General features: G+C 33.4%; 3 protein-coding genes across 3 annotated transcripts in view; all 3 read right to left on the bottom strand.

Moving 5' to 3' along the window:
- The window catches only part of LOC118060671 (uncharacterized), a 3952-nt gene extending 389 nt beyond the window's left edge, over positions 1-3563 (bottom strand). The window contains exons 1-4 of the mRNA XM_035073930.2: positions 2350-3563; positions 1817-2240; positions 1688-1737; positions 1-1486 (exon numbers count right to left, since the gene is read on the bottom strand). The exon at positions 1-1486 is cut by the window's left edge and continues 389 nt beyond it. Coding sequence (XP_034929821.1) covers positions 45-1486; positions 1688-1737; positions 1817-2240; positions 2350-3448 — 3015 coding nt within the window. The 5' untranslated portion in view covers positions 3449-3563 and the 3' untranslated portion in view covers positions 1-44. The remainder of the gene's footprint in view (positions 1487-1687; positions 1738-1816; positions 2241-2349) is intronic.
- A 21773-nt stretch (positions 3564-25336) lies between these two features.
- Positions 25337-27133, bottom strand: LOC118060672 (PTI1-like tyrosine-protein kinase At3g15890). The gene is made up of 4 exons (XM_035073931.2): positions 26878-27133; positions 26626-26773; positions 26271-26533; positions 25337-26141 (listed from the first exon to the last, which is right to left on the bottom strand). The coding sequence occupies exons 1-4, from the start codon at positions 26934-26936 to the stop codon at positions 25580-25582; spliced, it is 1032 nt and encodes a 343-aa protein (XP_034929822.1). The 5' UTR covers positions 26937-27133; the 3' UTR covers positions 25337-25579.
- A 5144-nt stretch (positions 27134-32277) lies between these two features.
- LOC118060674 (transcription factor bHLH118) lies at positions 32278-33908 on the bottom strand. The gene is made up of 3 exons (XM_035073932.2): positions 33379-33908; positions 32787-33128; positions 32278-32672 (listed from the first exon to the last, which is right to left on the bottom strand). The coding sequence occupies exons 1-3, from the start codon at positions 33694-33696 to the stop codon at positions 32586-32588; spliced, it is 747 nt and encodes a 248-aa protein (XP_034929823.1). The 5' UTR covers positions 33697-33908; the 3' UTR covers positions 32278-32585.
- Positions 33909-54943: the final 21035 nt, after the last annotated feature.

The following is a 54943-nucleotide window of genomic DNA, read 5'->3' as shown; positions in this document are numbered from 1 at the left end:
CATGGACAAACACGTGACCCATTACACGTCTCAATCAATCAAGGTCAATATGGAACTCCAGATGAAGATGGCTGCAGAGACGACTGCACCTGCAGCAAGTGGTGATAACAATCGGCGGCAGTAGGCCTCTGCTCTGGGTTCTGGTCTAAGCACCTATTTTGCAACTCTCTAAGCATTTTTGGCACCCCATTTGGACCTAACCCGCAAGTCCTCACCAGGTGACCAACACCCCACACATCCACCTTCACACCATGCATCCCTCTTCCCATCTCTGGAGCGTGTCTACCACGCGTCTCCCCGATACCATGTACTGGGTTTAGCTGTGGTGCCCCGACAGCATCATCGAAGCCAGAAACGAACCATTCGTTTTCACTGTCGCTTCTTCGCATCACCTTGTCCCAACTCAGGTCTCTATGCATGAAAGATAAGTCGTGTAATGCTACCAAAGCTTGGGTCACGTATTTCAGTGCTTCAACAAGCTGCTCGCAATTGTTTGGCTTGAATTTAACCCCTCTTGGCTTGAAAACCAAAGCCAAATCTTTTTCTGATGATCTGTAGATGAATTCTGCATGTGGGATTCTATGGTCCAAACAGTCGTATATTTCTTTGACTGCTGCCCATTTTCTTCTGCTAGAGAACAATCTTGTCACTGTATTTGGCGTCATTTCCATGATGTTTCCATTACCCATGTCTACTCTTTCAAAATCACTGAAAGTTAATTGCTTGTAAGTACCACCATTGTTGAAGTTGTTGAAGCAACGATCAGCTAGTAATGGCAATAATCCAGCAACTCTATAACATGGGACTAGAGCTCTCATTCTCTCGACTGGTGAAGAGAGGTCTAAAGAGTAGAGATCAGTACGAATAATACGATCCTGTGATCTACATAATGCACAAAATGTCACCAAGTAGCCAACTGCGTAGTAGCCTAGAATGTAGGGGAGGTCCAAATAAGTCCACAAAAGCTTCTCTATTATGGATGATGAGGGATCGACTTGACCTTCCCTTAATTGGTCGGTTTCTTCTCCTCTCCACAAACAAAAGTTTCTAACAAATCCAGTCACATTTGGCCACTCATCTTGCAATGTATCAACCATTGGTGAAGAGTGTTGTTTTCTAACAATAACAACCTCAACAGAACAAAACTTGGACACGATCCTATTGATGCAATCATCCCAAACGCCAATGAAAGAGTCTCTACTCGAGGAAGTAGCTCCACTTATACTAGGGTTTGTTCTGATAATTGAGCTTAAAATATCATAAGTAATACCTCTACAATCTAAGGGATCGTTGGATATTGTGAAGAAGAGTTCTTTGCCTTGTGGCAAGTCCCTGTACACATCTCTTCGAAGTGGGAATCTCAGTTCTTCAGGAGGTGGCTCTTGCAAGTACCATGAAAGCTCAAACAAACTTGGAAGTGTTGTTGGTGGAACTCTAAGACACCCCACGTAATATTCTGTTGGATCTTGAAATTCCCATGGAGGTACTGTCCAAAGAACAACATAATGGTTGGTTATTACTCCACAAATTATCCATAACAACGCAAACTAAAACTGCCCAAATTAAGGAGCTTGTTAATTTTTCTAATCACAGACCTTAAAGGCAGCTAGTAAGGACATGACATGTAATGGGAATTGTGTATATTCATGTACATTGATGAATTTATGAGCATTAGACCAAAGGGGACTGGACTTACATCTTATTGAGGGTTCAGTTAATGGAAGCTGAACTCTTTCAGTGAAACCTGGCATGTGAAAAATTGAAAACTGTGAGATATAGATTTCTAAACTGCCACTTTAGAAATAATGAACATAATAAAACAAAAATAAAAGTACCCGAAGGAGTAACAGAAGCTGAAGGAGAAGACTTCCTTCTGCCAAAGACTTTAATTTGTTGTCCAGAAAGAAATTTGTCAACAGAAAAACCTTTAAGAGCACCATCTTCAAATGCTTCCATGGTGCAAGCGACCATCGAATCATCAAAGAAAGTTAGTTCATCTGCGTTCAAAAAGCTTGATCCTTGAAGCCTAACTCTCCCTCTATGATGCTCTCCCTCTTCACCCCACAAACTCACCGATTCTTCCCATGTCATTCTTACTTTACCAATTCTACGTAGCTCCTTTGTAGATGAAGAAGAGCCTACCGCAGCTTCCATGGCAGTATCGAACCCTAGTAAACTCCCTCTTGTACCATGAAAGTAAGCTTCACCTCCACTTGTCATAACCAGTTGTCTTGTCCTTCCTGCCAAAGATCATGTAAAGTTTCATTCTTTTGGAAAAAACAAGCACAAGTACTGCAAAAGATTGCAACTTTTTCGCTGATGAGTCATTGTTATAGAATGCATTTATACCTGAGAGTGAGAGATCATCCTCTTTGAAAGGAGGGGGTGGAGGGAGAGCTCTTGCAGCAGCAAGAGAAGTTCCCCTACTGCTATCATCACCAGAACCAATGAGTGAGGGTCCTCTGCTTTGAGTTCTCATTTTAGGACCCATAAATTGAGATAACTCTTCAAAAACTTCTTCATCAAACGAAGCAGGTAATCTATGTGCCTTTCTCTCATAAGGTGAGAGTCTAAAATAACTCTTCCCCATTTGTTCTCTCTTATCACCTCTTTCCCACTCATAAACCTTCCTAAACTCCCCGAGCATGTTATCCCATTTAGTACCTGCAGTTTTTGCATCTCTATGAACATCATGTCTATTCAAAAACTCTGCAACTTCTCTATCTTTATCGGCTCTAGTTTTCCCTCTTGTTGACTGGACTGCAATAGCTGTATCACCACTAGTGACTTGACCAGTAGTGGTTTCTGGCAGCTGTTCAACTCTTGAAGTCAAATCAGAACCACCTTGGTACTGGAACCTCCAAGCCCTGGCTAGCCATAACATCTCATTGGGTTTCCAAACTGGGCTCACATATTTTCCTTTCCTAAATTGATGTTGATGTGCTTCTTCTGGTTTGCTTGTTTCTTGGGCAGAAGCTGCAGAAAGTGAAGGGACAGGTGAGCGTAAAGGAGATGAGTTTGTGTCTGAAGAGGAAGCTTCTGCCGTTGTGCGGGGTTGTTTTTGTTGGGCAGGGTTTGTGGTTAGCGATGGGGTTGCCTCGCTTGAGACAACAGTAGCCATTTGAGCTTGTGTTGGTGGTTGTGGTTGTGGTTGTGGTTGTGGTTGTTGAGATGCTGAAGGCAATAGTTTCCATTGTGCACTACTGTATCTTGCTCTCTTGGGGTTTACTGTCTCAAATTGTTTCTCAAATGGAGAGGAAGTTGCACCAATTGGTACAAAAAGAGGGGCAGGGATGAATGGAGCACCAGTAACTACAGCTGAAGTTGTCTGCTGATGATGTAGAGGTCTTAGTTCTGTTGATTCCTCAATTGGGCCTTTCGGAGAAGAAGAAGAAGATAGTTGCTGTTGTTGTTGTTTCTTGGTTGTTTCTCCCTTGTTTTCACCCATTTTAGAATGGGCCCTAGAGACCTTAGAGCTAACGAGAGAGAAAGGAGGCTTTAGATCAAAACTAAAACAAGAAGAAGAAGCACCCTTTCCTGTTAAGACTACACTTAGTTTCTAAATACATACACTTCTTCTCCACCATCTTTGTAACTCTCAAAAAGGGTTTTTATGGTGCTTTTGGACTCGGATTCCTACCTTACATTTAAAGGGCTAAAGATTTTTGGGAGAGAGGAAAAAAAAAAGAGAGAGAAAAACCAGAAAAGGAGATGAAAATCATACTAAGCAAAAACAAAGTAAAAGTAACAGAAAAAGAAGAGATCGTGGAACTGCGATGAATAAGACCTTTCAGTTTATTAAACCAAAATGTTGATTTTGACAAGTAATTAAAGAAGCGTACACTAAGTATTTGGTTGCATGATTAGAGAGGGTCATGATTATACTGGCACTCGTAAACTCTGCCACGAAAACAAATTTGCTGCGTGCCCGATTGTTTATTTTCAAGCAACTGCAAATTTGGAGCTGCTTTTGTGCTGGAGTTTCAGTAAATTTTTTTTTTATTATTTTTTTTTTCTGAATTGTTTTAATATATTAAAATAAAAAAAATTATAATTTTAATATAATTTCAAAAAAAATACTTTAAAAAATAAAGTCAACCACATTTTCAACCCGCCGTAAATATAATTATGTCCAAGTTTGCAATTTCAAGTTGAGCTACTTCCAAATAGCTTAGATATTTAATTACAGGAAAAAAAATTTATTTGATTATGACTCCAAATTTTTTTTTTATATATTTGGTAAAAAATGCTTTGAAATGAGTTTTTATATGCAAATATAAAAAATGTTTGGTGGACAAAATGTTCTTTTAAAACATGTTTTTTTAATTTATTTTTTTAAAATTATAACAGTAAAAACTACTATAATATTTAACATACACTTCACCTTAAATAATCGGGATCAATTTGTTTTAACTTGTTATAAAAATTAAAATAAAAATTATTTTAATTTTTTTTTAAGTAAATTCATATTTTAATTGAATTACGAGTTAATTTATTGAATGAAACAGATTAACTTAAATCCATTTAAAGTTGATTTTTTTTTTTCAACTCAATTTAGACCAGGAATGGGTTAACAAAGTTCCAACCTTTAAACTGAACTATTAAACCAAACCAAATTTAATAGCTGTGTTTTCAAGTATATTTAATGGCTTAGTGGAAGAATAATAATATATTTTAGTGGAAAACAAAAATATCTAACTATTTATTAAAAAAATTCTATTTTTAATTTTTGTGTTTTCATATTCTTTAATAACTTAACTTTCCCATTGGTTATCCAAATATTTATACCAAATACTTTTACCGGATAGATGGGATAAAAAATGGTTGATATTTACAAATAATATATCATAACCGAGTTATAAGTAATATATAGATCCATTAATAAGTTAATGATCACAGTTAATTGTGAGATTTAGAGGGACTAATGTTTATTAATTTTGTAAGCGAAGAAGAACTGAGCAAGATTTAATTTTATGTTTTTTTTTTTTTTTTGGAAAAAAAACAGTAAGAAAGAGAGACTTCCCGCGATTGATGAGAGAGTGGAGATTTGAGACTTACAGTGTGTGTAAGAGTCTTTTTGTTTGGCAGAGTAAGATGTGGACACATCGAATCGATGACGCTGTGCTCCAATGACTATTTGCCCTTGTCGTCTTTGCCTCATTTTATTTTATTTTTGTAATTTTTCATTTTTCAAGACCTAATTACTAACTCTTGTTTTTATTGAACTCGAGATAAATAAAAAATAATAAAAATCGTCATGGTAAATGATATATGATGTCATTCAACAAGGTTCTTGCCACCCATGAAAAATGGAATCCTTACTGACATGGTGACGAGAGAAATCAATCCATTTGTTCAGTACCTCTTTCTTTTTTTTACTGCTAATTCCATAGTTTTTAACCCTCATCTAATAACTAGTCTGGTTCAAAACTCGGATTACTAGTTTAATTTTTTTTTAAATTAAAATAATATAATTTTAGTAAGAAAAAAAAAACTAAGGGATCATACTGAGTTTTTTCTTTTCTTGTTTTTTCTTCAATCCGGCCAGATTTTGGATCGGCCAGCCCGACATGATCAGATTTTAAAACTATAACTAAATCATCCAAAATTACACTGCATAAATTAATTTATTTTTATTCAAGTATCCCAAACTATTTTAAGATTAAAAAAAAAAAGGTTTTTCTATTAATTTGATCAGGAGATAACAATCTAAAAACATATAGCATGAAAACACATGATTTGATAAAAAAAAAAACAAAGAAAAAAAAAGTAAATGATAAAACAGAAACCTCGTTAGAGGAAAATTTTTTTTACCAAAAAAAAGTCTATGTTGTTAGAAAAAAAAAATTAATGATTAGAAACAAATATTTATCCAATATTCAAGATAATTGTGATTTTAAAAAAAAATTAAGTAATCTGTTTGAGAATATGGTGCAAACCACATTCCCTTATTTTTAAAATTTTTTTTATGATTTTAGATTGTTTTGCTGTGTTGATCTTAAAAATTATTTTTTTAAAAAAATTATTATTTTAATATATTTTTAAATAAAAAATACTTTAAACCATAATTACTACAAGAATCTCAAATATACCCTAACAAAAAAACAAGAGAACTTCAAAGTAAAATAATAGTTTTAGAGAAGGAAAAGTAGAAAATTAGAGTAGCGAGTCATTTGTCTAATTAAGAAGCTTAGCATTGTATTAATTATTTGTGAATCTCATCCATATTTATTTAGGTATTTTTAAAAATATAGTATTGGTAATAGTTTAAAATACTTTTTGTTCAGAAATATATCAAATAATATTTTTTTTAAAAGAAATTAATAATTAAAGAAGAGCAAGATTCTTAGTCCGTTAGTATATGGTTAAAGATTAATTGATTCTTGCTTAACCAAACACTCCAAGCAACGACAAATGAAAGGAGGTTCCATGCTATTTCTCTAGAATACGCCATCTGTCAATGTTGGCCATTGGACCCGTAACTGATCCATAGTTTTTGGAACGCTCCAAAAGACTCCCGCCATCAAAGGAACTTTGTCCATAGTTTTCAAGCAAAGCAGCACCGAAGGAGAATATGATTCGGTGACTCTACCTCTTATAGAGAGAGAGAGAGAGATCATTATTTAATTCTATGAAAATTTTCCTTGCTTATATTAAAAATCTTTTATCAGAATCCTCAAATTTACGAAGTACAAGTATAATAGTTGTGAATTAACAGGCAAATGCAATTAATAAATTATGCTGGTAGTGTTAGTTATTGTTTTAAGATAAAAAATAATAATAAAGATAACAAGGATAGAAAACAAGAGAAGAAAATAGAATTGTATTTGATAATAATGTATAAAAATATAATAATTATCTTTGTATCTTGCTTGGTTAATGATAAGCAAGACATGATAAAATATCAAAAAATCTATTTTGTCATTAATATATATTATTGTTAAATTTATATATTAAAAAAATAAATTAGATATTATTTTTTAAAATTTTAATTTATATAAAGTGTTGAAATTAATAATAGTATAATAACTTTAATTATAAATTTTAGACATGGAACCCGGTTGACTCAAGGTCTAGATCGATTCTGGTTTAAGAAAGAATAAAGAAGGGAATGATTTGGTTTAACCCGATAAAAAAACCAGGTCAAAAAACTTAGGTAAAAACCTGTCAACATTTTTTTAAAAAAATATCTTTTTGGCCAAAACAACATTGTTTTAATCTTTTAAAAAGAATTAAATTTAACCCGAGTTGACACTCCTAACATGTAACCTAGGTCTTGCTCTGAGTCAATCTCTAGGTTGAATTTTAAAATTATAATAATAATTATTTTTATTTTTACAGGACTTAGTTGAACAACTTGAATTTAAGAGTTTTTTACAATTATATTTTAGAGATAAAAATAATTAATTTTTTATTCAAAAACATACATGTTTTTCATGTACTTTTTTTATATAAAATTTACTTCAAAATTATTTATAAAATAAATTTATTTTATATCTCTATTCTTTTAGCTAAACATGTTTATATCTTCGCTATCCAAGTATATTCTTTCTTGATAGCTACTAAAATCTTCTTGTGTAAACTTAAACCGTGCACCTGTAGCTCATCAATGTTCCACTTCTCCCTTTAAATGTAAACATATTTACATATTTTAATATTACCATTCTAGTTTCGAAAGTTTTCATTACTACCCCTAGCTATTAAATAGCCTTTTTATTGATCCAAGTTTTTGGACCTATTTAGTTTCTAAGTGTTCTTATGAGATATTATAATATATGAAAGGGATTGAGAGGAAAAAAAATGAGAGAAGTATGAAAACATGAAAAAAAAGTGAGTATTTTCAAATTGTTTAGTAGTAAAGGGCAGAATCGAAAGTTCTTAGCAATCGTAGCGGTAACATTAGAAGTTTATAGAAGGAGAGGTAGAACATTGAATGTGTAAAGGCAAAAATATAGTTTACCCAATGTTTTTTTTTCCCAGAATATAAAAATGTAACTTTTCCTGCTCAAACTCCATCTAACATGTTTAAGCCGGGCATAGTTTTCAGACTTGGTTTGGTGATAGGCCTAGTTCAAGGCCCGAGTTCCGGGTTTTGACCGGATCATCAGGTCATCTGGGTCAATTTTTTTTAATCAAAACAATGTTGTTTTAGTAAAATAAAAAATAAAAATTAATGGGTTGCACTTGGGTTGTTAATCGGGTATTGTCGGGTTAACTGGGCCATATTAGATTTTTTTTTTTTTATTTTTTCTTCAACCTTGTTTTATTCCAACCACAGGACAGCCAGGTCCTGAGTTAACCTCCCTGACCAGATTTTAAAACTATAAAGCGGGGTTTTCACCATTTTGCTATTTTTAATTTGCATTTTCCATTTAGGGTCCTGTCTTCAATCTTATTTGAGTCCTTCATTTCTAAAAAAAGTTGATTGCTCACTTTCTTGATTATGCACACTTCTCAAGTATGCCGTTTGTTACTTTTCTTTTAAGTCACTAATTTTTTTTAATAAATTCATTAAAGTCCTTGCTTTAAAAATATACAAATCAGTCTTCGATTTTGATTTCTTCCATATTCGTTTTTTATCCCAACATCCTTGCAAATTCTTTGCACCTCCTTCGTTACTATTTTCACTTCAAAAGTAGTTTTAATTCTTCTAATGGTTAAGATGCATAATTTCTAAATTCTTCTAAATGTCTTAAAGTTTCAGATTCTTTAAGGAGATACCCCCTACGGTGTTTTTCATAGGAGTTGAGAACAAAATAAAAACAAAACAAGAAAGGTTCTTCCCAACTTACCAGAATTTCTTATTTTCTCTCTCTCTCTTTTTTTTTTCTAAACTCCTATGAAAAACACCAATATTATATTAAAAAATAATAAAAAAAAAACCAATAAATCTTTTTTTAATCAAAATCTTAATATTGAAAGTTAAAAAAAGAGCCAGACCAAACTTGAATGACCCAACATATCAATGTTTTAAAAAGCTCATTCATATGTGTGAGCCTAGCTTAGTTTCGTGTATCTATGCCATATTTTTTTATCTTTTATAAGAGACAGAATGACATCTTATCTACCTCTTATTAAAAAATAAAAAAAATAGATGGTGCATCTTGTGCTAGGATAGACAACTTGTCACTTACAACTACCCAACTTATAATCCAAGTATCACCGTGGTGGCTAAAAAAACATGGGTGAGGTTTTTCGAGTTAAAAAATTATTTTTCAACCTATTTTCACAAAAAAAAAAACTTAATAAATACCATGAAAACCTCTTTATACAAACCACTAACCTCAAAACTCTAAAAATCACCCAAAAAAACTAAAATCAATCGAACAAAAATAATCAAAATAGAACTTGATATTCTTTTAAAAAATATTTAGAGGGAAAACCCGCCACCATCAAACTTTCATTGTTAAATGGGAATCATCAACACTAAACCTGACCATTTTTCTCTATCTCTCTCTTTAATTGTTTTCTGATGATTTTCTCCTCTTTCTCTCTAATTAACTTAGGGACTGTAAAATTAAAAAAAAAAAAAATTTGGACCAAAATAATCTTTTCTTCGTGTTTCGCAATTTATTATTTCTATTTATTTTAATTTGATAATTTTACCACAATTGCTATACTAATTCCATCTAATTAAAAAATTGAAGGATATAATTAAAAGGAAAAAAAGTTTGAAACTAGAAAAAAAATCAGGAGCTTTACTATTCATATTTTCAAGCTCTATTTTATGTTAACAGTCACCATATTTTCAAGCCAGCTTTTGACCACTTTTTTATGATTTTTTGAGCACTTAGAGTAAGTAACTTGTCGATTTAGTTTTAATTAAGTAGGTTATCACATTTGATTGTATATATATATATTTATAGATTCACGAGGAGACTTTTCTTATAGATCGAGGATCTTCATGTAGTCTAGAACCCTAGATATCAAATTCTGCCTGAAATTAACAATTCAGATGGATACCATTTTCTATATCTTAAAGGAATTTTTTTCTTTTTTCTTTTTGGCTTGACAATGGACTCTGCTACTTACCTAAATAAGGCAGGCAATGCTTTAAAGTTGCAATCCTTAAATTCTGCTGCTTCCCTCTCTCCCTAGCTCCCTCCCAAACAGTAAACACACGAGAGTAGGGTTTTTTTTTAGCAGGAAGAGAAAGAGAGAAGGATCTTCGTTAATTTACTTTCAGCAGATTCGTGACTATACACGCACGATAAAGAACGGAAAGAGAGCATGCTGGCAAAGGCATGCAAGCCGGCGTTGAGAGCTGGCATGCAGTCGTACTCGATCAATCAAGTGCTGACACGTACTCCACGAACAGGAACAGTGTCAGCTTGCCCAAACTTTTCTCATCTTTTAGCCCCTTCCCCGTATCTCTCCCTCACCAGTCCTCTTTGTCTGCGAAATTTATTGAATTTGATTTCTTGCATGTTTTATTGAAAATTCATTTGTTTCCTCATATGCCACTCCTATGTGGAATTATTGCTCGTGGAATTGAAGATCCTATTTATTGCAATGCTGTGCGAAATCTGGAAAAATTATCACCAATTGTTGTTCTACTAGTAGGTAACCTGTGCGTAGCCATGGGGACGGTCAAAATTCTATTATATTTTAATGTGAATATCAATACAATTGTGAAATATATAAAATAATGCCATCAGTGAATTCAGTTATCAAGAAAAATAAAGAGATAGTCTTATTCTTATCCAAAAGTTAAGATTATTAATTGCATGCAAAAATGTTTTATGTCATCATAGTTTTTTTTTTTTTTTTCTAACTTAATTGGTAATTTTGCTGGAGATCAATAGTTTTGTTTTTGTTTATGGTAACCGAGATATTGATTTATTGAATGGATCTAGAGTACCAATTGATCAATAATTTGAATCAACATCACTATTTTATATTTATTTGATGTCTAAATATATTCATTATTTTTATATTTTGATTTAAGATGCAAATTGAGATGTTAATGACAAAACAAAGTTGATCGGGTGATTATGAATAGTTTCGACATAATTTTTTAATCTAGGTGCAATTCTTTCATCTAAACTCCATTTGATTCAAAATGCTATGGAACTCTAAGAAACACCTTTATAATTTTCATGTTTTAAGTTTTGAGATACTGACCGCATAAAGATCCAAATAAGGTATAAAACCGCACTTGTACTATTAATATGCTGGAACATTCTTTGACATACAAATCTAGTATGATGTGATTTATTTTTGAAAACTTTTAGACTTGATGCATGAATTTCAGCTTAAGACATCATTTTTCTTGTTATATTAGTACTCTATTTTTCTTATTAATTATTGAAGATAATGTTGAGAGTATTTTTAGAAGATTTTGTAGGCTTCTAAAGAGAAAAAAAAACATGTAAATAAAGAAAAAAGAGATCAAACCTCTCCCGTCTTTTCTCCATTCTTTCTTTCTCTTCTCTTCTCCATTTTCTTTCTCTCCTTCATGATGGTAATATATTACTAAATTTGATTTGGTAGAAGGAAACAAAAGACTAGGAATTAAAAAAACTGCGAGATCTAATTTATTTTCATTGTTCAATTCATGCTTTGAGTATTAAATTTTCTTCGATGTTTATTTTTCATGATTGTTTTGTTTAATTACTAGGAGACTTACTAGTTTATAATTCATTACAATCTATTGTTAGGTTAGATATCAAGTTCGTAATTGTTACAATAACAGTAACAACAAAGAGAACTTTTCAACCCAGCCATGGAGGGGAAAGCTCTCTCTCAAAAAACCCAGCCACCGTTCCAGACAAACTTAATTCCTTCTCACAAACACAAAAAAGAACTTGACCTTCCATACAAGCCATATTACCCCCAGCCTCAGCTACCATCCATCACCTTAAACACTCAGACTTCAACAAACTACCGTGATTTTCAACTACAATGTTACTTTGAAAACTTCCCAAGTTGGGTCGATTACCATAAGCTTAAAGACTGTTTCAGAAAACAGGGGAAAGTTATTAAGCTGTTTGTTTCTCGAAAAACAAATCAAGCAGGAAAGCATTTTGGCTTCGTCACCATCCTCTCGAATCTGTCAGACAAAACTCTGCTAGAATGCTTAAATGACATATGGTTTGATTCCTACAAGCTGAGAGTTAATGTGGCTAAGCACAGAAGAAAAGATGAAGTGACGAAACAGAAAATAATGGGAACCGAGAAACAAATACCCAAGCTCAACAACAAAGCCAAGGCCCCCATCCGTGTAAGAGACAACCGAAGCTATCTTGAGGCAGTAAGATCAGGGAGTCAAGTGCATCAAGTGTCTGATAATGCCACACCACGTCCTCATAACTTCATTTCTTTCAACACTACAGATGAGGAAATTCTATGGTTAAGAAATAGTCTTATAGGCAAGATATCTCAGGGAGTAGATTATGCACAAATCAGACATGGATTAATTCAGCTAGGCATTTGCTTCTCTGCTTTCCGTTTCCTAGGGGGATCACAGGCAATCATAAGCTTTGATGGTGAGAAATCTATGCAACAAGCCATGCAGAAAGGTATGGAATGCTGGAGGCTCTACTTTGATGAAGTTCACCCGTGGACTGAAGAAGATGTGACAGAGAGTCGTCTAGCATGGATCTCTATCTCTCATTTGCCTATCTCTGGCTGGAGTTTGAGATGTATCTCAAACCTTCTCATGAACCATGGACGGGTGATAGGTTTTGACAAAACCAGCCTAAAAATCTCTGAACTTCACAGTGTGAAAATCCTTATAGGTACTCACTTGCCGGAGATCCACGACTCTATAGCTCTCATGCTAAACTCCAAGTTAGTACACATACAGCTGGATGAGATTGACCTTTTAAGATATCCAGAGGCAAAAGGAATTTCATACTCGATGGCAGAATTTCAAACCACATTACTTCAGGGAGATAGTGTTGACAGTGACTCAGATGATGAAGTGTACACTGATCTGGCTTTTGACTTGGCAGGAGATGACAACATTTGCAGGCTAGGTATCACTGATAAGAATTGTGGATCTGATGACAAGGGACACACGATGGAGGTAAGGAAGCACAACCCACATGGGACACATGAGGTCTACGATCATAGCTTTGTGGCCACAATAAATGCCATTGACAACACAGAACGGCTACATATCGTTGTTGAAGATCTCTTTCCATAAATAGCTGCTCCTAGGACTCCCCACCACTATTTCTCTACCAACAAGCTTTCCCAAAATCAACTCCAACTAGAGTGGGGCCTTGTCTTATACGATGTGAATTCAGCAAGCCCACTAGAGCATCCAAGCATGGCTTTCAAAAAAGACTCCTTCTTGCCACAACCTTATACCCCTGTTAGCAGTGATGATTCTTTAGAATCCCACTTCAAAATCCAAAGCCTGCCTCTTACATCTAACCAACAACAGACCCCAACAGCCAAACAACCGAGACTAAAGAAAATATCCTTTACTGGGAGTCTCCTCTCCTTGCACTCTTCAGCAAGCATATCTTCTATAGACTCTTACATCAGGGTGAATAATACCCGTAACCTGAAAGAATATGCAGCAGAATCGTCCCACAATGAAGTCAATAAAATGATCCATTTAGGAGAAGCTTTGGGTCTTGGTAATTCAGCTCTCTTGGAACAATTTTCTGGTCTTATCATAAGACAGCTAGAAAAGGAGAAGGAAGATTGGCAGAAACAACAATGAATAGTAAGTTTTCATCCCCTGCAGATAGGCCTTTTAATTCTGTCATGAATATTCTTTCTTGGAATTCCTGTGGCTTGGGCATGATGAGGAAACGAAGAAGAATCACGAAATTAATAGCAGAATATAAGATTGATATATGTTTCATGCTGGAAACTAAGCTAGCTAATTGTTCCATTGGTTTTGTATCTCGTATTTGGAATGAAAATCATGTGAGTTGGTTTAGTAATGATGCTCAAGGATCAAAAGGAGGTCTGCTTGCTATGTGGAAAAACACTAACTTTGAAGTCTCTAATATTGAATATGGTCATGGTTGGATCGGTTTATATGGTAAACATGTTCACAGTGATTTTCATTGCTTTGTTATTGGCATTTATGCTCCTTGTAACTATCAGGACAGACAAAAACTTTGGGAGGATCTCATTCTTCTGAAGCATGCTTTTGAAGTTCCATGGATAATAGCAGGAGATTTTAATGAAACACTCTCTCAGAAAGATAGAAACAATGGAATTTGTCATCCTGCAGGCTCAAATTCTTTTAGCAGATTCCTGCAGTCTTGTGAGCTCACTGAATACCCTTTAGCAGAAGGTTATTTTACCTGGTTTAGAGGAAGGTCCAAGAGCAAACTAGATCGAATGTTCGCAAGCTCAACCTACCATCTTCACTTCCCCAGTTTATCTCTTCGACGACTTCCAAGAGAGTTCTCAGATCATTGCCCTCTAATTCTATGTAGCTTCTTGCAAGACCATGGATGGCGTCCTTTTCGTTTCTTGGACTGTTGGACTCAATACCCAAATTTCAAGCACATTATTGAAAGCTTCTGGAATGATGCATGCTCCCTTCACCCTGGCCGCTTTAAATTTCTCAAAAAGCTTAATCATATTGCAGTCAAATTGAGGCAATGGAATAAGCTTGTATTTGGAAATCAAGAAGCTGGCCTTCAACGAACCCTTTCAGCTATCAACATACTAGAGGAAAAATGTGAAGAAGAAGGTTTAACCTACCAAGAGCAGGAGTATTTAGACTTTTTGTTGAAAGACCGCTGGATTCGCAACAATCACATTGAATCTATTTGGAGGCAGAAATCAAGACAGATGTGGTGCAAATTAGGTGACAGAAATAACAAGTTTTTTCACATGATTGCCAATTTCAGGAAGGCTAAATCATCAATACTTAAAATCCACCATAATGGCAACACTTTTGACTCTCAGCAGGGAATTAAGCAGGCTGCTGTGGATTATTTCTCTGAGCTGTATGACTCCCCCTCTGGTAAAAAGCCGCAGTTAAATCCTTTGGGTTTCAAATGTCTCTCTAAAGAATCCTCTGAATGGTTGGAGCAAGAAATCACGATGGAAGAAGTGAAGCGCGGTGTATGGGGTTGTGATGGGTCAAAATGTCTTGGACCAGATGGTTTCAACTTCAAATTCTACAGATTAGCATGGGATTTTATTGCTCAAGACATTCTCGATATAGTCTTAAGCTTCTTCAGAACAGGAAGACTTCCCAAAGGAATCAATACAACTTACGTAACTCTCCTCTCCAAGACAGTCGAACCCATTGAGTTTAAAGATTTTCGGCCCATCAGCATGATTCATGGTATTTATAAGATCATTGCTAAAATCCTTGCATCTAGACTGAAAGCTGTTATGCAAGATATCATTAGCATTAACCAATCAGCGTTTATAGCAGACCGTAACATTATAGATGGGTTTATGATTGCAAATGAGCTGGTGAATGATCTAAAAAAGCGAAAAGCGGCAGGTTTGATTTTCAAGATTGATTTTCATAAAGCTTTCGACTCAGTCTCCTGGGATTACCTAGATGATATCATGGGTTATATGGGGTTTGGCAGAAAATGGAGAACCATGATTTATGAATGTCTTTCTTCATCAAAACTCTCGGTTCTCATCAATGGATCTCCTTCAAAAGAATTCTCTGTTCGGCGAGGGCTGCGTCAAAGAGATCCGATTTCTCCTTTTCTGTTTGACATAGCTGCTGAGGGCCTCTCTGTACTCTTTCAAAGGGCATCTAGTGGGAATATTATCAAAGGGCTGCAATTTGCATCAGGAATTTTTGTCAGCCATCTTCAATATGCAGATGACACATTAATATTCATCCCGGCAGATATTGATCAGTTAGTTCAAGTCAAAAGAATTTTAAGATGGTTTGCTCTGTCTTCAGGCCTTCATATAAACTTCCATAAAAGTTCCATTATTGGTATCAATGTCGATGATCACTTGTGCTTGCGCTTGGCTACATCTATTTTCTGCAGATCAGACTCCCTCCCAAGCAAATATCTTGGCATGCCATTAGGAGCCAATCCATCTCGTATCTCCACATGGAAGCCAGTGATAGAGAAGTTTCGTAAAAGGCTTCATTTATGGAAGGGGAGACTACTTAGCATGGCTGGTCGTCTATGTCTCATTAAAAGTGTCCTTAATTCCCTGCCTATATATTTTATGTCTGTATTCAAGATGCCAAAAGAGGTAGGGAGGCTTCTTTCATCCATCCAAAGACGTTTCTTGTGGTGTGGATGTACTAAGCAAAGATCTTTCTGCAAGATCCAATGGAGAATAGTGATGCGCGATAAGAAACAAGGAGGCCTCGGTGTAGGCTCCCTTATATCAAAAAACAGAGCCCTGCTTCTAAAATGGATTTGGAGACTCTCTTCCCCAGGTACAAGCTTATGGAAAATGATTATCTCTTCAATGTACAATCCATCTTATGAGAATGGGATCCCAATTTTCTACAACCAACCATCCAAGATATGGAAGGATATTATGTCCATCGTTCAAACCGACGCTCACCAAGTCTTCACGAATCATTGCAAATTCATGGTGGGGAATGGCAATTTAACATCCTTTTGGATAGACAATTGGATTGGTGACGACCCTCTCAAAACAGCCTTCCCAAGGCTATATCTTTTGTCTTCCTCTAAAACTGCTTTGGTGGCTGACATGGGTAGATGGAGCAATGGAATCTGGCTCTGGTCCCTACAATGGCGCAAACCTCTTTTTCATTTTGAACAAGAACAACTATCACTTTTATCATCCTTGCTGGAATCCAAGCCAATGTTCTGCCACAAGATGGATAAGAAAATCTGGACCCTCAACAACGATGGCCTCTTCAGTGTAAAATCTTGCTCCAAAATGATGGACCAGTTACTCTACGGTGGAGCCAAACCATTCCAATCTTCTGTTTGGATAAAACTAACCCCACCAAAAGTGCAGCTTTTCCTTTGGCTCCTTGTCCAAGACAAAGTAACCACAAGAGATTTCCTATTTCAACGCGACTACCTCTCCCTTCAGGAGTCAAGATGTGCTTTCTGCAATAAAAGCTTGGAATCTTCAAGTCACCTCTTCATTCACTGCCACTTCTCTTGGAATATATGGATGAAACTGCTTTCTAATCGGGGCTTTTGCAGTGTTTTTCCAAAATCTGTTGATGATATGTGCTACCAATGGTCTTCTATGGTTAAAGGCAAGCAACAAAATCTCTCATGACAACTTCTTTTCTCATGCGTTGTTTGGAATCTTTGGCTTCATCGAAATGATGTTATTTTTAATGACGCTGCCCCTAACCATCAAATCTGTTTCTCCATGGTGCGCCAAAGTATTGCTTTATGGCTGAGGCTTGACTCCAACTCTTTCGAGCTTAACATAAAGAATGTTTAGTCGGGAGGAGTTGGTTTCTTTTGATTTGTCTGTTCTCCTTTTGTTGTTATCCCCTGTTTCATGCAACAGTTTTTGTGCTTCCCTTTCCTCTGCTTGTTCTTCTGATGTAAGTTAGGCTACTATCTTTGTAGCTTTTTCCTTTTAATAAAATTTCAACTATTAACAAAAAAAAAAGTTCGTAATTGTTTAATCTCTCTAATTTATAAAATAATTAAGATTTAATAATTTGTTGTGTTAGAAATTAGTAAATATTAAGAGGAGTATTTGATTGAATATAGAATATTTGACTGAATATAGAACTTTTATGCTGTTGTAATAAAATTATATCTTCGTTCAATTTTACAGCACATCATTGAATGATGTTACTAAAATTTCATTTACCCCTGTATAAATATTGTATTTAATATATAATTACAATCTATATATTTTTTTTATTTCTTAAATTCATTATAACTATAAAATAATATTTATTACACAAGTCTTGAGTACTCGTGTCTGCTGTACAAACATGGGAAAGAAACAAAATAGAATAACACATGCTAGGCCTTTCAAAACCCAAAAAGCAACCGTCACGTATCAATTGCTAGCACAACACTGTCATATCTAATCAAATGTGGACAAATAAAAAGAAGACACGTGTCCTGCATCTTAACAGTTGCCAAGAGGTTCTGGCTATTGTGATATTAGAATTTAAGGTTTTGAATGCTTATGTAATGTTTGGAGTGTCCTGGATTATTTTTTAAAAATATTTTTGATATTAAAATATATTAAAATAATATTTTTTTTATTTTTAAAAAATTATTTAAAATTCATGCATCAAAACAATTGAAAATATAAAAAAATTAATTTTTAACAAAAAAATTAAAATTTTTTAAAAATAAATTGACTCGTGTTTTCAAATACAACTATACCTATTTATAATGGTGTTAAAGAAATGTTGGTCAAGTGCCGAAATAGTCATATAGGTGCTTCAATGGTATTGTTCTGGACCTTGTGTGTCACTAGTAATTAGAAGAAAAAAAAACTTGTTTAGAGGTTCATGATGTAGGTAAATTTTAGATAATTATTTGATATTTTATTAAATTTAGTCGAGTTATATTTATTTATTCTAAATTTAAAATTAAATTATATAAAAATTATTATGAACTGAACTAGTTATATTAAATAGTATAAAAACAGCTTAAATTGTGATCAATATAAAATATATGTGCATATATTATTCCAAAGTAAAATATACTAGTATAAATGGAAGAGCGAATTACCCTAAAAGAACTAAGAGGTTAGGATTTCTTTCTATCAAAACTTTCTTCTCCTTGGAAATTAATAAAAAGAAATGCATGTTCGACGTTATGCTAGTTTTTACTGTGCAGCCATCTCTGTAGTAACAAGAAAATAGACTGAGGCATGCTCCAACTGCAATCTAAACCCATTTTGTGAACTTCATCCACAATTAATTTCCACACATCAGTACAGTGCAAGAAAAGATGAGCTTCATCTTCGGTACTGCTATGACAAAATGAACAATTTCTTTGACCAATGCCTACGATCATTTGCATGAGGAGAAGAAACTTCTGTAGCAGGGATCGATCCAAATGAAAACATCTGCCATAAACAGAGAGGAGAAAACGGTACAGAACCTGAGGAAACAACCCTGTCAAATTTCAATGTGTTGCAAGTGTTAACAGTAAACTTGAATATTTGTTTTAGCTGCTCTAGCCGGCGCAATTCGGGTTCCCGGAGTTTCCTTCTTCAATAAAACTTCCACTGCCACACACCATCACATAAGTCTCCCGTCAATGCGTGATCTGACTCCTCTTTTGTTTCAGACAGCCTTTTGTTGAGAAACCTTTTACTGTCCTTATTTTGGATTACTGAGTGTTAAGGTCGTTGCTAGATCTTACAATTTGGATGCTCATTTCCAAGGAAAAACTGCAATTGGATTTGGGGATAACTTTGCAATCAGGAACAGCGAGTTAAGATACCCAAGGACATATATCTTCTTGTTAGCAATGATCATAGTTCTACGCAAAACGAAGGGATCGTACAACAAATAGATGGAGAGAATAAAACCAGGCATAAGCATAAGATATCCATGGCAGCACGCCGAAGGGCTTGCTTTACTGTTTTCGTATCCTTTCCTCGTATTGACTTTGATGTAATCCATAGTTTTAGGGGGACATGTCATCTAATTTGTTAATTTTCAAGGAATTTTTGATACATTCAAGCTATATTCAAACCTAATATTATGAAGATTGTTGAAGTGAATGATTTGACTTCTCATACATGGAAACCTTGAATCTCTCAAAAGATTGAGATATAGAAAAGGATTTGCTAGGACTTGACAGTGTCCTCTCCCTTGAAAAAATATTCAGGTCCTATCTTCAACTATCTGACCTTGCATGTCTAAATTTAGAATCCACTGGATTGCTCACGTGCTACATATCATATTAATTATTTTTAATAAAAAAAATGTTTAAGTGATTTTAGTATTTTTAAATAAGTAAGAAAATTTCAAATCATTGATTTGTTTGGATTTAATAAATTTAGTTAATTTAATAATTTGATAAAAAATAGACAACAACAATAGATAAATTGAACAAAACAAATTGACATTAAATCACTTACCAATATCATATCTAGTGCTGTAACTTAATTTAGAAAGATGAGCTTTGGTCTTGGTCTTCTTTTATATGTTCCTAGTTAGTTGAACTTATATAGGTCTTTTTAAAATAAATGTTTTAAGAAATATCTAAGATATTTATGGAGATGTGCACATTATATAAAACATAATGTAGGCCCTATTGGGCTTGGCCCAATAGTTAATATTATTGTGTAGTTTTTTCATGTATCATCAAAACCACTTTAATTCTTGCAAATAGGAAGACTTGACTTAGTAAGATTAAGGGAGTAAATGTTACCAATGAATAATGTTATCTTTTGTGTATCATCAGAGTATTTCAAGTCTTGATGACATTTTTTATGTGTACAAGCTGCTAGTATTTGCAAGAAAAAACTATAATGCTTAAGTTAGTATGGTGTTTATACATGTGACGAGGAGAGTGAATTGTATTTGTGTGTGGAGAGAATAAATGATATTCTCAAGACTTAAATGTTCTTTCCCTTTAATAAGTCTTGTATTAGGCTTGTGTTGTCTAGAGAAATGAGCTCTAAACTTAGTCTTTTTTTTTTTTAATGTTTTTAGAGAGATGGATTTATATAGATTTTTTAAAGATAAATACCTGAAAAATATTTAAAATATTTAATATAAATATCTAAGTTATAAAATATGTAATATAAATATTTATAACAATATATATGATATAAAACACCATCTACACTTGATTGTACTCACCCCGTAGGTAGGTTTTTTCATTTATCATCACACAGTACACACACCTTGAAGATAGATTGGTTATTTCATGGTAAAAATCAATGGAATCAATCTCATCAATAAAGAAAGAAAATAAAAAAGATGGAATAAATTAATAGAATGCAATTGTAGACCTTACAAATGTTCTTATGAGTATTATTATAACCACTGACAAGTAACATCATTTTCAGTTTAGCACAGAGTCTGGTGTTATGGTAATCACTGAATCAACATGAATTTTGGATTTTGAAGTCCTATTATTTCTTCTTCTCGTGATTGTTATTATTCATCATCATCACCTCTCTCGGCACTCTCCTCTCTCTCTCTCTCTCTCTCTCTCTCTCTCTCACACACACACACACACACACACACACGCACGCACGCACACTCACTAACTCACTCACTCACTCACTCACTCTTTTGTGTGCATACCAGCTAGCTAGCTATGTGTGTTATAAGGCTGCAACAATGAAATGGACCATACCATCACACCTACAATACAAGTCCTAGCTAGCTAGCCCTCCTTTTTTATATCTTGGAGAGAAAACAAACAAAAAGAACCATGCCCCAAGCTCACACATCCTTTAAATCTTCACAAACCGTTAGCCATATGAAACACAGAATGACAAGTAATGGCATCTGAGAAACCTCTGTATACCTAGCTAGCTACAACTCTACTTTTTTTTTTAAAAAAAAAAACCCTAACCCATTATAGGCCGGCTCATGGCTCCTTTACACGCACCTCTAGTTAGCTTTCCTAGCCAATTAGTCTACTTTTGTTACTAGTAATCTCTTTTATCTGCTATGTTAAATGTTCCCATCCAAGGGTACACACGCAAATCCTTTCACGGGCATTGACATTACTAACTTTAAACACTTAAATAGCACTACCAGCTACATGCGTAGAGCCAGCCATGTATGATACATATTCAGAGATGGGAGTCCTCCTACCACCACATAATATTGTATTGTAGATGTTGCATGCACTAAAGATCTCCTCATCACCAACCACCGCAGATGCCATGCCTTTATTCTTAGAGAAGAAGATAAACTTTGTGCCTTCCATGCATCAATTATTGTAGGAGACGAGAGGTCCTTGGTAAAGATTATTGGCAACATAGCATAACTAGGTTTGGTCTCTTTTTTGCTAAGAAAACAAAACACCCATTGGGATTTGAGTGAGGTAAAGGCTGCTAGAGTTATTACAGAATTATTTCAAGCCTATTCATCCAAGAAAAAATAAAAATTATTATTCATGCCTACATATTTCTTATGAATTTGCACTTCAATGAGCTGTCCAAGTACTGTAGCACTAGTAAATTAGGAAGAACCACTATTATTGTTCTTCCTTTTTTTTTGAACGAGCAACTCCATGACAGATACTTGTATCCACTTCTTCCAAAAGAATTAAAAAAATGAACAGAAGAAGCTTGAATCCACTGAATACTACGTACTGGGCCTACAAAAATTGACTGATACCCTTGGTTAAAGCCTATATATTGACTGGCATGGTTTAGATTTTTGGACTTATTAGTGTTTGTCTTGTTGGTATATTTATTCCTTTTTCTTTGTGATTAAAAGAAATAATGATTCAAATTTTTGTTTCATTCTTGATTTGGTATCATGCTTTTCAAGAAATGTTCTTTTACTAGTATTTTTAATAAATACTAGTATTTTTTGCACAAGAATATTGTTATACTATTTTGTAATATTTTAATAATTTTTTTTTATTGAATGTTTATAATAAATGAGCAAATTTGAATATATATTAAATTAAATTAAATTATTTGATTTTAAAATCAATGTAATCATTATAAAATCAATAGATTTTGATTATAAATATTAATTTTCTTTATCATTTTTCAAAATAAATAATGTTTGACCTCTCATTAACTCACCGGAATGGGAGCTTGACAGGAGAGAGTCAGCTCGCCTAACATAAATACGGAACTCTCTCTCAACATGTAAACTATTGGAAGATCGGCTTGTTTGTCTCTAGAATCGCAAACATAAATTAACATCTACCGGCCAAATAGAAGAGGCTAGGCCACTAGCTAGTTGGATCCAAAAAGTCAGAGCCCTCAGTAAACTCCATGGCTCCATACTGATGCAAAAAGATGGTAATCAATATCATGCATAGAAAATCACAAATTGTGAATCATGGCATTACTCTTTGTCACAATGGTATAATTAGGACCTTCAACACTCCTTGATAATGTTAACAATATTAATTTGAAGTATATTTGATTGGAAACGTTATTAGATTGCATTTAGTTAGTGTTAAAGATAGAATAAACATGGATAAAAATAATGTTTTTTTTGATGGAGAAGTGAAGATAAAAATATAAAATAAATATGTTAGAAAATAATATATATAAATTATATATTGGAGTTTTATATAACAGTTTAAGCTATTGAATTGTATTAGTTATTGGTTATCCATGTTGAATCGGTTATTAGTTATCCTTAGTCTTCTTTTATATGTTTCTAGAGAGTTTAACTTATATAAGTCTTTTTTAAAATAAATATTTTAAAAAATATTTAAAATATTTATTTTAAAAAATATCTAAGATGTTCATGGAGATGTGCACATTATATAAAACATAATGTAGGTTCTATTGGACTTGGCCCAATAATTAATATTATTGTGTAGTGTTTTCATGTATCGTCAAAGCCACTTAATTCTTGCAAATAAATGTGCTTGGAAGACTTGACTTGATAAGATTGGGGGAGTAAATATTGCCAATGGGTAATGTTATCTTTTGTGTATCATCAGAGTACTTTAAGTCTCGATGATACTTTTTATGTGTACAAACCGCTAATATTATCATATTATTTTCTAATCCGATGGTCAAAAAGTCTAATACAACGTCTAATGATTTTATGCGGGCTATCATTATCATATTATTTTTCAGTGCAATGGTCAAAAAATCCAATGCAACTATTGATTTACTTGGCAAACTTTGTTATAGGGGGTGCTCTCTCTCTCTATATATAGTTTAGAAGGTGTGTTCTCCTTTTTAATATTGAGTGTGATGGATGGTGACCAACCCATAATATATATATATATATATATATATATCTTGTTAAATTCTTCAAGACACTCATGTATTTTGGCAACCCTCTCACAACAGGAGCATGCAATTGTCAAAATCATGGAGCCTGTCATGCAGAAGGCACTCCCAAAAATTCCTTGGATTGCCTGGAAACCTTGTTTTTTTCATCAATTCTATAAATGTCAAAAACTGCGGACTTTCAGGCTTCGATTATTTTGGTCAAAACCATCCATTCTCTAAGATAATCATATCAATTATCAATTAATACATAATAATGAGCATAGTTCAAAAGTCAGCACATGATTAAGTGTTGGATGGGTACATTTTAACCATTATTAAGCTTGCGTAACACAACTGAGTTTCTTTTTGAAAATGATATCTTTCTAATCCAAAGAAAAAGAAATGCAGAAATTAATTAAGCCTCGAGAAAGAAGAGAATTCACTTGGAGGATTGGAGGACAAGGACTTGTAATTTATTTATAAGTGTGTGTTTAATATTGCAGTATAGAGTATTTTTTAAAAGTATTTTTTAGTTAAGAATATATCAAAATAATCTTTAATTTTATTTTAGGTACTATAAAAAATATAAAAAAATATTATTAAATTAATATATTTTTAAGCTAAACATATTTTAAAACTCACCCAGTTCCATTTCAAAACACAAAAATAAACTGTTAAGATCCATAGCTCAGCTAGCGATAAATTTGCTCATCTCCATCAATAAACATATTAAACACATCAGAGCTACAAGGCCCATTTTACTAGATATCTGTGCTCACTTTTTTAGCTTCAAATGGACATACATCAGAGCTACAAGGCTTGGGCCTGGATGCCAGTGATCGTATGTAATAATCGATTGGGCAGTGCAGTTGCATGACATGAATTATTCAGGAAGTCTTTTTATTTTTAGATATTATGTATATAGTGTTGAATCATATCCTTATTAGTTATTAAATTATTTTATATCATGTATTTACAAAATAAACATATTAAACACCTAACTTATATATCACTTAAAATTTGAACTTGAAAACTGAAAATGAAATCTCAAGTTTAAATTGATTTAGCTATTCGGACAATAAAATGCTATAATATTTTTTTAGATAATATGAATATATGTAAATTTTAAGTCTAAAATAATATTTATTTGAGAGAATGTATTAATTTCAAGCCTGCAAGTTTCAAATTTAATAAATTTTTATTTGAAGGGGTGTATTGATTTTAAATTTAAAAAACTTTACTTAAATATATATATTAAAAAATAATATAAATTATATTATTAAAAAACTTAAATTTTTTGGTGTAGATTGTTCATCAACACTGCAAAAATCAGCAATTTACTGATACTGACCGTCCATCTCTTTGGAGTTTTCTGGGATTGATCCAGATGCTAGCGGCAGGAAGACGAAAGATTCACCTAGACACAAACAATATATTTTTTCTAGTACACAATTATTTTAGCAAGCCTTTCTTGCAATCTAATTGTAGTCATCTGACAACTATTGACGATGCCTTGTATTAAAAATTGTTCCCAACAAAATATTGTAAATAACTAAATAAATTGGAAACAGAAATGTATATATATATATACAAGGCAAAAGGAATTGGATGATCCTATATTGTGATTCAAACGTTTTATTAATTTACATGACTTGAAAAATAACGAAAACATGAATACTTAAAATTCCGAAATAAATTAACATTAATTCACTTCATTTCCTATGTTGCCATGTCCTTCTCTCTGTGAATTTTCTCATGCCATTAATTATACCCATCGTGATCAGTTTCATCATCATCCATGGCATCAGAGTTTTTCTTCTTCATCTTCATCTTCATCAACCATGTCTTCCACATCCGACACCTGTTTTGTCCTCCCTAGACCACCATTGAGCCATTCCACCACCTTCATCATGGGAGGCCGATTCTCCGCATTCGTATCGGAGCACCGCATCGCGATCATGATTGCTAGGTTAAGCTGTGCTCGGTCATATCTTCCCTTCAACCTAGGGTCGGCAATATGATCGAAGGCACCCTTTTGAACATATGGTGTTGCCCATTGGACAATGTCACGCTTAAGCCCTCCCGGGAGCTTCTGTAATGGTTTCTTAGCACTAATGATCTCTAAGAGTAGAATTCCAAAGCTATAAACATCACAACTCTCCGAAACTTTCCCCCACATCGCATATTCAGGAGCCAAATATCCTAGAGTTCCCTTCACCCTGGTGGTCACGTGACTAACCCCTTCTGGTATCAGCTTTGCAAAACCAAAATCTGCTACTTTTGCTTGAAATTCAACATCTAGAAGGACATTACTTGCCTTTATATCCCTATGTATTATATGAGGATTGGCCTCATTGTGCAAGTACCTAATTTTCAAAGAGTAACAGCATAATTTCATAAACAATTAATTTCATGACAGCACCTTGTGATTAGGTAAAACACACATGTACACTCAGCTCTGTAAATTAAAACAATATGTAGATTAATTTACTTACGCTATTCCCTCGGCTGATCCTATCATTATGTTCATCCTCCGGTTCCAATCTAGTAAGCAATCCTCATCGACTTGGCCATGCAGATGGGCTATCAAGCTATGATTAGGCATGTAATCATAGACTATTAACCTTTCGTTTCCTCCTGCATAAAATCCCCTCAAACCTAGCAAGTTCTTGTGCCTCGCCCTACCAAGCATCTCAACTTCCACCGCGAATTCCATCTCTGCCTTTGAGCTCATAGCCTTCAGTCGTTTAACTGCTATCTGAAAGAGTAAATTGAAGAGACTGGATTATATAGTTTGTTGTGCCTATACATCGAAAATCAAAGGAAAAAAAAGATGGACATGATTATTGCCTCAGTTCCAGTACTTGTTTGACCCCAGTATACGCTTCCATATCCACCTTCTCCAATCTTGTTATCTTCATGAAAGTTGTTTGTGGCATGAAGAATCTCCTTGAGAGTGTAGATTTCCCATGGATATTCCCTACTGCTATTTTTTTTACTATGTGCATGCAATGAAAACGAGGGAAAAATTAGTGCTAATCAATCATTTAATCTCTACAACCTTAAATTATGAGAGTATAGAACGTTTTCTACGTAGCATACCTGATCTTTGGTTCTTCTTCGACTTCTCGGTAGACACAGCAAAAACATTTCAAGATCATTTTAGAGCTAATTATTGGAATAAAATAGAAGGTGATCGAGCAAGAACAAGCATAAATAATGATGAGGGGCTCAAAGCACTAGAGGAGGTGTTTAGGGGTGAAGACAAAACGCAGCCTTGGAAGACAAGTATACTTGCTGGTGATTACTGGTATAATGGTGTGGAAACAAGATAGAGTTTGTCCTGAAGAAGCTTACAAGCTGCTTGTATTATATTGCTTGTTAGTTTCTACATGCATCTACTTGTCCCTCTGGAATTGTAGCATTATTATTAATTAATTAATACTTAAAGCATTAATTTATATCTTAATATAGTTTACAATTATACAACTTGTGTACGAGTGGCAGTATTATTTTGTGCTATTGAAAGTGACATGATCATTATCATTTTTTGATGGCTTTTGAGCACCTGCCAATCAACGTGGACCTTCCAATTGATTGACCGTCTTTTTGTAATTGCTTAATAATGAAGCTATTTTACAGTAACTTAACCATACAGAAGAATTAATTGAAAACTCTTGTTTTTTTTTTTTTTTTTGAAAGAAGTTGATATATTAAAAAGGCTACCAGAAGGTAGCTAAAAATAAAATACACGAAAAAAAGGAAAAAAAAAAAAAAAAAGCAAATACAAAAAAACAAAAAGAATAAAGCCAACAAGACAAAGAAAGCCAACAAAAATTCTTGTTTGAATCAAAGAGTTAAGTAATGAATTAAGATGGCATACATCAGAGATAATTAGTAGCAGCCTGTTTCCAACTCTTTCAGACTGGAATAATTCCAATTTGGGGTATGAAAGGGTCAACCAATTTCGGTTTGACTTTTATATACTTTCCATATTAAAAAATGAGATAGAAAACTTAGTGTTCTAAAGATCTCAAATTTTTAGATCGAAAAGAAAAAAGGAATTCATGAAAATCTTATTTTGGGAATCAGACATTTTTAACTCTATAGGTGTTCTAAATTTACTTTCTTAATTCTTCCATTGATGTTAGATATTCTTGGTGGCCTTCCATTGTCGTATTTTGGCAACATTCCTATGAAAAAAAGAAAAAAGAAAAAAAGAAGGCAATATGAGCTGAATAGGCCCGCATCGATAGTGTTTACGATGTCCTAATTTTGCCCATAATCAATGATTTCTAGGCTTTGCATATAAATCCTTTAACCGATCTCCAGGCCCGAAGCCTGTAATATTAACAAACTTTCAAGCAGTCCATTTCAAATTATCAATTCCCTTGCCTTTGTAAACATTATGGTATACCAATGTACGATTCAGATACATAAGATAATAAATATAATAATAATAACTAGGAGTGGACCGCTATAGATGCTGTAACACTAGAAACTTAAATATTTTTTTTGTTCAACTTTAATACCTTGTATATCTCACAAATTTTTAGCTAGTCCTTCTAAGCTCTAAAAAATCATATATCATCCAATTAGCGCTCCCAATCCTAAGTTTTTTATTTTACCCCTTTTGGTAACTACAACTTTTGCTTATATGAATATAATTCGTGTAATAATATTTAAATTGAGAAATTAATAAATGAATTTGGTGTGAAGACCTTCTCAAGGGTGATTATATGGGCTAGAACTTCAATGAATTATGCATATTCCTTGGGGGGGGGGGGGAATGTGACCATACTTTTTCTATACTATCACTTGCCGTCTCCTTCTTTCAAATATATATAATTATATGAATGCAAGTGGGAATATGAAATGAATTCCCGATGATTTAACTAACTGAAAATGCTAACAACACTTGATTAATAAAGAATGGCATGCACCTTTTCTTAATTCATCTACAAATAGATTAAGCATATATAAGTGTGCAAAGACATACACCAAGAGACATAGATAACAATATTGAAGGGGAAAAAAAAGATTGATAGATATGACTTGTGACCAATTCAAAGTATGCCAAAATTAATCTAATTTCGAAAGCATCTACTAGATGTAGCAATAAAACAACACGGACCCAACAGCATAGCATATATCATATATAGTATGTCAGGCTCAAATTACAATTCCAGTATCATAGCTCCCACATGGTAGCTTTGATTTCATTAATTCCTTAATTTGTCGAGGCTTACCTCATCTCCAAGCTTAATGTAATTACTTTTTGAATAGAAATTAAAGAATATAAATATAGATGTTTACATAATGCATACATGGCCGCGAGGTTGAACAATTTTTTTTTTTAAATATATTTAGTTGTCGCAAGGGTGTTTTAAAAATTAAAAAAAATATATGTGATTTGGGTTATAGACTTGTCTGAGTTGAATAAGCTGGTTTTATTTCAATTAGACAAATAAAAAATAAAAAATAAATAGTAGATGAATCAGGTTTAATTAAAAAGAAAAGTAATTACGATAATTCGAAGAATATTTTTTTTCAAAACAAGACAAATAATATATATCTCAATTTACAACCCATTAAGTATGAAAGAATAAAATGGGGTAAAACAATGACATAAAAACTAGTCTTATTTAACCTCATTTAGCCTGAAAAACTTGTAATCCTAGAAATCAGGGTCGAGCCAACTAGAAATATCCTACCAAACTCGCAAAACAAATCATGAGAATATTGGAATAACTCAATAAAAGAAAATAAAGAGAATTGTAAGGTTTTTTTTCTTTAAAAAAAAACCGTGCTAATTTTTCAAACTCACGACTAGAGTCATTAAACCTGAAACATCCTATTTGAAAAAAACTATTAAGTTCAATTCTCAATCAATCAAATATTTGAATAATAAATGTGAAAACAAAGAATTTCAATTATATAAAAGGATTATAAAAAATAGCAATTGATAGAATAATGATGAAAATTAAAATATAAAATAAATTTATATTTGATTGAAGGGTGAAACTGAAAAGAAAAATCAATTTAGCAAAAGGATAAAAAAAAAAATCATAAGAATGATGGTCAAAATTGATAAAATAAATAAATTTTTTTTGGTTGAATGGTGAAATTCAATCCAATAATAACTCTTACAAAAAAAACTAAGAAAAAAATAAAAATAAAAATGATGAGGACCAAATTAAAAAATATGATACCATCAATTTGGGTTGAAAGATAAATCAAAACCTAATAAAACTTTTATAAAAAGGACAAAAAAAAAATAGAAATCAAAAGAATAATAATTGAATTGAAAAATATAATATATGATAAATTATGATTGAAGGGTTAAATTAAAAACAAAAAAACTTTTACAAAAAAAGCCAATAACAAAAACTAGAAGTTAAAAGAATAAGGGTTGAAATTGAAATACTAACAATAAAGATAACCAACTATAATTTTTAAAGGAGGAGAGAAAAGAAAAGAAAAAAAAAGGGTTTATTGATGATATACGAGACACTAACATCGACATATGTTGCTTTACAGGAAAAAAGACACAATAACGCTTCTAATAACAAATACTAGGAGGCACAACCCAAAGTGTGCGAGCACCTCTTGGTGTCGTACACGTGCTTGTACTCTCTCTCTCTTTATATATATATATATATATATATATATATATATTATATATATATATATATATATATATTTCAAACGCATATAAACATTTTATTAGCTTTTTACCTTATGATGAGAAGTTGATTGACTTTCTTTTGATAATTCGATGGTAGTATCATATTGAAAATGATAATAATTATAAAAAAAAATAAGAACTATATATATATATATATAGAAACATGATTAAAATAAAAAATTGCTAATTTAATACTTTTTATATATTTATGATATATTTATATTAAAATCATTGGAAATCATTTATAAAAATTAATTTTATATTTTTTTTTCTAGTTTTTATCCAAATGCATTTTGAAAAATACTTCCAAACAAAATCTTATTAAAGGAGTGATATAGTTCCTATTTTTTAATAATTATTATCATTTTCAATATAATACTACCATTGAATTATCAAAAGAAAGTCAATCAACTTCTCATCATGAAGGTAAAAAGCTAATAAAATGTTTATATGCGTTTGAAATCCAATACATGAACAAATCCAATCACATCTCTGGATTAGGCTTGTACTCCTCTAGCAACACACACACACACACACACACACATATAGATATAAATTTCCAAGACAATCAACAACAATTATTGGTCAATCACACCTACGAAATGACTCTTGAATCATGTAAATTGCTTTCAAAGCTTCTGATAGCGTAGTGGTAATCAATGTTTCTCAAAAAGAATTATAAAAAGCATCGATTTGATATTCTCTTATACACGATATCCAAACCAAGCAATGCATACTTCATAATAAACAATAGAAGTAAATTTGCATATCATCAGTAGCTTCTGCTAGGTGAGCCCTAGTACCTTAATTATGTTGATATTTCTACATCAGTGAGGTGTCAAGAAGACTGCAGCTTACCCCTGTATGTTTGCAACAACAAACCCGGTCCTTATCCTATATGTGAAATTTAAGCATCTCTCAGATGAGAAAAATCATGAAACCCTATGAAGAGAACGAATCACGGGAGACCTAATTAAGTTCAGTAAATTCGGGTTTACTATCATTGAATTGCAAGATTAGCCGCTAGATGTTATATGATGCTTATTGATATTGACATAACTGAGCAAGAACGCAAGTTAGGAAGCTATCTACTACAGAGGGGAAGAAGTAGCTTAGTAATTTAACAGAACACTTCATGCTGGACAAGCTAGCAATTATCACCATGGTATTGTGACTTCTGGATAATAGTAAAGTACTTTGCATCTCATTCTAAAGACGTACCAAAACTAGGGAAGGCGCATGGATAAAAAAAGATGATGGTAAAAGCTCTTAATTCAAAAGGTTGAAATGCACACACATGCATGCATGAGACTATAAAGGCAAACATTATTCCCATATATACGAGCAATATATAGCTACATTAATATAAATCCAATTTTATTCCATACCAAACAAGAAGGTGATTTGATTTCAAATCATATATATATTGTCAAGATTTCAAGTTGTGTGTGCACATTTACATTAAGGAGACGGAGATTAACATGTAAAGAGATCAGCCTTTTGTTCTGGATAATATTGAATGAACACCAAGAAGGAAAAAAAACAAACAAAGGTGGAAGGAAAACATGCACAGATTTTGCAGAGACTGCAAAGCTGGGCCAGAAACTAAACAAACACCATATCAAAAAGCTACTAATCAGGGAAGAAAAACAAGATGAATCAAAAGAAGCAGCTTCCTTTATGTAAATACAAAGGGAACACTATAGATGTCATCTAAATTTTGTCAAGGAATTCATCTTGTTGAGGAAAGATATGTATTCCTTAAGACCAAACTTAACCTTTTTATGTCCATGCTCAGTAATTTATACGAGTACTGTACTTCGCTTGTCATTAAGATCAGCTCTTGATGTTTTATGTTAGTGATCCTACCAATTCCACTTGAAATCTCTTACACACATATTTTGCAAAGAGTTCATGTAATTGAAACAATAGATTACACACTTCGTACCCATAAGAATTAAACCTGCAGAAAGTTGAACCAAATAGTTGCTGCCAGCCAACATATGGAAGCACAACAAATTGAAATCTAGGGTTATGAGGCCATCAAGGAACAAAACAATAAAAACGATAGGAGCCGTTTCAAGACACGCATGCAGTGCAATTAATTAATGGTGTCAATCACTCAGAAATTAACATATCTTGACAGTGAGATCACATCATTTAGTTTTCTTTGCAGCCCATCTGAATCAATGCAATTCCGATTGGTAGCCTGCAAAAGAAATTCACAAATATGAAGGCCAAATGGTGTTGGATTATCAGTGAAGTTGAAGCAAATTTCACTCAACTAAACTTAGAAAGAAATGAACTTTGGCAAAGGCAATACCTGACACTGGATAGTGTTATAATGCCTTTCATCTATTTGTGTAGAAACATAGCTAACAGCATCAAATCCCTCTTCAACCAATGCTTCTAGCACTCTTGACAGAAGAAAGCCTTCCTCTCCACAGCCTCCAATCACAACAATCTCCACTCCACCCAAAAAAGGGCGAACCTTAACAAAGTCCAGCAAATTATGGCCTGAAATTTCAGTCCCTTGTTCAAAAGTACTTGAGTTGGAGAATTTCTTGAGTTTATCTCTCTTGGCACTTAATTCTCGGATGTTACTACTTAGATGCTTTATATACTTCGCAGCCTCATTCATGTGATCAGAGATTGAGCGCTTTCCCTGCAAGATTTCCCAATATCAACATAAACCCTAAAATAATGTGTGGATCAAGAGCATCAACCTCAAGGAAAAGAATATGACGTGGCCGTTAACACAGCATGTAAAAGTATGGTAATTAGGGTAGCCATTTCTCACAAATATTTGTTTTCATTTTTTTTATTTCCCTGCCATAATTGTGGAAACCGAGTGAAGTGATACGCTACTGTATAATGAAGGAAGAAATTAAGTAAAGCAAAAAAAGTTTCTTGACCTTGATTGATTGAAGAGGGAGTAGGTTCCGAAGTGAAGCATTAAGAGTGGATATCTGTTGCCTCCTTTGCCGTTCGATTTCCTTTCGAGCAATCTTCTTCTCATCACGAATAATACTTCCACTATGATCATTAGCATTTGAAGTTGCTAATATTTTATGTTTCTGAATTTCATCCACTGAGATGGTTTGGTTACCAATTCCATGAATTGAATCTTGGCCATAGATGAGATCCTGAAAATCTTTACCAATATCTTCTTGGTAGGGATTAGAGAAGATCGGGGGCCAAAATTCATCACTATTTTGTTGGAATGGAAACATTGAACACGGGCTTTTAAGCTGTATATATCTTGCAGCAATAATTAATAGGCTTAAAGAAATGGATACGGTTGTTGCTAGAACTGGTTCGTGATCATTAGTCTAGCTAATATAACAAGATTTTCCTCTGAAAAAAAAAAAAAAAAAAAAAAAAAACAAAACCAACTCACAGTCAAGATGCTAGAAAACGTGGCCAAATATTTAAAGCTTGGTATGGGGGGCGCTTTCACTTTGGTGCTGAAGAGATGGCAACCACATATAGCATTCACATTTTGGGGGGCCGTCATGTCGGTTTTATAATTTGGCTTAATCCATAAAGATTGAGGAAAGAAGTGAAAATTAAAAGGGAACGATAAAATATCAAGGAAGTTTGGTGCAAAAAAATAGTGATTATTCCTCTTTATGTTTGTGTAGACAGAATCTTCCTTTATCAGAGAAGAAGAAAAAATATTTTAATTCTTGCATTAGAGACAAGTCCTTGTTAATATATAATTTACCAAGACTTTGAACATTTTGGTGAGTTGGATTGAAAATGACTCTATGGAGCGTTAAATCAGAGTCCAAATATAAATTTTTAACTCAATCTATTCCTTTCGTCTAGGCACTAAAAGTAACTTGATCAATGATCGGTGTAAAAAAAAAAAACAAAATAGTAGAAACAGAAGGAACTTAGCCAGTTAAAAATAGCTCAATGCCATAAGAAAATAGGTATCTGATAACCTTTTCAAAACTATGATTTTAAAATCTCATTACACTTAAAACCCTGGTTTTAATAAAGCTGAAATTTAATACTTTTTCAAAACCATAATTTTAGATGCAAAACATAATTTTGAAAACACAATCCCAAACAAAGTCTAAGTCTAGTGCCCTTTATATCTTTGTCTACAACACTTTGAGGACTAATCAATTTGGTCTTTGAAGTAATTTTAAAATTTCATAATGCCTTGATTTGTATATGCTAAGAACTAAGTGTTAACACATCATTTTCAAAGAAAGAATGATAAGTTTATTTCTTTTTTTTCTTCTTCTTCTTATAATGAATGCTTAATAATCCGCTAGTTATCTTAATAAAATTGTTATTTGTCAATTTTTTAATTTGTTTAATTTCATATATATTGATTTGAGAATAGATAGGCAAGCAAATGTTTTCTTTTTCCTAAATTTAATGATAGGTACATGATTGTCATAATTCAATTTTCAATTTCTAAAATAAAAATAATATAAAAAATTAGAAAATAATTTGAGAATTTGGTAAAGACAACACAAATTGAAAGTTTTGGGAAACTAATAAGGATGAAATTATAAAGTTGGAAGTTAATTTAGCCAAAAATTAGAAGAATTGATAAGTTTAGGGACTTCATTAAACTTTGAAATTAGTTTAATTAATGCAATTATGACCTTAATTGAAGAAATATCAAAGTCCAAAGTCAATTTGGGTCAAAATTGCAAGAAATAAAAATCTAGAGACCAAAGTGAATAGGAGTTGATACTTTAGGGGGTTAATTGATTTTACTAGGGGTAATTTTGAAAGAATTAAAAGTTTTAAGAGTTAATTAAAGATTGAATTGATTAAATTTGAAACCAATGACTATTTTGTAAATGACATTTAAACCTAGAAGTCCAATTGCATTAATCCAAGGGCAAACTTTTTTTTAAAAAAAATTCAAATATAAGAGCTTGTTTGCAAGACATCAAAATTTTAGGGGGCAAATTAAAGATAATCACTTCAATCGAAGAAAAAAATGTTGTTTCTAAATGAACTGTGCATCCCTCTCTTCCTCAACCTAAGAAAGATCAGCTTAGTAAAAACAAATGCACCAAATTTGATCCAAATTGTGGGTTAGATTTATCTCTTACCAAACCTACTAGTTGCCTCAGTTTCTCTCGCCCATATAGTGCTTCTCCATCGAAAGGATGGGTGATCACCAACAGTCCTGTAATGGAAGGGTTGTTGGTGCCCTGTTTTCCTCAAACACGGACGAACGAGTCATGCTTATCCTCTTTGTTTGACTCCTTTACTGCTGAAGCATCTTCATCCACACCGTTGGTTTTTTTTTTTTTTTTTTCTGTTCTCTTTACAATATCTTTGCTTAGTCCATGCTAGATCTAGACCTCTCTGTTAATCTCTCCAGTTACTCTTTTCTATATTAGCCCACCTTTAAACTATTTATTGTATCTTCAGCACCCCGCCAACACCATATGGTTCTGTATCCACAACAAGACAGGGCTGATCACTTAATTTTGATTTCTACCACTGTTGTCTTCAGCATTATGGGTAACATCTCTCTTAATCCTGAACCTCTTAGTTTTCAGGAAGCCTATCAACTTATGTGTTGGCATAATGCAATCTAAAATTGCTTCTTTACATGAAAATGGTACTTGATCATTGGTTCTTTTTTTTATCCTACTATGAATATGGTTGGTTGTCACTAAGTGTATAAAATAAAGTGATGAGCTGATGATGGTATTGACCGCTAAAAGGCTCGTTTGGTTACGTGAGGATTCATTCGGCAAAAAGGGATTGATTACTTAGAAACATTCTGTCATGTGGTTAAACAGACTACTATTTGGTTAACATTTATTGTTGTCGTATCTAAAGGTTGGTAGATTCAGCAACTTGATGTTCATAATGCATTTCTTAATGAGTAACTTAAGGAGGTGGTTTATATGGAGCAACCCACGAGTTTTATACATCTTACTATGCCTACTTATGTATGTTGCCTTCACAAATCTCTTTATGGCTTGAAAAAAGCCCCTTGGGTTGGTACACATGACTAAGAGACTTTCTTCTTTCTATTGGTTTTAAGGATTCCAAGGTTGATACTTCCTTATTTATTTTGTTTATGGGTTGTGATATTTGTTATCTTCTTATTTATGTTAATGAAATTTTACTCACTGGTAGTAACTCTGTTTTGGTTCAACATTTTGTTGCTTTACTAAGCTTGTAGTTTAAACTTCGTGATTTGGACAATACTCATTATTTTTTGGGAATTGAAGTAGCTCCTATTGGTATGGATCTCAAGCTTAGTCAACATAAATATGTCCTTGATTTCCTTTACCATGTTGGTGTGCCATCGTGCAAACTTGTTGATACTTTAACCTTTGCTTCTAAGCTTAGATTGCAGTTTGGTAAGTTGTTTTTTATTCCCACTCGCTTCCACCAAATTGTTAGTGCTCTCCAATATCTTACCTTTAATAGGCTAGATATATGTTATGTTGTTAACAAGGTCTGTCAATTTATGCATGCTCTTATTAAGGGTCACTAGGCTGCTGTTAAACACATATTATGATATCTAAAAGGTACAGTTTCTTTTGGCTTACACATTACCCATCATTCTTCGTTATCTCTTCATGTGTTTACTTATGTTGATTGGGCTGATAGTGTTGATGATCGTAAGTCTACCAAGGATTACCTTGTCTTTTTTTAGCATCACTCATATTTCATGGAAATCTAGCAAGCAATAAACGGTTACTTGTTCCTCCATTGAAGTTAAATATAAAGCTTTAGTGGATAATTGCTGAATTTGGTTTCACTATTTTTTGTCAGATTTATCTCTCTCCTAGTTTTGTTACTACTATTTTGTGTAACAACTTGGGTGCTATTTATTTGTCTACTAATCTTATTTTTATGCTCATACCAAATATATTGAGGTTAATTATCATTTTGTTTGGGATAGAGCATCCCAACAAAAAAAATCAAATTTACTTCATATTTTATAAGAATCACTTCAGCTTGATGAGGTGTATTATGTAACATGTTATTTTATAAAAAATATTAATGTAATTACCTTGTATATGGTTATCTTTTTTTTTTTTTTTTTTTCAGCTTTGCCAGATTTTTATTAGCTAAATCAACATATTAAAAAAATTCCAGTGTTTTGTTTTTTTAAAAACTTCATGATTTATGTATTACGAGGAATCCATTTAAAAGCGGCAACATCACATGATTTTTCTAAGTTTTCGATCGGGTCCATGTACAATATTGGCTTAGACAAGAAGGGCCAGAAATCTAGGGCATATATATCACAAAGACTATATATATTACAAAAGTATTTCTTTGCTGATGCTTCAGTTTTGGTGTGTAAGATTTGGGTACAGTTCCACCATACCAACAGCATCAAGATTGAGATCTCGGGAGTGATATATATCTTATATTTTAAGGCTGGTCCATGGCTCTGGACAAGGTTATCTATAAAGATCAAAGATTAGCCTAGCTGTTAGGTATCTGGTCCATGGCTCTGGACAAGGTTATCTATAAAGATCAAAGATTAGCCTAGCTGTTAGGTATCTTTGCTCTTCCCTGGAATGCATTAATTTATCATGTCTGGTGGTAGAACTAGTGATGGAAACGATTTCACATCAATACAATTGGACCCACTTTTTTTTATCCTTTTTTGAGAAACCAATGAGATGAAACTTGAAAGTGTTGGATTCTAATTTTCTTTTACTCAATTATTGTACGGTTTGCTATAGCTAGCACATCCCTCAAGCCAAGTTCTTATTCCTTTCTTCCTAGGAATCCTTCTCAAATAAGTTTGCAGTGTACTTGTATCCGCAACATATTTTATGCTTAATTTTCAACTGGTAATTAAGACGAGAGATTTTTATTTTAAGGTTCCTAAATTCAAGTTCCAAAATAAGCGATGTGGATATTTAGGTATGAGGGAGATTATCTTGAAAAGATCACTTTTATTACTAACAATATTCTAAAACACATGGGAAAAGAATTATAACTTTCCCCATATATTTTTTTTTCATTCCCCTCATTTTTTTTTTCCCATTCCCCGCATGTTTTTATTTTTTCTTTTTCTTTTTCTTAAAATTATATATATATATATATATATTTTTTGTTTTTATATATTTTTTTTAAATTATCTTTGTTGATTTTATATTTTTTTACGATTAAACTGGTTAAAAATTTATTTTTTTAATATTGAGATGGTTAAGAATTTAAATTTATAGTATTTTTCTATAAAGATTTTAGAATGCTACAATGTTTTTCCATATGGTTTTTATGTTTTTTTTTTTTTCATTTTCTTCAAAATTATCTTTATCAATTTTATTTTTTTAATATTGAGTTGGTTGAAAATTATAACTGTAGTTTTCCTTACAAAACATTGTGGATTGCTATAGTGTTTCTCCATATGAGTATTTTTTTTTATGATTTTTTTTACGTGATTTTTTTAAAAAAATTATCCTTGTTGCTTCTATTTTTTTAATATTAAGCTGGTTGAGAATTTAACTTTATACTTTTTTTTCTTTAAAACACTGTGGATTGTTACAGCCATTTCCTAGATTTTTTTTGTTATGATTTTTTTTAAAATTGTCTTTGTTAATTTTTTTTTTTTTTAATATTGAGCTGGTTGAAAATTACAAATGTATATTTCCTCACATTACACTATAGATTGTTATAGTGTTTCCCTAAATGGTTTTTTTATTCTTTCATTTTTTTAATGTTTTTTTCTAAAATTATTTTTATTATTTTTTCTTGAAAACATTGTAGATTGTAATAGTCTTTCTCCGTATAATTGTTTTTATAAGTTCATGATAATGCATAAGCATGCCGCAAGCCCGCGGAAACGTGCAGACATGACATCTAGTATAGACTAAAATCTGTTGGACCTCTTTGTGATCTATAAAGAAAATTCAATATTCTTGTCAATTAATCATGATGTTATTAAAAAAATAAAAATAAAATAAAAGTAATCCCTAACTAATCAAACAAGATCATGTAACAAAAGGCATCATGTATATTATAACTCTTTTGATCCACCAACATTCCACCATAAATTATAATAGTGAGTGGTTTATGTAGTATTTGATTATTATCCTGAGATAGTAAAGATTTAAGGGACACGTTATCTTATGTTCAAGAGAGAGATGGAGGTTATGTATTTATTGGTTTTTTTTTTTCTTTTTATGTTTACTTTTTATTTTTATGATTCTCTTTTCTTTTCTTCTATATATCTTGTTTTTGGCTATCTTCTGGTTAGCTCTTTCAAAATATCGACTTCTTCCAAAAAAAAAAAAAAAAAAAGGGTTAGATGAGATAGGTATTGAAAAACAAATATATAAAATAAATTAATATATTTTCAAAATAGTTTTAGAGTGAATATATATGGTATGCATGCATGTATGTATGTCAATTCCCTTATTTTTTAACACGAATAAAAAAATGGTCACCTTTTCTTCTTCCGTATTCAGCAATTGTTACCTTTGGAACTTAGAACCTTGCAATAAGAGTATACATATAGTTTATCATAGAAAAGAAAAAAGAGTATACGTGTAGTCGGTACAAGTTAGGTGATAAGCAAGTTCATGCACTGCTTTTAGGGGCTCTTTTCTTTAATTTTGTTTTGCAAGTTCATGCGCTGCTTTTAGAAGCTCTTTTCTTTAGTTTAGTTTTATTAAAATTGCTTTAAGGAGCTATTGATGTACTGAAGCTTTCTCTTGCAAACAGCATTCTCCACTTAATTTCCCATCTTCGGAGAAGGTGAGATATCATATAGTTTTTAATTATTTATTTTGATAAGCCAGACTAAAAAGAAAAGAAAAGCACCAAGCAGCCAAAAGTGGCAACAAGAATCATATAGATAAGCAGAAAGAATGTTAAGAAATTAAACCTTGTTAGTAATTAATAATTAAGTTACTTGATTGACGGAAGGTCACAAACATGGTAGATGATAACTTACATACATTATTCTCATTCGAGAGGAAATAAATAACCATGGATTTAAAGTACTCAAGGGTCATTACTTTCATAACTCGTAGTTATACTAATACAAGGATATAATTTCAGAAATACGATGATAATCACAATATCATCGATGCATTAAATTTAAAAGACTTATATCACATGGATTCTTGACCATATAAACTTAAGAAATCCCATTTCTGCATCTTATTCTAGATTTTCAGAATTACTTTCCATCTACTCCCTCCTTGACATGAAAGGAGAAAGTAAACCCAAACTTGGGTTTGAGAGATATAGAAGATTTCAAGTGAAACAGTAGGAATATTACAAAAAAGAATTTAATGATATCTAAGTAGCTTCAATATGTTTGCATGTTATCTCAAGTTGACTTATACCTGGGACATAAAGACATCCTTTTATTGCCCAAAGCAAATATCATACAATAAAAGTTAAGATATAAGAAGTGTTTGGAGGCTTAACAATATTAGCCACCCTCTGTATTTATATAATTAGGTTTAACCCCTATACATGATTTAAGTTGTAAGATGTACAAGGTAAACATAATTTTTTTATATTTGTAACCTAAGATTCAACAATATATTTTCTATAATATGCCCCCGTAAACTAAAGGTGGAGCTTCAACACAATGCTTGGACCACAAATAAGCAAAGGTTGTAGAAGAGAGAGGCTTAGTAAGAACATTAGCAAGCTAATTCTTGGAAGAAATGAAGCAAACCTGAATCTCTTACTTCACAACTTTATCACAAACAAAGTGATCGATTGTTAACATCAACATACTTAGCGCGAGCATGAAAAACATGATTAACTGATAGATAAGTAGCCCAAGTTATCTCATCATAGCATAATCATAGAAATACTAAGAAGCTGAAGCTATGAAAATAAAGAAGAAATCCATGAACTTCCACCAGTGCCGTCAGTTAAAGCCTTGTATTTGGCTTTAGTAGAAAAACGAGCAACAATTTGTTTTTCCCTTATTTCTGCGAGATAGGGGTAGTATTATGAAACATAAGATAACCCAATTAACATCAGTGAAACCATGAAGAGATAAAGATACACTATGAGCGATGTGTAGGCCATAGAAAGTTGTGTCCTGTAAATAGCATGGAATATGCTTAAGTGCATCCTAACGAGTTTCAGTAAGGGCATGCATAAACTTACATACTTTATGCGCAGCATAGCACAATTCAAGCCTTGTGAAGGTAAGATAATGAATAGAACCAATATTTTTTCTATAAATTGTGTTGCATGTATATGGTGTTGCGGCGATTATCCTCTTGGATCCAGATTATTATGAATAATATGGGGGAAAGGATGTAAACTAAGGTAATGTTGTGTTTTCTAACCATTATTCTGTCTAGGGCTTAAGAAAAGTTGAGATCTTTATCTTATCAAGTTAAAACCTAATCATTATGATGCTAACTATTGCTACCCAATTTTTTACCTCATTTTGGAAATAATTTTTTTTTAAAAAAACTAAAAAATAGCAAAAAAACAACAAAAACCCAAAAAAAAAATATTTTTGACGTCTTTGTGTCACTTTCAACATTTTTTTTCTGTGTGTTCAATTGTTAGAATATTTTTCAAGTCAACGTTGGAGTTGCTCTTTTAAAAAAAGTCAAAATACAAAAAAAAATATAAGAAAAAAATATTTGAACAAAAGGACCAAATGTGAAAAAAAAAAAAGAAAAAAAGATGAGAGACTGATTTTTTTTTAGGTTATTTAGTCACCAAGTTTTCTTGGAGACCAAGAATTAAAAAATAACAAACTTTTGCCTATAAAGAGGTGTTTTCACCATGCAAAAACAGGAGGAGCCATTAAAAAAAAACCCTAACCTATTTTCTTTACACCAACCGCCACCCACACTTCCAACCAAAACCTCCCTTTACCATTTCAACTTATTCATCTCTTTCAACTAGCCTTACTTCCAAACTCTTGTCTCTCATCATACCACACCCATATAAGGCTAGCCATTACCATCCTTACGACAACCCCTTTGCTCACCCAAAAACAAACCTACACCAGCCTTCCATTTCTCTAGCTTCAGTTCATGATCATGCAACAATCAATTTTGCAATTTTTAGATGTTTCATGTGTGTATTTAAATTATTGTTAAAATTTGAATTTTTGTAGTTTATATTTGTAATTGTATGGGTGTGTGGGTTATATAGTAAAAAGGAGAATGTGTGTGTGTTTTCATTTTCTTTTTAGAACTTTTTTTAACATTGTGTTAAATAGATGATAAAAAAGTGAAAGATAAAAAAAAATTATTAACAAAATATTTTAATTACATATGGCTAAGTCTCTGAAAAATATAAAAAATCTTATCGTTTAGTATTCCTATACAAAAATTAAAAAAAAAATGTATTTGCATATATATTGGGATTTAATAACCAATTTATTAAAACCATGCGAACTTGACCTATATTTCAAAAATACTTAAAAATTTATTTTGTTTCTTTTTAATATATGGAATTACAAACTTATACGTAAGACGTATTTCCCGATATTAAATGAAAAGATAGTTCATTTTATTTTTTAAATAAACATTAGAACTAAGGGTGAGCAAAAAAACCGATAAATCGATTAAACCGAGAAAACTGAAAAAAATAACCGAAAAAATCAAACAAAAAAAAACGAATTAACCAATTAAAAAATCACAAAAAAATTTTAGTTCAATTTGATTTCGGTTTCCAAAGTTTGAAACCGATTGAACCGAACCGAATCGGTTCAACCAGGCAAGCACTTAAAAAAAAAAAAACAAGTATAAATATGATGTTTTCTAACCCTGAACCTAAAGTAACATTCAACCGCTCCCACCCTTCTCCCTCCCCTCTCTGCATCTCTCCCTTCCCTTTACTCTCTGCATCTCTTCTCTTTGATTTTTCTTCATGCTCAACAATTGTTACTTGTTAGTTGTTAAGCTCCAGCTCTATGCTCCTTTGGCTCCCAAGTTTAAAGGGGTTTTAGTATCTCTAAACCTAAATGCATTCTCAGCCGCCCCCTCTCCCTATTATCTGTCTCTCATCTCTCAAATTTATCTTCTTCTCTTCCATGCTCTCTATCTCTCATCTCTCAAATCTGTCTTTTTCTCCTCTATTTTATAAGCTTGGAAGCGATTTGATTTTTTTGATTCATCAGGATCTACCCTTTTGAGGGGCTAGATAGGGATTCAATCAGTTTAATTGTTCATTCAAGTTTCAATTTTTGTCCCATTTGAAATTGTGTTTCTTGATGGGGTTTTAGTATGGTTTAGATCTTTAAGCCTTTTTTATGGTTCACTTCATTTTCCACCTTGCATTTTCATTCTGAAGTTACAGGCTTTATGGGGTTTCATTTGATATCTGTGCTCTTGTAGTTCAGTGAAATAATATATGCATGTTCTTGGCCCAAATGCTGTGGCTTTTTGGTGCTTGTAATTCATTTTTTCCTTTCTTGTCAAATTCTCATTAGCCTCCGGACGCTGTTTTATTCAATCTTTATTCTTCTGTTGATGTATTTTCATTATTGCTCTTTTGGGCTACTGTGAAAAATATGGTCACTAAAAAGCTTAAAAAAAACTCACCGAAATAATTTTGGTTTGAATCGACTTGAAATAGAAAAAACCAAATCAAACCAAAATTAATCTATTTGAACCGGTTTTCGGTTCGATTCGGTTCAAAAACTTAAAAAAAAAAAAATTTGTTTGGTTATTTATTTTGGTCCAAAATCGAACCGAACCAAAAATGCTCAGCCCTAATTAGAACGGTTAGATTTTTAACCTAATAAAATAAGGATCTCATTACCAAGAGCTTTTCTTCAACCATAAACAAATCAATAGTTAGAAAACATAATATTTTTATAGTTTATATCAAATAGATAAACAATGCAGCTTACTTTATGTAATGTGTATTTGGGGTGCTAGTCTCTTCTCTTTACATAATTAGTTGGTAACTCTCATTCTTCTTGTTTTTTACTAATAAAGGACAAGAATTCATTGTCCTTTCCTCTTGCACCATTCCCTACTATTCCATGCCCCAAGAAGATAATCGCCGCGAAGCCGAACACGTGCAGCACTAACAAAAAATAAAATAAACTATATTTTTATTTAATATCAAAAATACATATGTATGTGTTATAATCCCGCATATTAAAAGAAACAAAATAATGTTTTTTTGGTATTTTTAAAATATAGGTCAAAATCCTTTGGAATTTTAAAAACTTGTAAAATCCATGCAATAATTTTTTTTTACGTTCCAAAGTATTTTAGATTTTTTTTTAAAAAAAAATACTTAGATAACTTTAGGATTTTTGGCTATATGCAAGAATATATATATATATATATATATATATATATATATATATATATATATATATGTGTGTGTGTGTGTGTGTGTGTGTGTGTGTGTGTGCGCGCGCGCGCGTTCTTATTTTTTTAGGCTTTATTTAGCAAAAAAATCATTTTTTCCTGTAATAAAACTACCAAAACAAGTCTAAGGGGGTGTTTGTCAAATACAGGCTTAAGTATATCCCTAAGTATTAAAGATATAAAATGTAAATAAATACACCATTAAAATTTGGGTATTAGAATGGTTAGGTTTTAACTTCATAAAGCATAGACCTCCTTACTAAGGGTGATTTGTCTTAAGCCCACATAGATAGGGGCCTCCTTATTAAGGAAGACCTCTATTGAATCTTAAACAAACCAACAAATAGAAACATGACTTAGAAAAAAATAATCAATTAATAATGCAGCTTATCGTAGGTGGGGTGTCATAGGGTGATGCATCTTTCCCGTACGCACCTAGTCCCCTTACCCACAACAAGATTCAGTATAAAGTATTGTATTTTGTTATATTAAATTGGTTAATTAATGAATAAATCATTAAAGGAGTAAAATAATATATTAACGTTATTCATTATCTATTCATATGAACAATTAACCAACCCTAGTTTTTTTAGTTATTTTTTATAATCTTAACATCAAAGTATTAACTCAAAGATAAGATTGTCATGAATCCTCTAATGTTTCAAGGTATGGAAACAAACTTGAAAGAACCTTCTAACTTTAAAACTAAAAAAAGCAAGGGCAAAGTCAAATGGCAATTTGAATATAGATGCATTTGTCATTAGTAGATAATAATATAAATCATGTATTAGGATGTCACCTAACAGTTTAAGTTTTTAGATTAAGATGGTTTTTGACATGGTATAAGAGTCTTGATGATCAAGCGGTTATGAGTTTGAATCTCACTATTTGTTTTTATTTGATAAAAATTAAGCATAAAATAGTGAGCATGTGCAAGTTTCAAGCACAAATGACTTTCACTTAAAAGAATGTGTTAGAAAATAATATAAATTATATCTTGAGAGGGCTTAAACTTTTAAATTGAGATGTTATTTTTATAGTCATTACCTATACACTTGTAATTCTTAAATAGAATTTGTCTTCCTATCATAAAAGCTTCACATGGTATCTAATTCTAAGATGAACATAAATTGAACAACACTTGAATCTCAACAAGATATCTTAATAATAATAATAATAATCAGATATCAAGACTTGGCTGGAAGAGGTTGGGTTCTTCCGTGTTAAGAAAAGCTGCTTGCAAGTACATAAAAAATATTGTTGAATATACACCACAATGGAAACATTAACTAAAAAATCTTTCCTGATAAAATGTAAGAATTTTTTTTTTTTTTAAAAGAAGCTGATAGAATTAAATAGGACATAAGTGTGTTATGCCATCACATTACACAGAAGAGAAAATTCGCTGAACTAACTAGCTAAATATAGAAACATCATCTTCAGATCAGCTAAGCACCTCTGAATATCCTTCCCTTGAATAATATCATGACAATCAATACCACTTCTTTCCACCATTTGTTCCCTGCATAGAAACCAAAACATTGCCCCAAAATACCACAAGCTGCAAAGGATAAACAGAGTACCGACAAATTATCTAGGTGAGTCATATCCAAGCAACAAAATCAGATATTCTTTGCACTCCTTGTTTAGCGAGGTGATCTGCCATGTGATTACTTTCACGGTAAGAGTGAGTGCAAGTGATTGAATCAAAACATGAAGCTAGCCTTTTAGCTAAAGAGAAGAGTTTATAATGAAACCAAGGCTTGTTATGAGGATTATTCATCCAGCTAATGACATTGGCAGAATCAGATTCAATAATAATAATATGTTTATGATATAGGAAGCAATTAGAGGCTGATAATTCGATAGCTTTGACAACTGCTCTTAGCTTAGTTATATTGGAGTCTAAGATCCCAACCGTCAAAGAAAAAATGCCTAGAAGTATTCCATGATGATTCCGCAAAACACCATCTATTCCAGAAGGGCCAGGCTTTCCAATAGAGGATCCGTTAACATTATATTTGAATCTATTAGTCATAGGGAGAGACCACATAACACCAATTCTCAAAATTTGAGAATTAGTCCATCGAATCAGACCTTATACGAATCTTAGCAAATCTGAAGAGGAGTGGGGAAAATCAGGTTCTATAGCCTTTAACCATAAGCAAAGCCGAGTAATAATAAGGAAGAATAGAGTATCACAATTTGGGATCTTTTGCTTAAATATCACATCATTATGAAGAAGCCAAATAGACCATGTCACTGAGAAGGACAACATCACCCATGCTTTTTTCTGAAATTTGCCATAAACCAAAAAGTCCCACTGAGAGAGGAGGTTTGCCAAGTTCCTTGGACAACACCAAGTTAAGCCCCACCAGTTGATGATTTTGGACTAAATAAGCCAATGCTTGTAGCAATGGATAAAAAGATGGTTGACCATTTCTTCCTCAACTAGGCAGATGGGACAATTTGTAACTGAGGTATCCAAGATGCCTCTTCTAACTAGCATGCTATGGGTGTTGATTTTATTGATGATAGCCATCCATCAAAAGACCTCTATTTTATGGGGGACGATACCTCTCTAAATCCCTGTAAAGGAGAAGACAGTGTCCAATAAGGGATTGAGATTTAAAAGCCCACTGAGAGATTTAACCGAGAATCTTCCTATGTTATTGGCTTTCTAGACAAGCTTATCCTCTGTTTCTTTGTCTAATTGCACCTTTGACAGAATAGCGTACATTTTAGCAAGAAGTCCAGTATTCCTTCCTCTTAAAACTCTGTTCCAAGAGAAAACCCAACACCATGCATGACCGTCCCACATTCCCATCTTGTCAAGGTTGGCTTCTTTATTGTTGGATAACTGAAATAGTGCAGGAAACTACTCTGCCAAGTTGTCATTGTCTGTCTAGCCATCAAGCCAAAACTTAATCCTTTTCCCATCGCCAACCAGCATCACAGTGTGATTATTCACAATATCCCGCAATCTAGTATCTTTGACACAATGATTAACAAGTTGAGACCATGTGCTTCTAGTACCTGAAATATGATCCTGCGGTATAAGGTTGGAGTATTTAGTATTGTAAATGCTTTTAATCACATCTTTCCACATGCTTGACTCCTCGGAGCCATACCTTCATAGCCATTTGAACAATAGAGCTTTATTTTTATTTTGCAGAGATCTAATCCCAAGACCACCAGCACTCTTCGGCAAAGAAATAGTTCTGTTCAATCACCCCTTTGATTGCTAGCCAAGATCACTAAAAAATGTTACGAAATTGACTATCATATTGCCATATATATATATATATATATATATATATATATATATATATATATATATATCATCAATTACACAAATTATTATTATTATTATTATTATTATTATTATTATTACTATTATTATTATGTTCCACTTATATTTTTCTTATAATATTCCTTAAGACTAACTAACCTAAGATATGGTAGATGTGGGTATGACAAGGTATATGATTGGTTGTCTTAATCCAGCAGCAACAGCAACCCCAGATATGAACAAAACAAATAGTAGAAATGTAAATGAGCCTTATCCATATGAACTTTAATGTGTCAGCTCCTCACTAAATTAATAGAAGCCTTCTTCCATATATGGACACAAATACCTTTTTTGTAATGGAAGCACCATGTAATTAGAAACTGCATATAGGAACATTTATACCTCCATTAAGTGAAGCATATATCTAAGAAATACTTATTCAAAATTCTGTAGCAATTTCCGAAGAGAAAAGAAAATCCATTGTCATAGCTGGGAGACAACGGACTATATAGTTTTAGTAATTTAACATGAGCAATCTTCATTTACATTGTTGCTACCCAATTTTTGACCCATGTTTTTTATATATTTTCAAAAAATCCAAAAATAGAGAAAAACAAAGAAAATCCAAAAAATATGTTTTTTAATATATTTTCGTCATTTTAGCATTTTCAACGTCGTCTAAAAAGAATTTAATTTTTCAAAGGATTTTCAAACGCGTTCGACTTTTCACGCGTCGTTTTTAAAATCATTGATTTTCCTCATCGAGTCGACGTTGATATGGCTCGTTTTCAAAAAATACAAAAAAAACAAGAAAAATCAAATTTTACAAAAAAAGAAAGTTAAGGGACCAATTTTGAAAACTTGGCAATATTTTTTGCCTATAAATACTGGTTTCCAACACTTACAATAGGGGGGGTTCATTTGGTAATTTTGGGGAAAGGCAACACAAAAGGGAAAACCCTAAAAAACTAACAGCTTCTTCTCCCTCACAAGGGACCAGCCGCTAGCCCCTCCTTGGTTTTGATTTTTCCAGCCGTCAGCTCCCCCACACATCCCTGTTTTGATTTTTTTCTTCTTCAACCTCTCCCCAGCCGATCACCAAGGCCAGCAGCCTCTCACCAAATTTTTTTCCCTTTTTCTCTCCAGCCTCAGCCGCTCATAGCCCCGGTCAAAAAAAATTAAAGAGAAAACAGGGGCGGCCGCAGCCTCCCTTTCCCTGATCACAAAGGCCGGCCGCCCCCCCCCCCCCTTTTTACTTTCAAATCCCACAAATCTTCCCCTCTCAGCCGTTTCTTCCCCAACCGGCCAAACACAGCAGCCCCTCATCTCCCAGCCACCCACCATCAACCGGCAAACAGCAGCACCCCCCGGTCGGAAACTTCCAACAAGCCACACGCCGGACAGAAGCCAGAGCGAGCATCTTGCCGGTTTGCCTCACCATCTTCCCCGACCTCTCTTCTCCGTCCAGCCTCCGACAACAGCAGCGACCACAGCAGCAACCCCAGCAGCGCCGTCCACAGATCGACAGCCACCGATCTCAGTTCTGTCCGCAGCAGCTCCGGCCTCCAGCCCTCCGCCGTCCGAAGATCCAGCAACCAGCAGAGGAACGAAAACAGAGGCGAGATCGATCGGAAGAAGGAAAAGAACCGATCTGCTTCTGCAGATCAAAGAGAAGCAGATCTGTAACGGAAAGAAAAAAATAAAAACCGATTGCTGTTTGTGAGTTTTTTTTTGTTGTTGTTGCAGGTGGCGGTGATCTTCACCGCCGGCGTAGAAATGAAGGAGGAAGAGGGAAGTTGCCGATCCTGCCATCCACATGCCTGATCTGTCATCGGCGGCGCGTGTAAAGCCCAGCTTCAGATTCGGCAGATTTGAAGAAAAAGAGGAGAAGCTGATCCGAAACAGTGATGAGAAAATAACTAAAATCAACTGGCTTTTTGTGCTTTGATTTTTTTTCTTTGCAGGTCACCGGGGAGGAATCCACTCCATGCACCTCTGTTTTGCCCAGTTTCCGAGACGGCGCGTGAACCCACGCGCCGCCAGCGGCGGCGGTGCAGGAAGCCCACGCGCCGCCACTGTTCAGATGGCACCAAGGCTGTGCAGCACTGTTCCCGAGGGTTTCCTGTTTCCTTTTTGTAATTTCTAGATGCTGTGTGTATTTAGATATTATTGTATTTGATTTGTTTTGAATTTTTGTTATTTGTTTTATTGGATAAATGTGATGTAAAAAAGAAAAGAAAAGAAAAAGAGAAAGTGATAATAAAAAAAAAAAAAAAGAAATGTTTGTGTGTGCTTGCATGTTTATTTTTTATTTATTTATGTTATTGAATTAAAAATAAAAAAGGGACAAAAAGAATTATTTGTTAATTTAAATATGGTTAAATATCTCAAGGACAAATAAAATCAAGTTGTATTTTCCATGAAAATATGAGGACAAGTTTCTACATATATTCGGGGATTTAATAACTGATTTATTCAAGCCTAAGAATTTAATTAATATTTTAAATTTTCAAATCACATCAGAACACGAAGCAGCTTATCTCAGGTAGGGTGTGTTAGGGGTGCTAATACCTTCCCTAACCACAACCAGTCCCTTACCCATGATCTCTGACAAGACCAGTACATCAGGTTTCCTAGTAGCCCTCAATAAATTACTAGGTGGCGACTCCCACGAACGAATTCAAAGCAAACGCAACAACGAGAAAAATCGCCAGCCGATGCCGCGCGCCTGATTATTTTTTTTTTGGGGTGCGACAGAATGGCGACTCCACTGGGGAAGGTATTGTTTTCAACTTTATCGGACTAAGCTTTGTGTTTTGATGTGTTTAAGTTTTTTTTTTTTTTTGTACTTTGTTTTATTTTATTTGTGTTTTATTCATGCATTGTATATAATTCTCTCATGCATCACAAGTTTTAATTTTTGTTAAGCACACACCTGCTTTAAGTTAGGTGGGGGACTAGCAGCTTACCTTATGACTTGAGTCAAGGTTGAAGTTTGTGTAAACCCCAACTCTTCGTTGAGTGCTTAGACTGGTAATAGTTGGACACGTGCCAACCAATTACCTGCTGGGCCCCTATATTGCCTTTACGAGGGCAATCACTGGGACAACAAGAGACCCCTTGTAGAGACCAAGTAGCAAACCTACCCTGTCTCACGTAAAATGAATAGAACCTGCCTGTAGGATGTATGCTCCATAAATATTTGTTTTGCATCCGAGCAAACCCTTCTTGAAGCATTGGCCGTCACTCTGAAAATTTTCATTGGAGAGTTTGGGCAAAAATCATGATTCTTGTTCCATCATACAAGAGTTACGATCATATTGTCACCCCTCGAAGGGCGAGTTCATCATATAGATTACATATTCATACATTTATCATGCATGTACCGGGTTGAAAGGTAGGTCCTCCGCACAAGCTGTGCTGCACGTGATTAAAAAAAGATGATGGGAGCAAAGAAAGATGTCAGATAGAGGCTCATTACCAGATTGAGGTTGGGAGCATCAAAGATGAAGTAGCTAGACTCAGATTTGCTTGAACAAGTGTTGAGCATCAAATGGAAAGAGAATGATTGTACAGTCTTCTGTGGGAACACTGCTGTCCACGTTCATTTGAAGATGTATCTCTCCTTTTCAGTCATGAACAACAATGCCTTCAGTCATCAACTAATGACAACTTTGATTCCTGTCATCTAATGGAACCAAACGACTACTAGCCTCCTGTACATGGTGCATTAGCCTGCTTTGAAGTTACCCTGATTATGAGCTCAATTCCAGCTCAGCAGCACAAGATGGTCTGATAAACCATGATTAAACACTAAACTTTAATGAGGCAGAGCTCTCTCTACAAAAATCCATTTATGGCTGTGCAAATTGGGAATGCAAGAGGGGATTTATAAGTTGCAAATATTTCTCTCATCAGTTTCAGCACGAAAACCTCTTAGTAGGTTGAAGAGCCAGACCTTGTCCGAAAAATATGAGCAGACATCAAACTTCATCGTAGCAGAGCTCTCTCGGCAGGACTCTGTTTATGGATCCGCAAGTGGGAAATCCAAGAAAGAACATAGTAGTCTCAGATCATCTATGATTTTCCTCTAAACAGTGTCAGTACTAAAACGCAAAAGTAGAGAGAAGAGACATGCCTAGACTGAAAAACATGAAGAATACTGAAACTTCAACAGAGCAGGACTTCCTCTATTGGTGCTTGTTTGCTGCACCGTTCGAGAGGAATCAAAGAAGAAATAGAGGAGATTCATGTCCATCATTTTCTCCCATAAAAGAGATAAGACATGATTCCACACGTCGGTGGTGGCGATACTACAAGTTTCTGGGCGCTGCCAAGATTACCAAGCTGTTGGAAAGTTTTCTAACAATCCGCAGCCAACCACAACAACATTGGAAGATTTGAAATGATGTTGTAAGGATTTGCCGAAGAATTGAACAAGCTATGAAGAGAGGAAAGATTGAAGGATCTGCCATGGATTCCAGAACAATGATGAGAGGTGAATCAGGAGATGACTTTGACGGTGTGAAACCTTAATTATGTGGTCTAGCCAAGTCTCACGGTAGCATCAATTGCTCAAATGTCTTTGCCAAGATTGACATTCCTCTACCACTTAAGTTTGTCGACCAGCATCTGCCAGATTCCAGAATTTTGCTTGACTCCGACAAATCCCATGCAACCACCAATTTCTCGGTGGTATAATATAGATAAGAGATGTGATGTCATGGTGGGGTCCTCAACCATTTCAAGTGAACAGTTCAAGAATTGCAAGAATTGAGTCTGAAAGTTGGTGAGCAAGAGACAAGTGGAGTCGGTGAAGGAAGGTGTCATTGGCTATATTGTCCCCCGAACATCTTCAGAATGACATGTTGATCGAAAGCGCTTGGCAAAACGCAAATATTGCCAGAAAAGCTGATTCAAGAATGGTGATGAACAGTCAATCATATTGTTTTGGAATTCTGCATTTTGTTTTAGGATCACATCTCATCCTTCAACAAAACATGTTTTGATTTGTCTCTTTGTTGTTTTGAAATCAACAGATGTTTGACATTTTATTTTGATAAAATATTTTGATCAAACTCCAACATGCGATAAAGGATAATCAATCCGGAAGATTAAAAGTGTTTTTGATTACAAAAATGACTTGATGCTTGTTGAAATGACATGAGGTGACTAAACAATTTTGAACTCATACCTCCTGAAACTGAACCACACATCATATAGCTATGTTTTAACAGTATGCATAATGACATGTAGTGGATTCGGTAGTTATGGACTCGTGAATCATGATTCTTACAAGTCCCAATCATTACACTGGATGAGGTCAAAATTTATCGGTTTTAACTGACCTTGCTTGAAATGAGAAAAGGCCATCTTTGATATCCCTTCACTTTCTAAAAATTATATCCCTTGTAGTCCCATTTTGAGCCTGGTGAAATATTTTCTTTCAAAAGGAAACCCTGACTAGGATCACGCCTCACACTGGGGGCAAACGAGAGATATTTTGAAGACATTGATGCAATTAATGGATAAAGGGGAAGGCTTAGAACAAAAGTCTAATGATTGAGAGAGAGCTAGAAGAAGACACATAGACTGGGGGCATATAAGAAAGTTTTGAGGAAGGCTATGAGAAAAAAAAAAGAGAACGAAAAAAAGGGAAGTTGAAATTGCCTTCACTTAAATACAAGTCAAAGGTAAAGGAAGGAGAACGCCTATCAAGTCTATGAAGAGCAAAAGAAATTTTAATCAAGGAAAGGCACAACAAAAGTCAATACCAGAAAAAAGACTAAGCTATAAACGTGACTTTTGGTGTCCATTATAAAGCCTCTGATGTTATCAGATGATTAAGGTTGGTTATTCATCAAGGAAATGTGGATTTGCATTATGACTTATGTTAAGAAAAGTCTAAACTTTGAGGTTAACAAGGTTATATGTTGTTTCCTCTACAAAGACAACAATAGAAAAGAGTTGATGAATAGTTGATGTTGATCCTAGGTCTTTGAAACCCTCAAACACCTTTTGAGCCTTTGAAATTCTTTTCTTTCATAGCCATGAACCATAGCCTGCATTACGTGCTTTTAAAAGCCCTTTTTAATCAAGTAAGCAATTTGAACCGATAAATGGCGCTCTCAAAACTTAAAGAGCTTTTCCATAAGGGTCGTGACTTCATGAATTAAGCTACTGGTTATTATGCATGCTGATAAAATAAATGCTAAGAAAAGAAACAACTTTTCTTGATAAAGCCTGAGCATCTTGTTTTTGAAATTCACAAAAATGTCACCTCATCACAGACCATCAAATGATATACCCAATATCAAGGATTCGAATTGATACAAAGAACCATGGAAAAAGCCATTTTAATCCTACAACGGGTCGATTTCTGTTTTCAAAATACAAGACAATCAAAGGACGGTGTATTTCGAATAACGTGTGTTGGGTCTTTGATCAAAAAGCTTGATTTTCAAAAGATTTCCAAAAAAAGGACATCTCTGATTTCATTTCAACAAACTAGACTTTGAATAGACATGATCTTTGAAATATGAGAGTTGATTCCAGAGCAAGGAAGAATATCAAACACAGAAGAACATTGATTGAGTATGCAAAATCGTTGATAGAAATGACATTGAAGTCCTCGACACTCCTTGAAAAGTTGAGCAGCTGGGGGCAATACAGTGGACCTTAAGAAGGAAAACAAACAGTATCCAGATCAACTGGGGGCAAAGAAAGAATCACATGATGAGTCATCAAAGTCCATCAAAGTCATTCCTGGCATTCACAAAAGCCATTTGGTTGTAAACAGAAGAATGAGCATGTTCAGATCAACTAGGGGCAATGTTGTTCAAAGACAATCCATGATTTAGTGAACTTCAGCAGCAATTGATGAGCAACGCTGCACTT

This window comes from Populus alba, chromosome 12, assembly GCF_005239225.2.
Source record: "Populus alba chromosome 12, ASM523922v2, whole genome shotgun sequence".
NCBI classification, from domain to species: Eukaryota; Viridiplantae; Streptophyta; class Magnoliopsida; order Malpighiales; family Salicaceae; genus Populus; species Populus alba.
This window is presented reverse-complemented; position numbering and strand designations above follow the sequence as displayed.

Bases quoted from the DNA above. Each gene is read 5' to 3' on its own strand.
- LOC118060672 (XM_035073931.2), bottom strand. From the start codon at position 26,936: ATGATCTTGAAATGTTTTTGCTGTGTCTACCGAGAAGTCGAAGAAGAA. The intron at 26,774-26,877 runs GTATGCTACGTA...GCATGCACATAG, and splicing joins GAAGAAGAACCAAAGATCAG to TAAAAAAAATAGCAGTAGGG. The intron at 26,534-26,625 runs GCAATAATCATG...TTACTCTTTCAG, and splicing joins AAACAAGTACTGGAACTGAG to ATAGCAGTTAAACGACTGAA.
- LOC118060674 (XM_035073932.2), bottom strand. From the start codon at position 33,696: ATGTTTCCATTCCAACAAAATAGTGATGAATTTTGGCCCCCGATCTTC. The intron at 33,129-33,378 runs GTCAAGAAACTT...GAAATCTTGCAG, and splicing joins TCCCTCTTCAATCAATCAAG to GGAAAGCGCTCAATCTCTGA. The intron at 32,673-32,786 runs GTATTGCCTTTG...TTTCTTTTGCAG, and splicing joins ATAACACTATCCAGTGTCAG to GCTACCAATCGGAATTGCAT.